At 41.6% G+C, this 72,089-nt stretch overlaps 1 protein-coding gene across 2 annotated transcripts; it reads left to right on the top strand.

The window, feature by feature from the left end:
- Window positions 1–28,948: 28,948 nt before the first annotated feature.
- LOC147444606 (putative chlorophyll(ide) b reductase NYC1, chloroplastic) lies at window positions 28,949–59,407 on the top strand. 2 transcript variants are annotated; one of them, XM_086527156.1, is made up of 4 exons: window positions 28,949–29,106; window positions 29,175–29,456; window positions 57,273–57,548; window positions 58,383–59,407. In XM_086527156.1, exons 1-4 carry the CDS (start codon window positions 29,013–29,015, stop codon window positions 58,709–58,711), a joined length of 981 nt encoding a protein of 326 aa, XP_086383282.1. In that variant the 5' UTR covers window positions 28,949–29,012; the 3' UTR covers window positions 58,712–59,407. The 2 variants fall into 2 exon arrangements, with proteins under 2 accessions (XP_086383282.1, XP_086383281.1); XM_086527155.1 differs by having other exon boundaries at window positions 28,974–29,106; window positions 29,163–29,456.
- Window positions 59,408–72,089: the final 12,682 nt, after the last annotated feature.

Here is a 72,089-nt window from a genome sequence, read left to right as displayed (position 1 = left end):
CTCGGGGAATGATCATGCAGACCATATTTCCAACGAGGCAATGTTTGAACCCGAAATTGATGAAATGGTCGAGACAATCATGGATTCAGAAAGGCTTGTCTATGATGATATGAAAAGTGAAGCCGATACGCCATTGTATAATGGAGCACGTGTGTCAGATTGAAAGCGCTCTTGGTTCTTCTCAACATGCAGACAAAGTTTGGATGGAGTGACACTAGCGTCACAGCGCTTTTCAGGTGATCTATTACAATAATTAGTTTACTTTAATAAAACTCTAAATGTATAATGATCTGATAGATTTTTACACAATTGTACCGTATTTTTATGTTGTGTAGATTGCTCAAAGAGCACATACTACCAGTTGATAATGTGATGCCAGATTCTCGAGAGGAAGCAAGAAAGATTTTGCGAAACTTGGGGATGGATTATAATTCGATCCACGCTTGTCCTAATGACTGCATTCTTTTCAAAGGGGAATACATAGACATAGAGAAGTGTCCGAAATGTGATTCCGAAAGATATCGAGTAAATCTCCACGGAACAAAAATTCCGCAAAAGGTTTTGCGACATTTTTCTCTGCTTCTCGCATCAAGCATTTCTTCGAATGTAAGTCCATGGCCGCCCTAGCATCATGGCATGAGGAGAATAAATCTTCGGATGGTGTGCTACGGATTCCTGCAGATTGTGCAGGCTGGAAACATATAGATGGAACATGGACGGATTTTGCCAGGGAAGCTCGAAATTTGCGCTTAGGCCTGGCTATGGATGGCGTAAATCCATTTGGTCAAAGATCAATATCTTACAGTGTATGGCCCGTTGTCATTGTCAACTACAACATTCCCCCGTGGTTGACTACGAAGAAGGGGCACCTATGGCTAAGCTTGATTGTGCCGGGGTGATATAAAGTGAAGAATATGGATGTGTATCTTCGTCCACTATTGGAAGAGCTACAACAATTGTGGATTGGCATAGAGGTGGTGGATATGAGCCGACACACAGGTCGACGGAATGTCAAAAAATTTGCATACTAAGAATCTTATGATTACTAGAACATTTGTCGAGGACAGGCATCAACCTGTTGTTGGCATTGCATCTCCATTCGTTCATACTCCGTGGGCAAAGGTGGTTTGTACTCCCCTTCCGAGTTGATGGAAGGTGGTCATTGCCAATTCGAGTCTTTTGTATTTTCACCCGAACCTGATTTGTCGCGTATATTAGTTTGCTCCTTGCGGGATATGTCAAACTGAATCCATGTGTGTCGTGGTAGAAGGAATCGAATTCTCTGTAGAAGGAAATTTGATCGAGCTCTGATACCACTGTAACACACTTGGACACCCCAAGTGGAGAATCTCACACGACATACATGAGAGAAACTAAAAACCACTCAATAAACTTAATCACAATTGAGAGAGACGGCGTAGCTCCATGCCCAGAGGTGTTGACCCCAAAGTCTGGTGCCGCTTTTGGTATTTTATTTTATACTAATTCTTGGAAAAGTACAATGTCTGAGGTTCCTCTCTTTGGTCAATGCACCCAAGCCAATCTGAGGGAGAGAGGCCCTGGAAACAAATTTATAGGCCCATGGCCTTCTAAAAGCAGTACATGAAAAGCTATAGGTCCAAAAGCATCTGGTCTCAATTTCCCTAGCACCAAAAGCTGGCAATGCAAATCGCGGAAATCATGAGCTTTTGGATCCTTTACAATGCACAAATGAATGTGAAGAGGTTTTTCAAGGTATCAAAGAGGTTCTTGGTTCTCTTCCTGCTATGCAAGCTCCTAATTGGGATAAGAAGTTTTATGTGAATCCATCAGTAGGTGAGGATGCTATTGGAGCTATGCTTCCTCAATAAGGTAACAACTCCCACTACATGAAGCCTATCTATTGTGCTAGTAGGGTGATGCTAGAGGTGGAAAGAGGCTATACTGAGGTGGAGCTCATCATGGTGAGTGTGATTTATCCATGTAGAAGGTTTAGGCACTACCTTCTCCCCAAACCATTCACATTTCTCACTAGCTACACTCTTCTACCTCAATTGGTGAATAGCCCTACTTTGTCAAAGAGGCTCATGAAGTGTTGTGGAGCTACAGGAATTCCAATTCTCTTTTCTTGTTGAGGAGAGTACAATGGATACATTGGCTGACTTGCTAACTTATAAGGAAAGCCCTCTTCTTATCAAGAAGGACGTGGTGAAGAAGCAACACATGGAAGCTCTTGAAATAGACAATGCCTATCTATTGTTTGTTATGGCTCTTACATGGAAGCACATGGTGAAGCTTCAGGAGGTGTTGTAATTTATGATCCTCAAGGTTCTTTGGTAACTAAAAGGAATTTGAATCTTATGGCACAAAGAAACAATGAAGCTATGCTACTTTGGAGAGAGGGCTCAACCTTTGCCTTGAGCTTGCCATCCATCGTGTGAGGGCAAGAGGTGATGCTCTTTTGGTGGCTAAGCAAGTACTTGGGAGTCAAAGATAAATCTTGCAGACAAAGGTAAAGCTAAAGTGGAACTGCCTGTGGACAAGTCTCAAATTGAAGAAGCACATGGAAGGGAAGCTTTGGAGAGGGAGGAAGAATTTCTACAAACAGGTATGCCTCCATCAGAATTGGAGAAATCAAAGAGGTATACCTTCCTTCGTCGTGCCAAAAGGTATGTGCTACTTGGTGATGCCTTATATATGAAAGGGGATGATCTTGTGATAAGAAAAGTGCCTTGGAAAGAGGAAATTTACAAAATTTTAGAGGAGAATCATGAGGGTTCTTGTGGTGGTCACTTTGCTTCAAAGGTCACTCTGCATAAAGTCTTGCAGGAAGGTTATGTGTGGCCAAGCATTCAACGTGATGTTCATCATTGGTGCAAGTCTTGTAAAGAGTGTCAAAGCATGGAAAATAGGGTTCTCAAATAAAAAATTAAAGGCACCATTGTGGATTATGATGTGTTTGAGAAGTGGAGTTTTGATGCAATAGGTCCTCTACCTATGACACCTAGAGGCAAATGTTACATACTCACTGCTATTGACTATCTATCCAGATGGGCCGAAGCCAAAGCTGTTAAGCAAATCACAAGCAAAGATGTTTCCCAATTTATATATGAAGATATTTGCTACAAATTTGGCATGCCATTGGAGTTACTTTTTGACAAGGATCCAGGTTTCAGGGGAGAGCTGGTGGGTTATCTATGTGAGAAGCTTCATGTGCATCATAGGTTTACTACGCCATAATGAGAGGTTTAATGGAGATCTCATAAGGATTCTCACAAAGATGACAAAAACAAATTTCAAAACTTGGGATTTAGAGCTACCTTGTGCTCTATGGGCTTACAAGATTGCCATCAAATCAGGTACTGATTTCTCTCCCTTCCATCTAGTTTTTGGCAAAGAGGCTTTGCTTCCTATTGAGGTGGAGATACCAGCTTTAAAGCTGGTGCTAAATCTTGAATAAGAGCCTAATGACGCACTCAAGGAGAGACTTCTATATTTGCAATGTGTACAATTGGACAGGTTGTTGGCTTTTGAGCATTATGAGCAAGTCTTGAAGAACAATAAAGCAAAAGCAAGTGAAGGACAAAGACATCAAGAAGGGTGACATGGTGCTTCGTTACAATAGTAATCTTGATAGCACTTTTCAAAGAAGTTTCAAATCAAGTGGCAAGGTCCTTTCATGGTCTTAAACAAGTTTTCAAATGGCACATATCAGCTTGCTGACTTGGATGCTACCCCACATAAAGCACGTGTGAATGGCTACAGGTTGAGGAACTATATTGCAAGGTTGATGATTCTAATCGAGGATGAACCTCCTTTTGAGGAATTTTTTGATTATGTGGCTAATTATGAAGATGAAATGAAGACTCCCTCATGAGGTTTACATGATCTCTTTTGTGCTGATGATCGTGAATGATCTAGTAAGCTGGGGTGTGGCAAACTATTGGGCGCATTTTTGACAACCCGTTTTTTGTAAATTTGTACATATGGACATGATGCCCGATATCAAAAGGGTGTGTGGTATTTATTTTTGTGGGTTCTTTAGCTTGCTTTAGCAAGCACATGTACATGCGGAGCAAGTCACTAGCATAGCACCATCTGTCGAGTTACTGTATGTATCCGTTAGTGAGTTTTTTGAACTAAGACTTGTATATAACTAAAACTCTTGTAAAAAGTTAAAAAAGCTCAGCCAAAGTCTAGAAATTTCCATTTTTTAGCTCGTTGTGCATCCTTGATGGTTTCTGAGGTAGTTTTTGCCCTCACCTTGCCTTCTCTATGTGTAGTCGTATCGGGACAGCTCTCTATTCGCGTCAATTTTGCATGTAGTGGCGTGTAGATTCAATTTTGGTCATCCTCAGCTTTCTCGCCATTCATTTTTCAAGATTTCTTCCAAGATTTAAAGTGTCCCAATTGGAGTTGTGCTCTTCGGCCCCACTTTTCTTTTGCCCAGCAACGTTATCTAGAAAATTGCTACTCAAGGGGAGACCGGGTAGGCAATAAGTCTTTGGCTTTGAGATTGATTAAGATATTTTATGTCAAAGCATCAAGCAATGATTAGATTTTTTAAAAAAAAGTATTTCTAGATGATCAAAGAGAGATAGAGAAGATTTCAATGGAATTAGAAGCCAAAAAATGTAGATTAATCCAAATCCAAGAACCCACTAAGCCAAACGGAACCAATAAATTGTATGCTTGAAATCTTCTCAACACATACCTTGACGAGTTCATCCTAAACAAATATCAAGATTAGATTGTCTGTATAGGAACAATATGAAACCAAAGCCTCCAATAGATGACAATTTTTCCCTTGTATTTTCCCACACGAAGCACAAAATGTACATGACAATTTCGTCGATGGAGATCAACTCCAGAAGCATGTGCAAGAATTCCTATGGCGAGAGAAACTCTTCCTTCGCTCCACCCAAAGCTTTTTTTCTTCTTCTCCAAATCCACACCCCCCAGAATTTCCCCACCCTTCTCTTTAGCTTTTTTTTTGCCAAAAATGGGAGAGAAACAAAAAATTTAGTTTATTTTTAGCTCTCACATGAAACACCCCCAATGCGGTCGACTACACACTCCAACTCTCAACCCTCAAACACTCATGCCATCGTGAGTGTTCCCATTTGAGTGGGAAAACCGGCCCCTTACAAGAACAACCATTGGAAAGGGTCTGGCCCATGGTCGTACGTGTGTGAACCCGGCTAACAAACCCAACACCAATAGTGGCTGCCAACAATCTTAGGCATAACCTCCAAAAAGCCTAAAATTGGCCATTTTCGAGGCCGATCGAGGCCCGAAGCCCACCACATAGGCTTTGAACTTGCAAACTCTAGCCAAAACTTCAAGTCCTGTCCATACAACACCAAATTTGACATCCATATCAATTGATGCAAGACATTTATAATTCCATAAGAATTCCACAAGTGCATACATACGGATCAATCCCCATTTCAAACTCGATTAAGATCCTCACCAAGCATGATATTTTTCATAAATTCCAACCCAAATCTTATTGACTCACAATCACCAATGAAAAATAAACGAGAATGTTAAATATTTAGTTCCTTTTGTCAACCTTCCTCCATGTATGCATGCTGACACGCCGTCTTAAGTAAAGAAGCTTGTGAAGAATTTTATTTGCTTTAATAACCACACCACACATGCATAATGCCAGGAAAAGCTTTTTGCATATACATAGTATGTGGAAAATATCTATAAAATAAATCCAGAGTTTGGAAAATATTTCTTTTGCAAAGTTGTAAAACTTGTCAAAATAGGTAGCAATGGCTAACAAAATGCTCAAACATGGATTTTCCAAGGTAGATGCAATGTGAAAAATAAAATAGATGCACACACATGTTTTTGAACTCAGATGCAACTTGCACACTCTCTAATGTTTTTGCATTCAAGCTCCATCACATAAAACTGTCGACTCATTGCCAAGCCACATCCAAGAATACTATGATTGAGCTGAAAAAACCTATGAACTCATCCTCAAAATTTAAAGCAAGCTTCTTCACAAACTAGCCTTCTCTTCACCATCCCGAGATGGAAAAATTTCACCTATATATATATATATATATATAGAGAGAGAGAGAGAGAGAGAGAGAGAGAGAGAGAGAGAGAGAGAGAGAGAGAGAGAGAGAGAGAGAGGTGGAGCTTCTTGCAATAACTATATCTTAAAATGTAGCTCCCTGAGTCTTTTATGGATAGAGATAAAGAATAAGGTTAGTTAAGTTAGTGAGTTGGGAGATTGGCCAAATATAGGCAATTGATGGGAACATTTGCCCGTGTACCCAACAATAGCACCTTTTTTAAGCAATCATATACCATGCGGTCCTCCATTGAGGTTATATGTTACTTGAGAACCATAATAAAACCAAGAAAAAGACTAATTACTACTTACTTCTCAAATCCTCAAAGGGTGCTTCACACAACATTCTAGAGCCCATTCAAAAAAGCTTGGAAGTGGTAGCCAACATTAATGGCAAGTTTTCAAACTAAAGCAGCACAAGGAAATGTTCAACATCATTAAGGAAAGCATCTATTAAGGCTATCGATGTAGCTTGCAAGTGGACTTATGAGGCACTTGATGTGAAATTCCAACCATTGTAAGGAATTTTTATATGCTTTGCTAGATTTAATGATGGAGTGCATCACAACCAAAGTGGTGAGACCATTTATCAAATGGGAAAAGTGTCAGCACATCTGGGGGGAAAAGTTCTAAAAATCCATGGGCCGCTTTAAAATCTATCTATGCTGTTTGAAATTAGTCCAAATTTCATTTTCTAGGAGCAATCAGAGTTAAAGAAGATGCATGAAAGTTACTCTATATCTTTTCACTAAAATGTAAGATCTTAGAGAACAATTGTTAACTATTGCTGAAAATTATTGTCTAAGAGATGATCCACTATACAATTAAAAAAAAAAACATAATCTTAATTCTAACAAATGGCACAACCTCCACCTTTCAAAAGCGTGTTTGTTTGCTTCTCTAAGAACACTAAACTTGTACGAACATCAACCAACTCGACTTCGTTACCCTTTGGTGCTACCATGTTCTGTATACATCAATCATCAAGAAAATGTACTTTGTATGATCCATAGCGATTGCAAGCATTGAAATTTGCTTCAAAGATTGCAGAATGTGTTGTAAGAGGTCTCAAAAGGTACAACATCAATGATTGTAACATTAGGTTTACCCTTCCCCAATGACTCAACAAGTTGGAGGACTATAGCTTTGGTAAAGTAGCAATTTTTTGTCCACTTATCATCATCATAACCAAAGATACAAATACCTCTAGCATACATGATAGGGTCATGATATGGGCGCATCAACTTCAGAAATTTGTAGTATACTCACCAATAAAACCTGGTTTGGAACATGCCAAAGCCTAAGGAGACACGTTGTGTGGAGCACTTGTGTAAAGATTTGGGTACATGCTTTGGAGAAGTGAGCTCTAATTTACAATGATCTATGCACACAAATCAGAACCATGGACATTGGTAGATATCCGTTCTTTGAAGAATTTATTAATGGGTGCACTTGAGATTCCTAGGTTTTTGGTCTCAAATTCAAACATGACAAAATAGAAATTTGAAAACTCTTGTAGCAAGAGTTGGAAAAGAGCGTGGGGTTATAAATAAGGCCCTATGCATCAAAAGAGGGGGAGAATTTTTGGGCTCCCAATGCAAAAGTCATTGAAGAAAGCCCTTCCATAGGACCTATATATATTGAATGCTTCCCTAATTTCCCTTGTAGTCTATCTAATAGATACTTCAATGAAGTAGTGTCTTTGTTAATCAAGACCAATGGTCTTTATAAGTATACAGCTGCCACCTACATATAGCCTATAGGATGATTGTTTGCACTGTGAATACTTGCATCCCCTCTGTCTATAACTCTGGATATTTACAAGGTACTGAATCATCCAAAGGACAAAATATAATTATGAAAGTAGATGAAACTACTATGGGCACTCTACCTGAAATGGTGGAATGGCAGGAAGTCCAATTTCCTGCTGAATGGAAATTGAATATTTCCAAAACTCTGATGAATGAGGTGCAGCATCCTGAGCCTATGAAAATTGAGCGATTGGGATCGACACATCAGTATAAAGTTCTGGGTAAATCAAAGTCAAGGCGAGAACTTGCTTCTATTTTTGCTCAACCACAGTATAATACTGCATCGACAAGTTCTGCAGTATGTTCAAGCAAAGGTCATCCAAAGCTAATGTGTATACATCCAGAGACCTACAAAGATTTTGAAGGTCTGTTCAGATGTAAACTTTGCAATCGTATAATGGTTACCGACTTTGCTATCAATGGGATTGAATGTCTCACCAAGGAGGCAATCAATGACAAAGATATGTCTACAAGCCAACCATACATCTTGCCTTCTCCGAATTCAAGGTTGGAACCACTCGAAGCTGCTTCTAATTGGCACACCAACGCCATCTAGGAACTGGCTGCTTTGTAATACCAGGTATTATCTAAGCTAGCAATCTTCACTTCACCAATGACTCTTGCTAGACAAGTCTTTATCCCTGAATCTAAGATTCAGCAACAACCTGCTATCACTTTTGGTGGCACTAGTGAAGACAAAACATTCCCACGGATGTTTTCTGCGGTTCAGCAAGAGCTCACAATTGAATTTGTTGATCAATTCCCAGCCCACATGTCTCCATTTATCGACGAGGATCTCGTAGATGGCTTTGATCCTAATTTTCGTTGGGGGGAAAATGCACAGGTTCAGACATGGGCACAAAGGCAGCAGCTAGGAGAAGAGATTCGTAACATCCTACCCGAAGATATCGACTGGATTGTCCTTCAAGACAACTCCTACGTCGGATATGAAGAAACAGAATTGGATGAGATGGATGTGCAGATACCTCAGATATTTCCAGATTTGACAGCATCATCTGATGAAGACTCAAATATCAGTACTGATGAAGAAACCATAAATATGAATCCTGTCAGTCGAGAAATAGGAAAGATGAAGGTAGAATCTCCTACTTCTTCCTCTACAAGTTTGAAAGGGGTGAGCAAAATTGGGGATATGACCATACTAGACATAAATGGCCTTTCTCAGGAAGAAATCTGGAAAGTGTTTGAGTTTATATATAACTCTGCTCATTATGGCATATTGTATAAGGATTTAACACAGAGACAATCTGTCTCTATGATTGTGGTTGGATTCCAAGGTATGTTGAGAGCATGGTGGGATGATTTAAGTGTGGAAAGCAAAACTTATTTTATGCAAGGAGGACCTGAAGGCAGAGAAAACTATGATAATGTTATTTATTTATTCTTTGTTCCTCTTGTCATGCAATTCTTGGGTTCTACCAGCAGGATCCAAGATCACAACCGTGAAGCCTTTTTTCGAAGTAAGCTCTGCGATATTACTCAGGTAAAGAAATATCAGCAGCATATGACCCAGCTGATGTACCAGGTTCCGGGTGGTTACTTTAAAACTGAGTACAAGCAGTATTATGTGAATTCTTTTTTTGAATCTTTTGCCAATTTAATTAAGGAAAGAATTAAAGCTGTTGGATTACATATTGATGAAAACATCTCTATTGCCCAAATCAATTCTTTCATCAATGAAGTTACTGATCTTGAATGTGCTCGACTGAGAGTCAAGCGTGACATCAAACAAGTCAAGGGATTTAACTCCAGCTTCTACACCAAGGAAACTAAAGCCCAACAGTTCGGATGCAAGCAAGCTAAAGAATGCAAATCCAAAGTGAAACTACACCGAAATAAGTTTGGCAAAAAGTTCAAGGCAGTGAGAAAGAAGAGAAAGCTTAACAAGGAAGAACGACAGCGGGTAAAATGCTAGATTTGTGGTAAACCTGGTCACATCGCTCCTAACTGCCCAAAGAGAAAGAAAAAATTTGGGAATGCTGTGTTAAAAGATAGGTATGAGTATGAGGTCGTCTACTGCAATGTCCTACAGAAGAAGGACTTTCCTATCAGGCAGTACTCATTATACGACTCTGATGACTCTCACTCCTCTACTAAAGAATCGAGTGCAGAGTCTACCCCCACTGAAGAACCTGCTTTTTCTTATGGCAGCTTAGCAAATGATAGCTTCACCAAAATATCCAACATGGTAAGAAAGCCTTATCCTTTTCCTAAGTCTGCTAGATATGATTCTTCTTCAACATATGAAGCTACAACCAGTACCAATGAAGAATCAGATTCATGGCAAAAAGGTTCAAGGCCCATGAAAATGAATCTATGAAACAAAGAACAACAACGCTATCGACCACTGCCTCTATTTAGGAGTATGGTCGAACAAACTGCTGACATTGTCAATCAACCTGAATGGAAGCAACAAATGAATGAACGATCTAATTTTGTTGGCCAACCCTCTCCAACGGTACAACCATCCAGAGCTACTGAATACGTATCTGCTTCAATCTCTGTCCCTCGACAACCACCTATGGAGCCTGCTTCTACTGTTGGCCCTCGTCATTCGCCAATGGAGCACGCAGCATAATTTATTCAGGTATGCAGTAAGAATGATAAATCCATTCTAGATGCTATCCAAGCTATACATCTAGACTGCAAAGAACTGAGTCAACGACTAACCTCCATGGAATCTCAGTTGGCTGCCAATCAGGCTAAAATGGATCAAACCTATGCTATAGCTACTAATCTTTTTGATATGGTAGCCATGCATCAGATAGCTACTAAGCCCGTCAGTAATTGGGTACCTGATCACATCATGAATGTTTGTGATGTCATTGACTTCGATGCCAAATTCAATAGAGCATTCTATTCTGAAGTTTGGATTAAATTCCCTCACACACAATCATTCCATGTGGATGCATTATGGGACTCTGGGTCTGTGATGTCCTATATTAATCAAGCTTTGGTCCCTCCTCACTTGGTCGAATATCTACCTTTTGGTATCACAGTTTCTTATGCAAATAATACCGCAGGCAGAATTCAAAAGGTAGTTTCTTGTAGGATTGCTATTGGAACAGTTTAATTTCTGATTACACTATATCTGCACCCCCATCCAAATACAGATCTTACACTTGGCGCAGATTTAGTTTCTCAGATAACACCTTTCTTAGCTTTACATGATCTCTCTATACAATTTTCTGTTCGAGATGTTGCTCACCAGGTAAGCACTAAATCTAGAGGTGCTCTTCCTTTATGGGGGATGATTCCAACTCTCCCAAATCCTGAGAAATAAGAAAGATTTCAGCAATGGTTTCAATCGAACGAAGTAAATACTCCACAGAATTGGAAGCAATCCGAGAATTGCTTACACTGCACACTAGTGACAACCCACTAGAATTCTGGGATAGAGAAGAATACTGGGTGTCCCTTCCTGGAAACCCTCCTACTGCAGGACTGAAATCAACCCATCTGGGCATGTCTTTAGAAGACACTAAACTCTGCAATGAGAAGATTGGACAGCTGCTAAAAAATGGATTAATTTCTCCTAGTAACAATGTCTTTGCTTGCCAGGCTTTCTACGTCAATAATCACTCTGAGCAAAAGCAGGGAAAAAAGCAACTTGTTATCAATTACAAGCCGATTAACGATTGGCTTTAGCCTCGCAGGTTTCCTCTACCACTTAAAGAAGATCTTCTTCAAAGAATTAAGAGTTGTAAGGTTTTCTCTAAATTTGATCTCAAAAGTGGTTTTTGGCAATTCAAAATACGTCCAGCTGACAGGCACAAAGCAAGTTTCGTAGTACCCCAGGGAATGTTTGAATGGAATGTTCTGCCTATGGGTATTAAACCTGCTTCTTCTTTATGTCAGTAGAGGATTGAAATAATTTTTGCACATTGCAGGGAATTCTTACTCTTATATATTGACGATATTTTGGTATATTCCAAAGATGTCAATAGTCATGTCAAACACTTGCATCTGTTCTTAAAGAAATTACAGAACACCGGACTTGTTTTAAGCTTAAAGAAGATTGAGCTTTGTCAATCTCAGGTGGCTTTCCTTGGAGTAGAGATTTTCTCAGGCTGTATCAGAATGCAACCTCATGTCCTTAACAAGCTACAAAGTTTTCATGAATTTTTTACTGAAAAGAAGCAACTCCAATCCTTTGTTGGCTGCTTACAATGGATAGCTCCCCAGTATCCTCATTTAGCTAAAGATCTACTCATCTTTAAGGAACTGGAACACAGTACTCAATTCTTCTAGACTGAACAGATGACAAGGACGGTTCAACAAAATAAAAAGGTTTGCAGTCATTTGCCACCTCTACAAATCCCATCCGACAAACCTTTGGTGGTATACTCAGACGCATCGGAAAAAGCTTGGGGTGGCATCCTTTGTGAAGAAACAAAAAATGGTCCTATCATCTGTCAATGGGCATCAGGACGTTTCAACGATCGAGAAGTCAAGTATCATTCTATTCAGAGAGAACTCCTAGCAGGAGTCAATTCGGTTTTGGTTTTCCGCTTATTTTTAATGGGGGTCCCTTTTACCCTTCGTAGTGACCTTAAGCACTTCGAAAAAATTTTAGAAGAAAAAAATGATGGAAAGGTGGGTAATACCCGCATTTTCCGATGGTCCTACAAACTTAGTCACTTTGATATTTCCTACGAGTATGTGCCAGGTCATAAGAATAATATCGCTGATTTACTATCGCGAATCAAAAAAGGGGAGGAATGATAATTTCAACTTTCGGCAATATGAATGTCCATGTCCACCTCAACCTCAACAACTCGGCATCCTTGTCTTTTTATTACAGTTGTATCCCACTTACTTTTCTTTAAACAGTTGTATTGCACCTACCCACTTTATGCAATGCACTTACTGTCTCTTTAGGACAACTGTATCCCACTATCAACGCACTTACTGTCTCTTTAGGACAACTGTATCCCACTATCAAAAATATCTACACTATCTTTACACGCGTGAAGGGGCACCTATCCTCACGAATGTATATAAGGAAGGGCGTCATTTGTATAAGGGCGTATTTTGATAAGCCTTCTATCTGAAAGTTCTGAGAAGCTCTGTTGTATCCACAATCTCTAGCCTTCATCTTGTAACCCTGATCTAGTTATGCAAGCAATCTAAGCAACAGTTGTTTACTTCTGTTTTGTTTACTTGTGTTCGCAATTTTCGAGTCGTGTCTGTTTATCTGGTTATATTTCTATGTGCTTTACCTCTGTTAAGGTCTATCTATCTGAGGCTGTCTGAGTTTCTGAGTTTTTCACGTGTATCTAATTGGTATCAGAGCCAGTCATCTCTTCTTGTTGTTTAGAAGTTGGTGCTAATAGTTTCTTCTCATACTCGGTAACTTATCCCGTAAGCGAATGCATATTCATTGGAATTAGTAAAGCTTAATAGTCGCAGTCGCTCAGTCAAGGTGCTGCTAAGACATAGAAGTTTCAGAAGCTTACATTGAGAATTCCAATTCAAGCTTGGCTAACAAGTTACACCCGAAGAAACCTTTACCATCCAACCTTCCATCATCAATGGCTATGATTGTCTCTTCATTCAAAAAGCTACTCACAGACAATATTGAAGTCGAGGAGCCAACTCCTCAAGCTAGATGGAGTTTACCCACAGTTACTGCTAAACAGGTATACAAGCACAACAAACTCTTTTCTTTATCAGCAAAAACAATTTGTACCATGAGACTCATGGAAAGCTTAGCATCAAGGATAGTGATAATGATGATCATATTATCTATCTGTTCGAAGAGCTAGCAGAATTCAGAGAAAAGGCTTTGAAAAGACACCATCAATTTGTGCATATAGGGTATATAGCGGTAGGCATCATACCTCTCTTCCGTAAAGGACTTAATGTGTCTTGCATAGGAGCATAGCTGACCACCTGCAGCATATAGCCTATAGGATGATTGTTCGCACTGTGAATACTTGCATCCCCTCTGTCTATAACTCTGGATATTTACAAGGTGCTGAATCATCCAAATGACAGGATATAGTTATGAAAGTAGATGAAACTACTATGGGCACTCTACCTGAAATCGTGGAATGGCAGGAAGTCCAGTTTCCTGCTGAATGGAAATTGAATATTTCCAAAACTCTGATGAATGAGGTGCAACACCCTAAGCCTATGAAAATTGAGCGATTGGGATCGACATATCAGTATAAGGTTCTGGGCAAATAAAAGTCAAGGCGAGAACATGCTTCTGTTCTTCCTCAACCACAGTATAATACTGCATCGACAAGTTCTGCAGTATCTTCAAGCAAAGGTTGTCCAAAGCTAATGTGTATACATCCAAAGACCTACAAAGATTTTGAAGGTCATTTCAGATGTAAACTTTGCAATTGTATAATTGCTACAGACTTTGATATCAATGGGATTGAATGTCTTACCAAGGAGGCAATCCAATGACAAAGATATGTCTACAAGCCAACCATACATCTTGCCTTCTCTGAATTCAAGGTTGCAACCACTCGAAGCTGCTTCTAATTGGCACACCAACGCCATCAAGAAACTAGCTGCTTTGCAATACCAAGTATTATCTAAGCTAGCAGTCTTCACTTCACCAATGTCTCTTGCTAGACAAGTCTTTATCCCTGAATCTAAGATTCAGCAACAACCTTCTATCACTTTTGGTGGCACTAGTGAAGACAAAACATTCCCAGGGATGTTTTCTTCAGTTCAGCAAGAGCTCACAATTGAATTTGTTGATCAATTCCCAGCCCACATGTCTCCATTTATCGACGAGGATCTCGCAGATGGCTTTGATCCTAATTTTTGTTGGGGGGAAAATGCACAGGTTCAGACATGGGCACAAAGGCAGCAGCTAGGAGAAGAGATTCGTAACATCCTACCCGAAGATATCGACTGGATTGTCCTTCAAGACGACTCCTGCGTCTGATATGAAGAAACAGAATTGGATGAGATGGATGTGCAGATACCTCAGATATTTCCAGATTTGACAGCATCATCTGATGAAGACTCAAATATCAGTACTGATGAAGAAACCAAAATTATGACCTGTCAGTCGAGAAACAGGAAAGATGAAGGTAGAATCTCCTACTTCTTCCTCTACAAGTCTAAAAGGGGTGAGCAAAATTGGGGATATGACCATACTAGACATAGATGGCCTTTCTCAGGAAGAAATCTGGAAAGTGTTTGAGTTTATATATAACTCTGCTCATTACGGCATATTGTATAAGGATTCAACACAGAGACAATCTGTCTCTATGATTGTGGCTGGATTCCAAGGTATGTTGAGAGCATGGTGGGATGATTTAAGTGTGGAAAGCAAAACTTATATTATGAAGGGAGGACCTGAAGGCAGAGAAAAATTTGATAATGTTATTTCTTTATTCTTTGTTCCTCTTGTCATGCAATTCTTGGGTTCTACCAGCAGGCTCCAAGATCGCAACCGTGAAGCCTTTTTTTGAAGTAAGCTCTGCGATATTACTCAGGTAAAGAAATATCAGCAGCATATGACCCAGTTGATGTGCCAGTTTCTGGGTGGTTACTTTAAAACTGAGTACAAGCAGTATTATGTGAATTCTTTTCCTGAATCTTTTGCCAATTTGATTAAGGAAAGAATTAAAGCTCCTGGATTAGATATTGATGAAAACATCTCTATTGCCCAAATCAATTCTTTCATCAATGAAGTTACTGATCTTGAATGTGCTCGACTAAGAGTCAAGCGTGACATCGAACAAGTCAAGGGATTTAACTCCAGCTTCTGCACCAAGGAAACTAAAGTGCAACAATTCCGATGCAAGCAAGCTGAAGAATGCAAATGCAAAGTGAAACTACACCGAAATAAGTTTGGCAAAAAGTTCAAGGTAGTGAGAAAGAAGAGAAAGCTTAACAAGGAAGAAAGACAGCAGGTAAAATGCTACATTTGTGGTAAACCTGGTCACATTGCGCCTAACTGCCCAAAGAGAAAGAAAAAATTTGGGAATGCTGTGTTAAAAGACAGGTATGAGTATGAAGTCGACTACTGCAATGTCCTACAGAAGAAGGACTTTCCTATCAGGCAGTACTCATTATACGACTCTGATGACTTCGACTCCTCTACTGAAGAATCGAGTGCAGAGTCTACTCCCACTGAAGAACCTGTTTTTTCTGACGACAGCTTAGCAAATGATAGCTTCACCAAAATGTCCAACATGGTAAGAAAGCCTTATCCTTTTCCTAAGTCTGCTAGATATGATTCTTCTTCAACAAATGAAGCTACAACCAGTACCAGTGAAGAATCAGATTCATGGCAAAAGGTTCAAGGCCCATGAAAATGAATCTATCAAAGAAAGAACAACAACGCTATCGATCACTGCCTCTATTAGGAGTATGGTTGAACAAACTGCTGACATTGTCAATCAACCTGAATGGAAGCAACAAATGAATGAACGATCTAATTTTGTTGGCCAACCCTCTCCAAGTATACAACCATTTAGAGCTAATGAATACGTATCTGCTTCAACCTTTGTCCCTCGACAACCACCTATGGAGCCTGCTTCTACTCCTGACCCTCGTCATTCGCCAATGGAGCATGCAACAGAATTTATTCATGTATGCAGTAAGAATGATAAAGCCATTCTAGATGCTATCCAAGCTATACATCTAGACTACAAAGAACTGAGTCAACGACTAACCTCCATGGAATCTCAGTTGGCTGCGATTGAGGCTAAAATGGATCAGACCTATGCTATTCTACTAATCTTTCTGATATGGTAGCCATGCATCAAATAGCTACTAAGCCCGTCAGTAATTGGGTACCTGATCACATCATGAATGTTTGTGATGTCATTCACTTCGATGTCAAATTCAATAGAGCATTCTATTCTGAAGTTTGGATTAAATTCCCTCACACACAATCATTCCATGTGGATGCATTATGGGACTCTGGGTCTGTGATGTCCTATATTAATCAAGCTTTGGTCCCGCCTCACTTGGTCGAATATCTACCTTCTGGTATCACAGTTTCTTATGCAAATAATACGAGAGGCAAAATTCAAAAGGTAGTTTCTTGTAAGATTGCTATTAGAACAGTTAAATTTCTGATTACACTATATCTGCACCCCCATCCGAATACAGATCTTACACTTGGCGCAGCTTTAGTTTCTCAGATACACCTTTCTCGGGTTTACCTGATCTCTCTATACAATTTTCTGTTCGAGATGTTGCCCACCAGGTAAGCACTAAATCTAGAGGTGCTCTTCTTTTAGGGGGGATGATTCCAACTCTCCCAAATCCTGAGAAAGAAGAAAGATTTCAGCAATGGTTTCAATCAGAAGGAAGTAAATACTCCACAGAATTGGAAGCAATCCGAGAATTGCTTACACTGCACATTAGTGACAACTCACTAGAATTCTGGGATAGAGAAGAATACTGGGTGTCCCTTTCCTGGAAACCCTCCTACTGCAGGACTGAAAACAACCCATCTGGGCATGTCTTTAGAAGACATTAAACTCTGCAATGAGGAGACTGGACAGCTGCTAAAAAATGGATTAATTTCTCCTAGTAACAATGCCTTTGCTTGCCAGGCTTTCTACGTCAATAATCACTCTGAGCAAAAGCGGGGGAAAAAGCAACTTGTTATCAATTACAAGCAGATTAACGATTGGCTTGAGCCTCGCAGGTTTCCTCTACCACTTAAAGACGATCTTCTTCGAAGAATTAAGAGTTGTAAGGTTTTCTAAATTTGATCTCAAAAGTGGTTTTTGGCAATTCAAAATACATCCAGCTGAGAGGCACAAAACAAGTTTCGTAGTACCCCAGGGAATGTTTGAAATGGAATGTTCTGCCTATGGGTATTAAACTTGCTCCTTCTTTATGTCAAGAGAGGATTGAAATAATTTTTGTAGATTGCAGGGAATTCCTACTCCTGTATATTGACGATATTTTGGTATATTCCAAAGATGTCAATAGTCATGTCAAACACTTGCATCTGTTCTTAAAGAAATTACAGAACACCGGACTTGTTTTAAGCTTAACACTAGGTTGGTAACCTAACAGGACATAAAAGTGTCCTTTCAGGGTTTTGAAAAAAACCTCCAAAACCATAGTAGATCCACTCATTTTGTAAAATCCTCTCATGAGGTAATAGTTCAAGGCCTATTACACATGGAAAAAATAAGAAAGTTGTAAAATTCCTCATCTTTTGGTCACACCAAGCCTCCAAAGTTGATGGACCAGTACATTTTCATCAAAACAATCATTTCTTATGTTTTGTTGCATAAAAATAAGATTAGGGATTTTTGTAGGACTTGAGATAAATTCCCTAGTTAACTTCAATGGGTTGGTGATCAGAACATATGATTGCTTCTCACTCACTATTTTTTGTTTTGCCAGAAGAAATAGGTACCAAAAAATTGAATTTTTACCATTCTGCAAACCTATCATCAAAGTTTCTATAGCCACGCTCAATACAAATAATATATGCATGTTTTCTTAGTTCCCTTTTGTCCTTTAGGTTCATGAGGAGCCATGGAGCATGTCAAAAGAATAATACATTTCTTACCAAGGGGAATCTTGGGGACAAAGATGAAGTGCTAAATATAGCAAACATGAAAAAACTGGGTTCAACATTATGAGTTGTAGAATCCCATAGAAACTATTCAATATCTAGCCAAATTTGATCCTTATGACTAGATATAGTTACTACCTACAAAATGCATATAGTTGTCACAAGAAACTAGCAATATTGAAAAAGCTATACTTGATATACTAGAATGTTTCGTTTTCTTCTATAATTGAAAAAATCAACCATCGTTGTGTACTATGCAAAATAGGGTATTAGGTGCCCCAAAACTCAAGGAATATTAGCTTTATGTTACAATATGCGACATAGAAAATCAAAACTGCATTTGGATATTATGAAAGCCACCAAAAAAATCATAGAAGAGCTAAAATTGGCTCAAAAATAGGATTTGACAATTTTTGTAATTTGGTCATAACTTACAACTTTAACATTTATTTCTCCCTAGAAGCATCAGGACATGTTGAGGACTACTAAAGATAGTTCTCTAGCATTATAGACCTCACAAACATGAATTCTAGAGTGGTATAGTAGCAAAAAGTTGAAAAAAGCAAAAAACAAGACCCGTTTTTTCCCACAGTTTAGGTTGTGAAATGTTGTGCAAGGACAAGGTTAAAGATGGAATTGATATTCCAAAAAAATGTCGAGTTTTTTTCAGCTCATGAGACAACTTTCTAGATAGATAGCACCTCAAAATACATTTTGAAACTCTTGACATAATTCAAGGAAAATGGTCACTTAACAGGACATAAAAGTGTCCTAGGACATAAAAGTGTCCTAGGACATAAAAGTGTCCCATTACCAACCTAGTGTTAAAGAAGATTGAGCTTTGTCAATCTCAGGTGGCTTTCCTTGGAGTAGAGATTTTCTCAGGCTGTATCAGAATGGAACCTCATGTCCTTAACAAGCTACAAAGTTTTCCTGAAATTTTTACTGAAAAAAAGCAGCTCCAATCCTTTGTTGGCTGCTTACAATGGATAGCTCCCCACTATCCTCATTTAGCTAAAGATCTACTCATCTTTAAGGAACTGGAACGCAGTACTCAATTCTTCTGGACTGACCAAATGACAAGGACGGTTCAACAAATAAAGAAGGTTTGCAGTCATTTGCCACCTCTACAAATCCCATTCGACAAACCTTTGGTGGTATACTCAGACGCATCGGAAGAAGATTGGGGTGGCATCCTTTGTGAAGAAATAGAAAATGGTCCTATCATCTGTCGATGGGCATCAAGACGTTTCAAAGATCCAGAAGTCAAGTATCATTCTATTCCGAGAGAACTCCTAGCAAGAGTCAATTCAGTTTTGGCTTTCTGCTTATTTTTAATGGGGGTCCCTTTTACCCTTCGCAGTGACCTTAAGCACTTCGGAAAATTTTTAGAAGAAAAAAATGATGGAAAGGTGGGTAATACCCGCATTTTCCGATGGTCCTACGAGTATGTGCCAGGTCATAAGAATAATATCGCCGATTTACTATCGCGAATCAAAAAAGGGGAGGAATGATAATTTCAACTTTCGGCAAACTTTTGGCAATATCAATGTCCATGTCCACCTCAACCTCAACAACTCGGCATCCTTGTCTTTTTATTACAGTTGTATCCCACTTACTTTTCTTTAAACAGTTGTATTGCACCTACCCACTTTATGCAACGCACTTACCGTCTCTTTAGGACAACTGTATCCCACTATCAACACACTTACTGTCTCTTTAGGAAAACTGTATCCCACTATCAAAAATATATGCACTATCTTTACACACGTGAAGGGGCACCTATCCTCACGAATGTATATAAGGAAGGGCGTCCTTTGTATAAGGGTGTCTTTTGATAAGCCTTCTATCTGAAAGTTTTGAGAAGCTCTGTTGTATCCACAATCTCTAGCCTTCATCTTGTAACCCTGATCTAGTTATGCAAGCAATCTAAGCAACAGTTGTTTACTTCTGTCTTGTTTACTCGTGTTCGCAATTTTCGAGTAGTGTCTGTTTATCTGGTTATATGTCTATGCGCTTTAACTCTGTTAAGGTCTCTCTATCTGAGGCTGTCTGAGTTTTTAAGTTTTTGAGTTTTCCGCGTGTATCTAATTAGTATCAGAGCTATGCTATTGCTACCAATCTTTCTGATATGGTAGCCATGCATCAGATAGCTACTGAGCCCGTCAGTAATTGGATCACTGATCACATCATGAATGTTTGTGATGTCATTCACTTCGATGCCAAATTCAATAGAGCATTCTATTCTGAAGTTTGGTTAAATTCCCTCACACACAATCATTCTATGTGGATGCATTATGGAACTTTGGGTCTGTGAGCTCTTGCTGAACTATTGGGAGCATTTTTGACAACCCGTTTTTTGTAAATTTGTACATATGGACATGATGCCCAATGTCAAAAGGGTGTGTGGTATTTCTTTTTGTGGGTTCTTTAGCTTGCTTTAGCAAGCACATGTACATGCAGGGCAAGTCACTAGCATAGCAGCATCTGTCGGGTTACTGTATGTGTCCGTTAGTGAGTTTTTTGAACTGAGACTTGTATATAACTAAAACTCTTGTAAAAAGTTAAAAAAGTTCAGCCAAAGTTTAGAAATTTCCATTTTTTAGCTTGTTGTGCATCCTTGATGGTTTCGGATGTAGTTTTTGCCCTCACCTTGCCTTCTCTATGTGTAGTCGTACCGGGACAGCTCTCTATTCGTGTCAATTTTGCATGTAGTGGCGTATAGATTCAATTTTGGTCATCCTCATCTTTCTCGCCATTCATTTTTCAAGATTTCTTCCAAGATTTAAAGTGCCCCAATTGGAGTTGTGCTCTTCGGCCCCACTTTTCCTTTTGCCCAGCAACGTTATCTAGAAAATTGTTACTCAAGGGGAGACCAGGTAGGCAATAAGTCTTTGGCTTTGAGATGGATTAAGATATTTTATGTCAAAGCATCAAAACAATGATTAGGTTTTAAAAAAAAGTGTATTTCTAGATGATCAAAGAGAGATAGAGAAAATTTCAATGGAATTAGAAGCCAAAAAATGTAAATTAATCCAAATCCAAGAACCCACTAAGCCAAACGGAACCAATAAATTGTATGCTTGAAATCTTCTCAGCACATACCTTGACGAGTTCATCCTAAACAAATATCAAGATTAAATTGTTTGTATAGGAACAATATGAAACCAAAGCCTCCAATAGATGACAATTTTTCCCTTGTATTTTCCCACACGAAGCACAAAATGTAGATGAAAATTCCGTCGATGGAGATCAACTCCAGAAGCATGTGCAAGAATTCCTATGGCGAGAGAAACTCTTCCTTCGCTCCACCCAAAGCTTTTTTTCTTCTTCTCCAAATCCGCACCCCCCAAATTTTCCCCACCCTTCTCTTTAGCTTTTTTTTTTTGCTAAAAATGGGAGAAAAACAAAAAATTTAGTTTATTTTTAGCTCTCACATGAAACACCCCCAATGCGGTCGACTACACACTCCAACTTTCAACCCTCAAACACTCATGCCATCGAGACTGTTTCCCATTTGAGTGGGAAAACCGGCCCCTTACAAGAACAACCATTGGAAAGGGTCTGGCCCATGGTCGTACGTGTGTGAACCCGGCTAACAAACCCAACACCAATAGTGGCTGCCAACAATATTGGGCATAACCTCCAAAAAAGCCTAAAATTGGCCATTTTCGAGGCCAATTGAGGCCCGAAGCCCACCACATAGGCTTTGAACTTGCAAACTCTAGCCAAAACTTCAAGTCCTGTCCATACAACACCAAATTTGACATCCATATCAATTGATGCAAGACATTTATAATTCCATAAGAATTCCACAAGTGCATACATACGGATCAATCCCCATTTCAAACTCGATTAAGATCCTGCCAAGCATGATATTTTTCATAAATTCCAACCCAAATCTTATTGACTCACAATCACCAATGAAAAATAAACGAGAATGTTAAATATTTAGTTCCTTTTGTCAACCTTCCTCCACGTATGCAAACTGACACGCCGTCTTAAGTAAAGAAGCTTGTGAAGAATTTTATTTGCTTTAATAACCACACCACACATGCATAATGCCAGGAAAAACTTTTTGCATATAGATAGTATGTGGAAAATATCTATAAAATAAATCCAGAGTTTGGAAAATATTTCTTTTGCAAAGTTGTAAAACTTGTCAAAATAGGCAGCAATGGCTAACAAAATGCTCAAACGTGGATTTCCCAAGGTAGATGCAATGTGAAAAATAAAATAGATGCACACACATATTTTTGAACTCATATGCAACTTGCACACTCTCTAATGTTTTTGCATTCAAGCTCCATCACATAAAACCGTCGACTCATTGCCAAGCCACATCCAAGAATACTATGACTGAGCTCAAAAAACCTATGAACTCATCCTCAAAATTTAAAGCAAGCTTCTTCACAAGCTAACCTTCTCTTCACCAGCCCGAGATGGAAAAATTTCACATATATATATATATATATATATATATATATATATATATATTATATATATATATATATATATATATATATATAGAGAGAGAGAGAGAGAGAGAGAGAGAGAGAGAGAGAGAGAGAGAGTGGAGCTTCTTGCAATAACTATATCTTAAAATGTAGCTCCCTGAGTCTTTTATGGATAGAGATAAAGAATAAGGTTAGTTAAGTTAGTGAGTTGGGAGATTGGCCAAATATAGGCAATTGATGGGAACATTTGCCCGTTGTACCCAACAATAGCACCTTTTTTAAGCAATCATATACCATGCGGTCCTCCATTGAGGTTATATGTTACTTGAGAACCATAATAAAACCAAGAAAAAGACTAATTACTACTTATTTCTCAAATCCTCAAAGGGTGCTTCACACAACATTCTAGAGCCCATTCAAAAAAGCTTGGAAGTGGTAGCCAACATTAATGGCAAGTTTTCAAACTAAAGCAGCACAAGGAAATGTTCAACATCATTAAGGAAAGCATCTATTAAGGCTATCGATGTAGCTTGCAAGTGGACTTATGAGGCACTTGATGTGAAATTCCAACCATTGTAAGGAATTTTTATATTCTTTGCTAGATTTAATGATGGAGTGCATCACAACCAAAGTGGTGAGACCATTTATCAAATGGGAAAAGTGTCAGCACATCTGGGGGGAAAAGTTCTAAAAATCCATGGGCCGCTTTAAAATCTATTTATGAAGTTTGAAATTAGTCCAAATTTCATTTTCTAGGAGCAATCAGAGTTAAAGAAGATGCATGAAAGTTACTCTATATCTTTTCACTAAAATGTAAGATCTTAGAGAACAATTGTTAACTATTGCTGAAAATTATTGTCTAAGAGATGATCCACTATACAATTTTTTAAAAAAAACATAATCTTAATTCTAACAAATGGCACGACCTCCACCTTTCAAAAGCGTGTTTGTTTGCTTCTCTATGAACACTAAACTTGTACGAACATCAACCAACTCGACTTCGTTACCCTTTGGTGCTACCATGTTCTGTATACATCAATCATCGAGAAAATGTACTTTGTATGATCCATAGCGATTGCAAGCATTGAAATTTGCTTCAAAGATTGCAGAATGTGTTGTAAGAGGTCTCAAAAGGTACAACATCAATGATTGTAACATTAGGTTTACCCTTCCCCAATGACTCAACAAGTTGGAGGACTATAGCTTTGGTAAAGTAGCAATTTTTGTCCACTTATCATCATCATAACCAAAGATAGAATACCTATAGCATACATGATAGGGTCATGATATGGGCGCATCAACTTCATAAATTTGTAGTATACTCACCAATAAAACCTGGTTTGGAACATGCCAAAGCCTAAGGAGACACGTTGTGTGGAGCACTTGTGTAAAGATTTGGGTACATGCTTTGGAGAAGTGAGCTCTAATTTACAATGATCTATGCACACTAATCAGAACCATGGACATTGGTAGATATCCGTTCTTTGAAGAATTTATTGATAGGTGCACTTGAGATTCCTAGGTTTTTGGTCTCAAATCCAAACATGACAAAATAGAATTTTGAAAACTCTTGTAGCAAGAGTTGGAAAAGAGCGTGGGGTTATTAATAAGGCCCTATGCATCAAAAGAGGGGGAGAATTTATGGGCTCCCAATGCAAAAGTCATTGAACGAATGGTATACACCTCAAAAACTAACATGGCAAAAAAAGGAAAATTAGACCATAATGGAAATGGCCCAATGATGGCTCACATACAAGGGTCTCTCTACTTTCTATGGTTTGAAGTTGTCTCTTAGGCCAATCAAAATCCTAGTTAGTGTCCTACTATGGCTTTAAATTATGATTCCATATTAAGAATAGGTTGGAAATCCTCTAAGCGTTAGACACTTTCGTGTGTTTGAATGTTTGGCATATGCGCATGAACCCAAAGAGCTTGAAACCAAGATTGATGACAAATTCATAAAATGTATCTTTGTGGGATGTTTGCGGGTTGTCATGTGATGCTTTACAAAAACTACACACTTACACAGTGCAGTAAAATGAATGTAGTAGACCCAATCATCAAAACTTATGAAAAGCCTCTAGATTGATACAAGGTCTATGGATTACAAAATATGACCAAAAACTTGCAAATCATCAACCTTATCTATTTAATAGAATTTCATAGATCAACAATCAAACCGACTTGAATTATAACCACACTTAGTACAAAAGCAATGAAAACTTTAAGGAGCACAATGAGTTGCTAAGCTCCTGGATTGGAGTGCAACATCTCCATGTGTTTGCGAGTAAACAAAACCACCAACATTAACTCCAAAAATTAAAAGTGAGAGTGAAGCATCTACAAGCTCCATATGGTTGATTATGCTAACATAATGGACTTATTTTAGTCTACAACTCACCATGGAAGCACATGACTCTTTTTGAGCTCTTGCTACTATAGCTGACTCAATTCTCTCATCTTACAAAAGTGATAAAAGACTCTTATCTCAATATAGATGGTATTCATTGATGGGCTATGAAAATTGACTCCACCTCTCACATAGGCATAAATATCCATTCTCACTAGTGGGATTACCATTTACAAAGCACTAAGCTCATCATATTGTTACAAAAGGCTTAAATATAGATATGAATGTGGGCAAACATTACATCTAGTCCTATCAAAAATAAAATATATATTATGAACTTATTGGGTTTTAAATTTTCAAAAAATTAGAGCTATATCGTAGATTCTAGCAATGGATGGACATCTTTTCACATTTCCCCTCCTACATTGTGCCTTCATGTGATAAAATCATGGTGTGGTATATTTGGGTGGGACACATAGTTTGTCTCTCTTGGCAATTCATTTGAGACCATGATCATTTCCTTGCACATCTCAAATGGAACCATCAACAACTAGTGCATTGCTGTGGCTTTCTCTAAAGTGATTCTCTAAGTTTTTTTAGGCTTAAGAGGAAGATGTGCTTTCAACTCGAACTTGAAGTGGGATTATCGAAATAAGCACGTGTTTATATAAACTTGCTTTGCTAGAGTCATTGATAGGTCCCAGCATAGTCCTTGGGCACCTCTGGGAAAAGTCTGCTTAGGTCATCTCTACATCTTTGAAAAATTCATTGTAGGTGATAATCATCTTGTATATTTTTACTATCATTATAAATGCTCATTCAATCATATCCTAGAAGTGCCTAACTACATCCTTGGGATGATATAGCATATAAATTTTGTGTGGCTCCCAATTGATTGGTTTTGGCATGTTCTGGTAATTGTACAATGTTTCCTAAACTTTAAATGGTTGATAGGTGACAATGGATCTCTATCATTAGATTGTCCCTCATATTGATGTCTCACAATGGATGCACTTTGCAACAATGCTATGTTGCTATAAACGAAGACATGTCTCTATTTTTGTCACCACTCTCTAGTTTTGTAACCTTTCTCAAACTAATAACTTTGAGTGCATGTGGGAGCACAACATGCTATCGAGGAGAAGAGAGAACAAACTCAGATTTGGGTGGAGCATAATACAACATCGTGCTATGCTCCTTATTCTATTAAGATAATAAAGAATAAATTTAGAGATGGGTTAAGGGGCAGTTGGCCTCGTGGCTGGTACCCTAACAACCTCCCAACTGAACAACAAATATGGCCTAAGTAAAGTATATTAAAAAACAATGTACAAAACCTGTACACGACAAAGAATTGCGGGCGTGCATTTGCATGGAGAGCAAAGATAATTGGGACTTGAGAGATAGTTGCTTTTGCTTCAGCTCTGGGGTTCTCCCCCTTAACCGGGTGCATCTCTAAAGAATCTCCATTGGTTGGTTTAGGGTCTCTTGGAGTACATTGATTGTAGGTTATACCGGTAGTAGCAAGGCAACAAGCAAGCACTCTAGCTTCTCTTCAAGTCATGTCATTTTATGCAAGATGTTCAAGTTTGGCTCTTGAAATTGCAAGGTAGTCCCACATGTGCGTTGCAAAGAAGCTTACACTTTCAATTTCTTGGATGCATTGCGAGGGCCTCTCTTTAAATTTGATCACCTATGTTTGCATCTTGAGGGTTGTGCCATTATATAAGAAGTTGACATGCGTGAATATATGCAAGGTGAGATTATAAGTCGGGTTTAAAATAGACATGCTAGACAATGCTTTGGTTCTCATGTGTGCAAAATACGGACAAATGGACACATGATGTCGGCCAATATGTATGCAATGTATCTTGGACTCTTTTGATGGATTGTCTGGGATGATGACTCTTGGATGCACTTATTGCAGGATATTGCCAACATAGGCAAACAAAGAAATTGTGGAATTTTTTGAGCAAATGTAGAGCTTGGGCTTCTTTCAAAATGACATCACCTTTGCTTGTGTTTTGAAGTTAGGTGTCACAATGCAAAGTAGAGTTGACATTGGCCACCTCTGCTTCAAAAAGGGTATCGAAAATGGGAGGATCTCTTCAAAGACAATACCTAGATGGACATTCAAAAAATTAGAACTCTCTTCAATTTATCTGAAGCATGTGCTAATTGGCTTCATGCAAGAATACAAAAGGTGTGCAACAAAGCCATACCTTTCTCCATAAGCAATAAATAACAATAGGAGCAATATGAAGAATTTAGCAAAGGAGATTCACACTCAAGTTGAACACCAGAGTAGAGGAATAGAAGAAAACCTCAAAGCAAGACATAACAGGGTATGGAAGTTCATTTTGAGCTCAAATTGTGGACCTATAGGTTAAAATGCATATGGGCATTCCCCTTAGCCAACAAACATAGCACTCTCATGTGATTACTCATTCATCATAGATTATGGAGTGGGTAAAGAGCTCTAAAAGCCGGGATTGGAAATGGTATGTGCCCTAGATGCAGCCAACATGTGGAGAGTAACCAACACCTTTTTTTTCTCCTACCCAAGCAATAAGAGGATGCTTCAAATGTTACAACAAGGGTGTAGGAATACCCACCCTTTACCTATGAGTGTTTAAGAGGTACAAGATGGGGTTTGTAAAAATATGGATATTCCTCTATGAAATGTGTGGAGAGGTCCATACATTTGGCATGTATGGGTAGCTAGAACTCCTGTCTATATAACCATTCCACCTAGAAGCCACAATTCCTCCTCTTGTATGACCTGATAAGGGTTGCTAGACAAATTTCTTCATTGATCAAAGAGGCCCTATGAACTCAAACATCCCCATGTGTCATTCAGAATTCTGACATATAACAACATTGTTATGCCAAGCTAGATTCTTTGTAAATTCCCGTCGGATTTCCCACTCACCTAAAGACTCAGAATGTTATAGTCTATCACTGATTCATATATTTAGGTCTTAGATTTTTTCTCCCTTAAAGGGTGTCCCTCCCCTTTCTTATGGGACCACATGTACTTGTTCTAGTTTAATTCAAAAGTACACTTTGCTAAAATTCCTCAAAAAAATTTACTTTGATCATTAAGAAAAAATTAAAAATATCAGCCTTGGTGTTATCAAATTTGTTTTTTCACGAGGAATCTGATGCAATCTTCACATTTCAAATCTGATTAGATGTGCAATTTTTTTCCAAAATTAAATTATTTTTGGAAAAATTATTAAAGTACCCTTGTAATTTGTGGAAATTCCCAAAAATATTATGGTATCTACTTTGGTTGGATTGTTCAAGATTTTCTAATCTTTATTCCTTTTTGACAATTGAAATCCGTTTTTGAGTGCTTAGCATGTAAGTTGTCACAAATTACCTCACAAAAAAGGTTGTTATATCTAAGAATAATGAGGCAGTTCATCTCCAAAGCCTACATAACCAACTCAAATTCTAGTTTTAGCATCTTGTATTGATACACTACATTCTTCTTATGAAAAGCTACAAACGTTTTTACCTATGGAGATATTGAATCTCACAATCAGGGTATTCTGGAAATTTGAAGGGAATTTTGGAAGTTATGACAAAACATTGGGGGTATTTTGGGAACTTTTGAAATTTGAGGGCTATTTTGGAATTTCCACAAATTAGAGGAGAAATGTCACATCTTTGTTCTTAGGTGTCTCTCTATTGCCCAGTTTATAAGCCCACAATTCATGTAGAAAGTGGTTAATGGGAGTAAACAAGTTTGGACTGCAAAGATATCGCCATGCTCTTGTCGAAAGGTAGCGTGCTCATAAGCAGCCATGGCCGTAGCTGTGTGAGCTTCCCCCTGGTGTCCCCACAACAGAAAAGTGCCCAGGGTAAGCTCCAGACTCCCCTCTGCTTCTCCATTTCAATGCCTGCTGATCCATCGAAGCTCCTTTGGCAGACCCTGCCCACACGGTTCCTGGGGTTGTTATCACCGGAGGGAGCAGGGGGCTTGGTTTTGCACTCGCCCATGAATTCTTGGCTCGTGGCGCTCGTGTCTCCATATGTGGCCGCAATGAAGGCCGATTGCGTGCTGCTTCAGAAGCCCTGCAGAGAGAGCATCCCCATTGCTCCTTGTCTTTCATTCCTTGTGATGTCTCTATTCCCCAAGATGTTGCTCGCTTTGCACTCTTCTCTGAGGAGACTTTGCAAGGCAATATCCATTTTTGGATCAACAATGCTGGTGCGTATCACTTCTGTCGTTTCATGTGGTTTGTTAGATAGCTAGTAGATGCTCATTTCTGTGTGCGCAAGCATACACACACTTTGTGAGTAGCTGCACATTTCCCAGTGTGAAGTTTTTTGTCTAATTTTCTTTCCTCCGCAATGTGCATAGGCCCTAAAAATATTGTGCAAATTTGATCCTTAGTGTTGCATATGCCCTGTACCAACTGCCTTCAACTGGTATTTATTTTATTGGCTCTGACATAGTATGCAGACCTTCATAGGAATGTATGCTTATGTGTGTTTTAAACTTACTGCTGCATAGTAGCAACATTGGTTGGATGTAAGTTGGTGCCATGCATGATGGTCCTATACTTTTGTGGATAACTACCACACACACACACTCTTGGTCACTTTACTTGGGCTGCTTCTTACTCAATCCACACACACTTCACTCCTGCTTTGGTCTCAATAGTGTGATCTGGTCGTTATATTGTCTTGTGTAATGCTCACCTTGAATAGTAACCCGCATGATAGACTCTGGATATTAGAGCTTATCCCTAAACCATTTCATATGTTATTACGAGATGGCCTAGAATATTGTACCTATATGCGCTAGGTGGAACTCGCCAATACATGACCCTTTGAGCAGTTTGGGCTCGTGGAACCTTCCACTTAAAGCTTAAAATTTGCGGCTCTCCTATGAGCCGAAATCCCTTTTTCAGCTTATAGTGCTAGGGTTTGTATGCATCAGGTTGAATGCACCCCTAAGCATGCTTGTTTTGTGATGTTACTTTGTAGTTGGTAGGAATACTCCCCTTTAAAAAAAAACTTACTATTTAATGGGTATAATGATCCTGGCATAAATGGTTACAATCCCTTTAAGGATACCCCTCTCCCGAGTATGATGTGTCGTGCCTTTATGGCTCTCTCACTGTTTTCTGGGCTGCCCCTATGTAGTCGTGGCGTCTCTACTCTGGTTTTTGCAGCAAAGCCGACCTTGGCTTAAGCCGCTACCCCCTACACCCAATCGGGGCCTACTATGTACATTTCCTCTCTTGAAGCTACCCGAGCTTGCAACCTGGCTTATTCACCGACTATGTTCGTTTGCTCTCTTCAATAACATCATGTCTTTCCTCTCCAACAATACCTGGTGCACCTGCGCTATGGATTTGGAGGATCTCCCCTACACCAAGGCTATGACAACAACACACACAACTTCCAACATTCCTTGGGGATAATTTGGATCCTGTTGCTGGACTCGATGCTGAACTTGAAGCTCCTCATGTTGGCGTATACTTTTGCGGTGCTGGTCTAGACTGGTTTAAGGGCTGTATTAGTAAGGTGAGGGTTATTTTTCCCTCACTTAGCTTTGAACTTCGTATCGTCTTGCATTCTATGAATGGGGGTTGTCGTTGCTTATTGATTAGCAGTCTTCAATATGGAATGAATGATGATGCTGGTGGCTATGGCTGAGCTGTTTTACCTTTTTTGGTTTGGAAAGAGGTAAATTGATATTGTATTGATGGATATTGTATATGTGATTAAAGTTACTGTTGTTGAGGTACTTATATATTATGTGTTTTTGATGAAAGATTGTGCGAAACAAGGCTCTGTTCATTTCAACTTCTTAATCGTATATAACACCATGAGATTGATTTAGCAATGTTAGCTTCTTCTCATTATGATTTGGAAAAAATTCTGAGGTTTCTTTTTTATAATTTCTAGATGATGGTGGTCATTTGATGGCACAGGTGGTTTACCTAATATGGAGCTATTAAGATCTCTTACTTGATATCGTTTTGGTGTTTGAGTTCAAAATTTTGCTCATTTTCCCTTAGGGCTATAAAAGGTGTGTTCTATCTCAAATTGAGAGAACCACTGGTACACACTTTGGGAACTGGCGGCTTAACGGAGAGCCCTGATAGGCTGACTAGGAAGGATCTATGCATTAGCTGATGGTACTTGCTGGCTGTTAGCATATAGTTTGTAACTGACTTTATGGGTTACTTCACTGGGTGATTGATGGCTTGGGCTGTTGTACCTACTTACTAACACAGCTTGCTCACCCATGCCGCATACTTTGGTGACGGGATTTTCAAAACCTAACTTGTGCTGGATGTGCTTTGGTCTAAAAGCCTCGGTTTGATGCTCTTAGATAATACAAGTGATATTTGTTACGAGTTCTTACTCATGTTGGCTGAGAATGTTGCTGGCTCTTGATGCTTTCATCAATCTGTTGTTTATAGGAATTCTGATCCTTTACTTTTGAAACTAATGGAGCTTTATGACCTGGTGGTGCTTGGGCATCTGCTGGCTTGGAATCACTATTGCATAAGTAAAACCGGGGATCACTTACAATGTGTAGTTTTGAAATCTGCTCATCTGATGTAAAAGAGATATTTTTTTCTTCGTTTTGTCTACAGTAGTAAAGCATTACTCGGTCAAACACTATTTTCTTGGATTAATTGCAAGTAATGAACATGCTTTTGATAGTTATTACTCCTAATGCTTAGGATCATTTCCTGGCTATTATTTTCCATGCTGCTGTTTGGGATACTGGCAGTGCTTGAGCATCTACTGGCTCGGAATGCCTAGCTGATATAGTGTTATTATGCTTTCCTACTTTTGAGCTTTGAAAGTCCATACCCTATGGTAGGTATAATTTGGGTTTTCTTGAATCACCTACTCTCTTATGATCTCAGTTGAGTTATGATACGTGGCTATTGACAGTTCTTTCATATTAAGTGACTTGGCTCATATTGAGTGACTTGGGAATGGGAAACGGAGACCTGAAAATGGCCATTCTGAAACCGGCCTGTTCAATCCAAAAAGGGCGGTAGACTTTACTTTAAACCTTGATTTAGCTTTCACCCATTATTAGTTGTCTATTTTACCTGTACTTTCAGGACACAACAAAGGGGAGAGGGATACAGGCTGCTAGATTGCACCTGTAAGAGTAGACGGACACCAGATTGGCCCCTAACTTAAGCGCCCCTTTTGGTATTTCTTTATTGTTCAAAAGAGGGAATAAAGTTTAAACGCTATGGTTCCCTACAAGCTGCCCCGCACAAACTCGGCTGAATTTCCACTGTTCCAGCCCGATTTCGGTAGCATAACTATACTAGAACCCTTCACGGTCAGTATTCCCACGTATTAAATGACTTTCCCGACGCGTACGGGCACTTTGCAAAACTTGGCGAGAATCTGCAGCACGCTGAATTCTCTGTTTTCAGCCCTGAAAATGTGCCAGATCGCCTGTACAGCGGTCCCCTTGCGTCCCCGAACCTCCTGGGGGTATTAGGGTCCGTTTAGGGCCAAAACCCTAAACCTGCAAAAATACACAGCAGGCTGTAATTTACTGTTTCGGGCTCCGTTTCGCGTGCCGGTCGCATCCTTAGCAAGTCCTCGAGCTCCCGCACCTGTAGGGCTACTTGCCCTTTGAATCGGACGAGATTTCTGGTGTGAAACCTCTCCGAATTCACCTGTACCTGCGGGGGGATTAGCCGCTAGCTAATCCAGTACCTGTACAAGAGGCTCTTGCCTCGGCAATCGCGCATGAACCCACACAACTGTACATTGGTCAAATGAAGAGCCCACTAGAGGGGCATAACATACTGCCAAAGGGGAGAGAGAGGGCAGTGCGTAGCGTGCAGGGCATCACTCCTGGCACCGCATTGTACATAGGAGGGAAAGCAAGCACTCCATAGCTCTTAACCTGTGACAGAGACTTGCAAAATGAGCCTCCCAGCTATAAATCACGTTTTTGCCTTCTCTATAAGTAGTAAACTGGCCTCAGAGTGCCAAGTGTCACTCATTTGTGCATTTTCTTGCTTTAGACCCTCGGGTCTAAAAATATCTCAACCGGTTGCCCAGTTGACTTCACGGCAGAGTAAGAAAATGTTCCCCTTGTCATTCCGGAGGTAATAACGTCAACACATTTTCAGGTCCCAAAATAGCAGTTCCCTAAATTTTAGGAGATGCTGCCATTGTATCTTTCTAGGTCATCCGACCCTCTTTGTACACTGTGGCCACATCCAGAACTGAAATGTAGCCTCTGTAGCAAAGGATTCCACTTTGGCTAGTCAATGACCCCACTTTGGCTAACCAGTCTTTGTCCAATCTTAGTGCTCTCTTGCCCTCAGGCCTGGACTCCCTCTGGACAGTTCCACACTAGCTATGCAATGTAGGGCAGTTAGATTTCCCGAGGGGTGTTTCCAAAAAGTGAAAGTAAATAGATAATAAGAAAGAAATCAACAAAAAGGATAGATAGTAGTCACACGCTGGTGACACATTCCCTGTACTATCACACACACACATAAAAAAAATTTGTTGCATGCTCACATGTTCATTTATATGAGCATATTCATGTACATTGTGCGTGGGTGTGCACATTCTCACACACTCAATGTATTTTCCCATGTAGACTAGAGTGTACGTGCATGAGAGAGAGAGAGAGAGAGAGAGAGAGAGAGAGAGAGAGAGAGAGAGAGAGAGAGAGAGAGAGCAGCAGCAGCAACAACAACAACAACAGTAGCATGCTTATGCCACCTTGAGAATGCCCTCAATCCATAGGCATGGCTTTGGTGTGTGCTCTTTATCAACCGGGTTTCTTGACATTGCATGGGACTCTTTGCCATTTTTCTTTTTGGGTGTTCCCTTTCGTCCCATTTGTCACTGGTCGTCCTCAGTCTCGACATCGTTGAGGCTTCTTTGCTAGTTTTGGGTACCACTTTGACCACCCCCCACCATCAACTTGGTGTGTTCTTATCCCTGAGGTCGGCTTTGGTGACGGACGTTGTTCGCTCTCTCAATGGGTGCACCCTCTTGTGCCCGATAATTGGACTCCCTCCTCAGTCCAATATCAAAGACTTTCTTTAGTCCACCCTCTGAGGTTTTTTGGGTCGGATTTTGGAGTTGTCTTTTCTCAGTAGAGGCTATTTCATGGTTCACTTATTTGATACCAGGACAATGGAGGCATTCTGTTAGCTCTCTCCCATTGTTTCAAGTTCTCATATGGTGGTTCTCACTCCGTGGTATCCAGATTTCAGTGTGGATGAGTTGGAGCGCTGCCAGTAGATCCCTCAATTTTTGATTATCTTTTTCATTCCTTGGCGTAAGACTTGAGCATCATCCGTTGGCTGTGGCATTTGCACGACGATGGGGCTTGGTCATGCTAGGCTCTACCACTTATGACTTGGAGGCAATTCGAGTATACATGTATGTTCTGAGCTCCAGGGTTTCCAGGTTCCTTGGAGGTGGTGTGCCATGGATAGGTTGTTATTGTGAGGTAATTCTTTCTATCTTTTGTGGTGCGTATGCCCTATTAACTACCTCATTTTTGTGCTAATTTTTTCGATTTAATGCTTCTTTTAGTGCTAGGCTTCATTATGGCTGAGTCTGCCCTTGATCTCCGGAGTCATGACAGAAACTCAGTACGTTGAACTTTGTGTTGATGTATGCTCATGTGTGTGTGCGTGTGGTGTGTGTTGTGTTTGGGAGCATATGTTAGTACCTTGTTCTACACCCACTATTGGGCACTGACGACGTTAGTGGGGATGTCGTGGTATTTAGTCAATACTATGCATGATGGAGTTGATGGTTATATTGTCTTGTGGGTGACTACCATGGGTCTATACCTTGCACTTTCCTTTAAGGGTGAATCTGGGCTTATCCTGGATTCATCTAGGTATATATATGTTATTGTGAGGTTACAAGTGACTAGTTGTCCGGATCAGTGTCCCTGGTGCCACCAGTTTGGACACATGGCACGTGAGTGTCCCACTTGACCTCGTTCTCGATAGTAGCCTTGGCATGCTAGTTCTCAGTCGCCACCCCCATCTTCTTAGAGCTCGAGCTACCTTCACTTCCTCAACCTGCATTGATTTAATGTGATCCTCCACCTCTGTTGATCCCTCTCCATTGCAACCTGCCACTCATCCTTGCGGTGCTCCCCTTCGCCTGAACCCCTCCTTGATACCGGTTTCACGTATGTTTATGGGTTGTAGCTCCGTGGGCCTTCCATCATGTTGAGATGAATGGTGACGGTCCTGCCCTACTCTAGGTGTAGGTATACTTGTTGCGTAGGTCCCAACGCTTTGTCTCATTGGTGGGTAGTTGTCAGCATCTTATCTATCTTTCGACCTTCCTTTGTCACGTGACACATCTAACCCTATGTGTACGTGGACAAGCTACTTCATGGCAAGGGTTGGGTTCAGTTCAGTCTACTTCAGTCAGTCTAGAATAAAAAGTGATCTGGCACTTTTGTGAGTCTGTTCGCAAATCGTGCATGTCTAGACACTCAGAATAGATGCATATCCTCTGGTTGCACACAACATGATCATCAGATTTCCGTCAGAACCCATCAGTAGCATTTTTACAGTGCATAGACCTATTTTCCCTATTTTTGACATTTTTCAGTTATTATTTCAAGTGACTTTTGTTGGGAACTAGGTAGGGCAATTTTGCTAAGATAATATATAAGCAGCCTAGCACTAGCACTATCTGGCAGAAGAAGAAGGAGAGCATCAGGCACTCAGTGCAACAGGCCTCTGGAGACCCTTTTCAGCAAGACGACCCTCCCCCCCCCTTCAACCTGGCGTTTTCGGAGCCCTACGGCCAGCGTTTTCAGCCCCTGCAGATAGCGTTTTTCAACATCATTGCATCAGCGATTTCAGCCATAGAAGACCAACAACTTCGGCCCATGAACTTGCGTTTATTGAACAGCTGGTGCCTCAGCCAACGTTTTTTGCACAACAATAACCAGCGTTTTTGCACAGCCATACTAGCGTTTTCAACAAGGCAAATTCAACAGATAGAAGAGCAGCATATCAGCGTTTTGCATCAGCAAATTCAGCGACATGAAGCCTAGCAAGCCAACGTTTTTGCAACAGTAGCAAGTTTGGATTCGAAGCATTCAGTTTCCAGCCATAGTCTCGTCCTCATCGTCACCCCCGTCGGCCTCGACTTAGCCCCACTAGATTTGCATCAACATCTTGTACCAGATTGTGCAATCAATAGTAGACCACTCTCGCCATCGTGAGTGGGGCCCTTGGAGGAGGGTTTTACAACGTCTCTGGTGTCGTATTCTCTTCTCTCTATCTCTCAGTCTCATGCACTTCCATTCACAGTGTCCATTCACTTTGTTTGTGTCCATTGCACTCTCTCACTAAAGGAACGAAAGGCTCTCCCTTCCGTAAGTAAAAGGAACCCTTGAGCACAGTTCGGAGCACTCATCTTGAGCAAAGTTCAACATTCACTTCCGCTGCTCCTTACAGTGGTATCAGAGCTTTGGCAGTGTTCCGTATCACTCAAGGAAAGAACCACAAGAACCACAGATTTTTTTTTGCTTGTTGAGGTCGCACGTATCTCAAGTCCTCTTGGGCGTGTCGATTCCTAATCGTGTTTTTGAAGCGTGACAGGAAGCCCAAGAAAGAAGGGCTTGTCCAGCCTCCCCTTGTGCTTCTTTTCACTCATTGAGAGCGGACCGTGCACTTAGCGGCCGGCCAATCGGCGTGAGGTGGGAAAAAGCAACCTTGGTGTGAGCGCAAGGCCGCCAAGGGGTTCGCCCGCAGAAAAGAGCAGAACTCGGGTGAAGAGAAGATCCTTCTCTAACACAGATTGCAAGCGAAAGAAGACCTCAAGAACCTCAAGAACCCAAGACCCTCAAGACCCCCAAGAATCTCAAGACCCTCAAGAACCCAAGACTCGTGAGAACTCAAGTTCCTCGTGAACTTAAGAACCCAAGACTTCAGTGGATGGTCATCACCCGAAGCGGAATGGATTCTTCGCTTGGAGGTGGTGAGCATGGGAGTTGCGAAGAAGAGTTTTCCTCACCAGGAGGTTTTTCCGACCCTTCCCCATCTACGCCAAGGATTGCACCAGATCCTATGGAGGCTTGGTGCAAGACGATGATGGACATGATGACAACGTGGCATGAAGCAAGAATGGCAGCCATGGAGCGTGAACGCGAGCAATTACGCTTGGAGGCCAAAGAGTTTGATCGCACGTACAAAGAAACAAGGTAGGATCCGTACGTACGTACGGATCTGTACGTCCGTACCGTACCGTACGGATTTGTGCAGTACGTTTTGTTTTGTTTTGTTTTTTGGTTTGTTTTTTTTTTTTTTTTTTTTTTTTGTGTGGGGCCGCAGTGCTGTGGGTAATATGTGGAAATAAACCCTATTGTGGCAGGAATTTTTGGTTTGCCCTTCTTTAGCCTTATCCCAACACCTAGTTTTGTAGACATTTCGACACAACTTGCATTTATAGAGCACACACGAACGTCATTGCGGTGGTGAATATAGGAGGGCAAGCACGATCATGAACTCGTATGAAAGCTTTGCCTTGGTTTATAGAATAGTGAACTAACATCCTTGGAGTGATACTTATGAATTTTTTATCAAGTATAGACCATATTGTAGGTTTTTGGAATTAAAAAAAAAAACCTACGAATTTTACGTACCTAACAACTCTATCCATTCGGTACTACGTACAGGTCGTATGGAATACGTACCATACCTTACGTACCTTACCACCTTGCAAAGAAAGAAAAACAGAATTGGATCGCAAGAATGTTGTTCATTCTTCCTCTCTCATTTCTAATGTGCAGGCGAATAGATTGAAGAGATTCGAGAAAAGGAGACTCTCTTAGTCTCTTCTTCTCCCAAGCATGACACACAGGATTCACATAATGATAAGCATGATGATTTGAATGATAATGATGAGCATGATGATTTGGATGACACTGACAAGCATGATGATTTGCATGATGACCACGGATGTGATTTCTCACAAGCATGATGATTTGTATGATCAAGACGTGATTGTTCACGAGGATGATGGTTTAGTTGATGCTTTTTCTGGTGAAGCTAACCTCATTGCAGATTCAATCAATCACGAAGAACGGAACTTGGCTCTCGAGTCGAGGTCTTATTTTAAGTGACTTTTGTTGGGAACTAGGTAGGGCAATTTTGCTAGGTAGGGCAATTTTGCTAAGATAATATATAAGCAACCTAGCACTAGCACTATTTGGCAGAAGAAGGAGAGCATCAGGCACTCAGTGCAGCAGGCCTCTGGAGACCCTTCTCAGCAAGACGACCCCCCCCTTCAACTTGGCGTTTTTGGAGCCCTACAGCCAGCGTTTTCAGCCCCTGTAGATAGCGTTTTTCAGCATCATTGCATCAACGATTTCAGCCATAGAAGACCAGCAACTTCAGCCCATGAACCTGCGTTTTTGAACAGTTGGCACCTCAGCCAACGTTTTTTGCACAGCAATAACCAACGTTTTTGCATAGCCATACCAGCGTTTTCAACAAGGTAAATTCAGCAGATATAAGAGCAATATATCAGCGTTTTGCATCAGTAAATTCAGCGACATGAAGCCTAGCAAGCCAATGTTTTTGCAATAGTAGCAAGTCCGGATTCGAAGCATTCAGTTTCCAGCCATAGTCTCGTCCTCGTTGTCACCCCCGTCGGCCTCGACTTAGCCCCACTAGATTTGCATCAGCATCTTGTACCAGATTGTGCAATCAATAGTAGACCACTCTCGCCATCGAGAGTGGGGCCCTTGGAGGAGGGTTTTACGTCTCTTGTGTTGTATTCTCTTCTCTCTCTATCTCTCAGTCTCATGCACTTCCATTCATAGTGTCCATTCACTTTGTTTGTGTCCATTGCACACTCTCACTAAATGAACGGAAGGCTCTCCCTTCCGTAAGTAAAAGGAACCCTTGAGCACAGTTCGGAGCACTCATCTTGAGCAAAGTTCAATATTCACTTCCGCTGCACCTTGCATCCTTTTACTTGGAAGGTTCTTGGATAGGTGGCAGTCATTAAAACTTATCTTTGAAACGGGCATAATTTCACGTACGGACTTAGATTGCGAAAATTTTATTGACTAAATAGAGAGTAAGAGCAGCTCTATAAATTTTAAGGGGAACTCCTCTATGCTAGTGCTTACGCTTCTTGCTAAGAGCAGTTTTTTTGAAAAAAACGTCATTTGAGGGGTTCAAGTTTTAATTTAAGTTAGGGCGGTCTAAAATTGATTTTTTGATCCTTTTTTGACTACTATCTTGGACATAGTTTTGACTTCACTCAATTCAAACACCATAGAGGCATCCCCCACAAGTCTTTTGGACTCGAAGAAACTCACTAAAATTGAAAAACGCATTCCTACAACTTAGAACAGAAAAAAGTCGCAAGGTGAGAAGTTAATGTGAAGTTTGAGTTACAAAATGGTTGCCATTTAGGTTGAGGTGAGTCAATGTAATGTGTAGGTAAGTGAATGATGGTGAATGCTCAAGATAAGTACTCAATGTATACTCAAGGTTCCTTTTACTTCATTAGAGAGTTCCTTTTACTTTATGAGAGATGCGCAAAGACTCGAGAGAGGAGGGAATAATACTTTGAGTGAAGCTTCTATGATATATATATAGAGGGGGTCCCAAAGCCCCCTCCAAGCGCCCCCCTCTCTGTTCCTTTTACTTCATTAGAGAGTTCCTTTTACTTTATGAGAGATGCGTAAAGACTCGAGAGAGGAGGGAATGATACTTTGAGTGAAGCTTCTATGATATATATATATATATATATATATATAGAGGGGGTCCCAAAGCCCCCTCCAAGCGCCCCCCTCTCTGTTGCTACAGAGGTATTTGCTTTAGATTGCACAAATGCTCATACAATGGTCTTAGATGCTGAGATATTGATGAGACCTTGTTGTAGGTACTTGGATCTGCGAGGCTAAAGGCTGAAAACTAAAAACGCTAGGGCTGATTTGGCTTGAGGCTGCGATCTGATGATGAGGCTAGGGCATAAATCTGAAAACGTTGGGCTGATTTTGTTGATGAAGCTGGTGATGGGAAAACGGTGAAGGTATTGGTGCTGCAACTACTTGTAAGTTGTACTACGGGTACTGGATGTCTCTAGAGGCGACCCCTAGGGTCTCCTATACAGGTGTGCAAAAGTTTGGGTCAAGTAGTCCCACGATTGTACAAAATGATGCTCATATGTCTCTTATTAATAAGTTGTTGAACTACTAATAAAAGGTCCTTCGTATGCAGCTAGTACCTAGGGTTGGTACTAATGGTGCTATATGGGAACACTTCCTAGTGCCTACACCTAGCAGACATTGGTTGTGCTCATGTGCAATCAAAGGATATGTAGCTACTTTAGAGTGCCTGGACATGCACGTTCCACATACAGGCTCCTGAGCACTTTCTAGGATGTCCCAAACCCTAGAAATAGGAGTTACAGCTTGGTCCACATGCACATAGGGTTAGATGTACATGTGCATGTCAAGGACTAGCTTGAGAGCTTGGATAGATTTTGTAAACTATTCGTAATCACCTACCACGAGGGTTTCCAGATCAAGTGAGAGGAATGATTCATATGCAAATAGCTAGAATATCACAACACCTTTAAGGTTGCATATGTCAAGTTTTGAATTTTGTACTACTTTGGTTATTCTTGCCTCTTCTAGGTAGGTTCTGTTAACGTTTGGAGCATCTCAAGTGAATAGCCCAATGTGATCCCATTATTTATTTTGGCTTTAGATTTTTATTTTACTTATTTGTCAAAGTTTGGGTAGGGCAATTTACTGAGGTGGCTATATGAGCACATTTAGCCCCCATTGTATTATAATCAATTCATTGCCAAGGTTGGTTAGTTCACTAGTCTCTCTCTCTCTCTCTCTCTCTCTCTCTCTCTCTCTCTCTCACACACACACACACACACATCTCCTCTCTTTGGTCTCTACGCTTCCGCATGGTCGACTTTGACATGGTATCAAAGCCTTGGTGGAGAAATTAGCACGTGTTGAGAAGCTGCGGAGATCCCTCACCTTTGTTGCGGTGCCATCACCTCCCACTTTGCAATTAGCGTTTTAAAACGTTGCTCGTATGAGTTCCTCTGTCACTGCCCTTGCATTTTAAAACGCTTAGCATTGCAACCCTTAGTGCCGTCCTCCATTGTCTCCCCGGCGGTGTGTTTTAAAACTCCCGTAGCTTGTGGTACTTGGCGCAACAACTCCCCTTGTGACATCGTGTTGGAACGTTGCTTGTTGCTTGGGCGACGACCCTCTTCCCCGCCAACGTTTTGAAACGCATCCCGACAGTGCCCAACCCTCCTCTTCCTTGACGGTGATAACGTGGCCTTCCTATGAGTGACCCAAAGGCCCCTCCTCTTGGGGAAGCAAAGCCTCACGTAGTCCAGAGGAAACTAGTGACAAAAGCGTCTGCCCTAGGAGCTTGGGTGCATAGGCCTGGTCGTTCTTCTTGTGCACTTTTTTGGTGTATGAGGGGAATGGCCGGGAGTGCCCAACCGGACTCCTAAAACAAAACAAAACAAAAAACCCAAAGGCCCCTCCTTGCCTTAGCGTTTTAAAACGCCACCTAGCAAAGGCTTTTCAGTACCCCTTTGGGCATTGGAGGTGACCGCCCCCCCTTTCCCCTCCCCCGCGATGGGTGTGAATTTGTGGTGCACAAACCCCTGTCACGAGGACGTGGCAACTGCTAACCTTAGTTGTTGGTTTCTTTCCAATGATTTTTGTTTAATTTTTGAGACCCTCTTTTTGAAGTTGTAAATGGTCAGACATTGTATGGCCAATGTGAACGGTAGTTTCACCCGCAGACGGAAAGTTGGTTGGCACTGGAATTCGTAAAGTAAGAGGATGTCTAGGCTCAGAGCAAGATCATGTAGGTCCCCCCGTCGCACTTAGCAAGTTGGTGGATAGGAAGTGAACTCAATAAAGGCATAAAGTCAAGGTGGGATCACCAACAGAAAGTATCCGACAGTTGGGCCATATTGCACTTTTGGATGCGGTCCCAATGAGGATAGATGGTCAGAAGACCAGCGGGAGCCCGACGGAAGCATCTCCTAAAAATTAGGGAACTGCTATTTTGGGCCGTGAAATGTGTTCGCGTCATTACCTTCGGTATGACCAAGGGAACATTTTATTACTTTGTTGCAAAGTCAACTGATGCACCAGTTGAGAGATTTTTAAGCAGGAAGCCCACTGCGGGGAAATTGCATGTACGAGTGCCAAGTGGCACTTTTTGGTCAATTTACCAAGTCTGGGAGAACAGAATCCGTAATTGACTTTTTGGAGCAGTTTTGGAGGCTGATAACTGCGATTTTCAGCCATTTCTCTCCATTTTTGAGCTTCCTATGACTTTGCCTAGGTCCAAGGAGCTCATTTGCAGCATTGGAAGGCATCAGATGCGTGTTTACTGGGCTGTTTTGCTGCGTTTTCAGCGATACGCAGGTTTTAGTAGCCATGGAAATCTTCCCCTTTTTGCATCTATTTGTTCACAGATGCATTACAGGTTACGGGCAGAAGAGGGGGCGCTCGATTTATGCTTGGGGGATGCTTCATTGAGAACCTGTCTCACAGGTTAAGAGCTATGGAGTGCTTTCTTTCCCTCTCATGTACAGTGTGGTGCTAGGAGTGATGCCCTGCACACTACACACTGCTCTCTCTCCCCCCTACGTGCAGTTATGTGATGCCCCACAAGAGGGCTCTTCATTTGACTGATGTACAGTTGTGTGGGTTCATGCTTTTGTGCTGAGGCAAGAGCCTCCTTGAGCAGGAACAGGGGTAGTTGACTGCTACTCCAAAGCAGGCACCGGTGAGGGTCATAACCTCACCATACAGGTGCAAAATCAGCGCTGTGAATGCGCTGTAATTTGATTGTTTTTCAGTCATACGGATGCCAAGACACTTGGGAATAGTGCCCCACTGGCAGAGGACAGTTAGGGGACTGTTTGGGGCTGAAAACAGGGCTAAAACCAGTAAATACAGCGTGCTGAATTTACTGTTTTTGGGCAGGAATCAGAGGGTTTGTGCCAGTGGAAGTGAGTTCCAGCAAGGGAATTGGTTTCACGCAAGTTTTGGGGTTGTTATGCTGCCGAAATTTGGCCAAATCATGTCGTATCTAGAGGGATACAAGTCAAGGATTCCCAGGACTCTACTTTGTAATTTACCCTCTCAAAGAATAAAGAAATATCGAAAGGGGCGCCAATTTTGGGGCCTACAGGTTGTCGGCGTTTGCTCGGAGCATTCTAGCTTCCGAGCTGTGTGTGTTCAAGTGTTAATTCCCGTCGCAGGTTTCCTTTGCAAGGTGCTTTGTGTGTGTGTTTAAAGTAAAGAATTTCGGGTGAAAGCCAACGCCTACCGCTCCACCACGGGCCGGTTTCAAGGTTCCATTGCTGGGATATCAATGACTTTTTCCTCAAGGAGTGAGCCTCGGTTGTTTTGGGTAAAGATACAGTACAGGAACGCGGGATTACACTATGGCCGACAAAGGGAAGGGCATTATGGAAGAGGGTTCCGCTTCACAAGAAATTGCGCATGTACGTCCTACTTAAAAGTGGTCAAATTAGGGCTGATTTTCTGTTGCGTTTTTAGGGCTTGCAAGTATGAACCAAGATGGGATAGGGAGAGGTCTCACGGTGGTAGATTAGCCACTAGATCTCCTGCGAGAGTGATGTGGGTCTGCCAGGTGACACGCTGCTTGCCGATTCTTTGAGGCGATTGCTTGGATTCTTTGACGCATCGGTAAATTATCTTGAAATTTGAACCTACTTGGTCGTGGGTGGTACGTCAGTGTTGTGGAATTATGCTCGTTTGCAGAGGCAAGAGCCTTTTGCACATGTAAAAAGTTAAGGGACAGGTTGCAAGATGCTATGTGGTGAAGTTCAAGAACTATCCTCCTGTGGATGCAAAGTGGATGAAAGAGCATGAACTGTCAGAGTCACCAAATGTATTGCAGCTTTACCTTGAGGCCTTTGGGTTAGAGCCTACGTATGCCCCAACCCAATGTTTGCAAAGGAGGGGTAATGATAGAGCTAGCACATCAAATGTACATATGAATTCAGTGTAATAGATGGAAATGACAAAAGTATGAAGGCCTCATTAAGTCATTTGTATCTATGTGTTACGACCATTCTTGCGGATACATGCGATGATAAAAGAGTGCTAACAACACAAGATCATCAGTGGTATGTATTTATGGTATGCAATCGAGGACGTTTGCGATTTCAAGAGGGGGGTATGTCACGAGGACGTGGCAACTGCTAACCTTAGTTGTTGGTTTCTTTCCAATGATTTTTGTTTAATTTTTGAGACCCTCTTTTTGAAGTTGCAAATGGTCAGACATTGTATGGCCAATGTGAACGGTGGTTTCGCCCGCAGACGGAAAGTTGGTCGGCATTGGAATTCGTAAAGTAAGAGGATGTCTAGGCTCAGAGCAAGATCATGTAGGTCCCCCCGTCGCACTTAGCAAGTTGGTGGATAGGAAGTGAACTCAATAAAGGCATAAAGTCAAGGTGGGATCACCAACAGAAAGTATCCGACAGTTGGGCCATATTGCACTTTTGGATGCGGTCCCAATGAGGATAGATGGTCAGAAGACCAGCGGGAGCCCGACGGAAGCATCTCCTAAAAATTAGGGAACTGCTATTTTGGGCCGTGAAATGTGTTCGCGTCATTACCTTCGGTATGACCAAGGGAACGTTTTATTACTTTGTTGCGAAGTCAACTGATGCACCAGTTGAGAGATTTTTAAGCAGGAAGCCCACTGCGGGGAAATTGCATGTACGAGAGTGCCAAGTGGCACTTTTTGGTCAATTTACCAAGACTGGGAGAACAGAATCCGTAACTGACTTTTTGGAGCAGTTTTGGAGGCTGATAACTGCGATTTTCAGCCATTTCTCTCCATTTTTGAGCTTCCTATGACTTTGCCTAGGTCCAAGGAGCTCATTTGCAGCATTGGAAGGCATCAGATGCGTGTTTACTGGGCTGTTTTGCCGCGTTTTCAGCGATACGCAGGTTTTAGTAGCCATGGAAATCTTCCCCTTTTTGCATCTATTTGTTCACAGATGCATTACAGGTTACGGGCAGAAGAGGGGGCGCTCGATTTATGCTTGGGGGATGCTTCATTGAGAACCTGTCTCACAGGTTAAGAGCTATGGAGTGCTTTCTTTCCCTCTCATGTACAGTGTGGTGCTAGGAGTGATGCCCTGCACACTACACACTGCTCTCTCTCCCCCCTACGTGCAGTTATGTGATGCCCCACAAGAGGGCTCTTCATTTGACTGATGTACAGTTGTGTGGGTTCATGCTTTTGTGCTGAGGCAAGAGCCTCCTTGAGCAGGAACAGGGGTAGTTGACTGCTACTCCAAACCAGGCACCGGTGAGGGTCATAACCTCACCATACAGGTGCAAAATCAGCGCTGTGAATGCGCTGTAATTTGACTGTTTTTCAGCCATACGGACGCCAAGACACTTGGGAATAGTGCCCCACTGGCAGAGGACAGTTAGGGGACTGTTTGGGGCTGAAAACAGGGCTAAAGCCAGTAAATACAGCGTGCTGAATTTACTGTTTTTGGGCAGGAATCAGAGGGTTTGTGCTAGTGGAAGTGAGTTCCAGCAAGGGAATTGGTTTCACGCAAGTTTTGGTGTTGTTATGCTGCCGAAATTTGGCCAAATCATGTCGTATCTAGAGGGATACAAGTCAAGGATTCCCAGGACTCTACTTTGTAATTTACCCTCTCAAAGAATAAAGAAATATCGAAAGGGGCGCCAATTTTGGGGCCTACAGGTTGTCGGCGTTTGCTCGGAGCATTCTAGCTTCCGAGCTGTGTGTGTTCAAGTGTTAATTCCCGTCGCAGGTTTCCTTTGCAAGGTGCTTTGTGTGTGTGTTTAAAGTAAAGAATTTCGGGTGAAAGCCAACGCCTACCGCCCCACCACGGGCCGGTTTCAAGGTTCCATTGCTGCATATTGCACTTTTGGATGAGGATAGATGGTCAGAAGACCAGCGGGAGCCCGACGGAAGCATCTCCTAAAAATTAGGGAACTGCTATTTTGGGCCGTGAAATGTTTTCGCGTCATTACCTTCGGTATGACCAAGGGAACATTTTATTACTTTGTTGCAAAGTCAACTGATGTACCAGTTGAGAGATTTTTAAGCAGGAAGCCCACTGCGGGGAAATTGCATGTACGAGTGCCAAGTGGCACTTTTTGGTCAATTTACCAAGTCTGGGAGAACAGAATCCGTAATTGACTTTTTGGAGCAGTTTTGGAGGCTGATAACTGCGATTTTCAGCCATTTCTCTCCATTTTTGAGCTTCCTATGACTTTGCCTAGGTCCAAGGAGCTCATTTGCACCATTGGAAGGCATCAGATGCGTGCTTACAGGGCTGTTTTGCTGCGTTTTCAGCGATATGCAGGTTTTGGCAGCCATGGAAATCTTTCCCTTTTTGCATCTATTTGTTCACAGATGCATTACAGGTTACGGGCAGAAGAGGGGGCGCTCGATTTATGCTTGGGGTATGCTTCATTGAGAACCTGTCTCACAGGTTAAGAGCTATGGAGTGCTTTCTTTCCCTCTCATGTACAGTGTGGTGCTAGGAGTGATGCCCTGCACACTACACACTGCTCTCTCTCCCCCCTACGTGCAGTTATGTGATGCCCCACAAGAGGGCTCTTCATTTGACTGATGTACAGTTGTGTGGGTTCATGCTTTTGTGCTGAGGCAAGAGCCTCCTTGAGCAGGAACAGGGGTAGTTGACTGCTACTCCAAAGCAGGCACCGGTGAGGGTCATAACCTCACCATACAGGTGCAAAATCAGCGCTGTGAATGCGCTGTAATTTGACTGTTTTTCAGCCATACGGACGCCAAGACACTTGGGAATAGTGCCCCACTGTCAGAGGACAGTTAGGGGACTGTTTGGGGCTGAAAACAGGGCTAAAACCAGTAAATACAGCGTGCTGAATTTACTGTTTTTGGGCAGGAATCAGAGGGTTTGTGCCAGTGGAAGTGAGTTCCAGCAAGGGAATTGGTTTCACGTAAGTTTTGGGGTTGTTATGCTGCCGAAATTTGGCCAAATCATGTCGTATCTAGAGGGATACAAGTCAAGGATTCCCAGGACTCTACTTTGTAATTTACCCTCTCAAAGAATAAAGAAATATCGAAAGGGGCGCCAATTTTGGGGCCTACAGGTTGTCGGCGTTTGCTCGGAGCATTCTAGCTTCCGAGCTGTGTGTGTTCAAGTGTTAATTCCCGTCGCAGGTTTCCTTTGCAAGGTGCTTTGTGTGTGTGTTTAAAGTAAAGAATTTCGGGTGAGAGCCAACGCCTACCGCCCCACCACGGGCCGGTTTCAAGGTTCCATTGCTGGGATATCAATGACTTTTTCCTCAAGGAGTGAGCCTCGGTTGTTTTGGGTAAAGATACAGTACAGGAACGCGGGATTACACTATGGCCGACAAAGGGAAGGGCATTATGGAAGAGGGTTCCGCTTCACAAGAAATTGCGCATGTACGTCCTACTTAAAAGTGGTCAAATTAGGGCTGATTTTTTGTTGCGTTTTTAGGGCTTGCAAGTATGAACCAAGATGGGATAGGGAGAGGTCTCACGGTGGTAGATTAGCCACTAGATCTCCTGCGAGAGTGATGTGGGTCTGCCAGGTGACACGCTGCTTGCTGATTCTTTGAGGCGATTGCTTGGATTCTTTGACGCATCGGTAAATTATCTTGAAATTTGAACCTACTTGGTCGTGGGTGGTACGTCAGTGTTGTGGAATTATGCTCGTTTGCAGAGGCAAGAGCCTTTTGCACATGTAAAAAGTTAAGGGACAGGTTGCAAGATGCTATGTGGTGAAGTTCAAGAACTATCCTCCTGTGGATGCAAAGTGGATGAAAGAGCATGAACTGTCAGAGTCACCAAATGTATTGCAGCTTTACCTTGAGGCCTTTGGGTTACAGCCTACGTATGCCCCAACCCAATGTTTGCAAAGGAGGGGTAATGATAGAGCTAGCACATCAAATGTACATATGAATTCAGTGTAATAGATGGAAATGACAAAAGTATGAAGGCCTCATTAAGTCATTTGTATCTATGTGTTACGACCATTCTTGCGGATACATGCGATGATAAAAGAGTGCTAACAACACAAGATCATCAGTGGTATGTATTTATGGTATGCAATCGAGGACGTTTGCGATTTCAAGAGGGGGGTATGTCACGAGGACGTGGCAACTGCTAACCTTAGTTGTTGGTTTCTTTCCAATGATTTTTGTTTAATTTTTGAGACCCTCTTTTTGAAGTTGCAAATGGTCAGACATTGTATGGCCAATGTGAACGGTAGTTTCGCCCGCAGACGGAAAGTTGGTCGGCACTGGAATTCGTAAAGTAAGAGGATGTCTAGGTTGGGAGCAAGATCATGTAGGTCCCCCCATCGCACTTAGCAAGTTGGTGGATAGGAAGTGAACTCAATAAAGGCATAAAGTCAAGGTGGGATCACCAACAGAAAGTATCCGACAGTTTGGCCATATTGCACTTTTGGATGCGGTCCCAATGAGGATAGATGGTCAGAAGACCAGCGAGAGCCCGACGTAAGCATTTCCTAAAAATTAGGGAACTGCTATTTGGGTCGTGAAATGTGTTTGCGCCATTACCTTCGGTATGACCAATGGAACATTTTATTACTTTGTTGCAAAGTCAACTGATGCACCAGTTGAGAGATTTTTAAGGAGGAAGCCCAATGCGGGGAAATTGCATGTATGAGTGCCAAGTGGCACTTTTTGGTCAATTTACCAAGTCTGGGAGAACAGAATCCGTAACTGACTTTTTGGAGTAGTTTTGGAGGCTGATAACTGCGATTTTCAGCCATTTCTCTCCATTTTTGAGCTTCCCATGACTTTGCCTAGGTCCAAGGAGCTCATTTGCAACATTGGAAGGCATCAGATGCGTGTTTACAGGGCTGTTTTGCTGCGTTTTCAGCGATATGCAGGTTTTGGCAGCCATGGAAATTTTTCCCTTTTTGCATCTATTTGTTCACAGATGCATTACAGGTTACGGGCAGAAGAGGGGGCGCTCGATTTATGCTTGGGGGATGCTTCATTGAGAACCTGTCTCACAGGTTAAGAGCTATGGAGTGCTTTCTTTCCCTCTCATGTACAGTGTGGTGCTAGGAGTGATGCCCTGCACACTACACACTGCTCTCTCTCCCCCCTACGTGCAGTTATGTGATGCCCCACAAGAGGGCTCTTCATTTGACTGATGTACAGTTGTGTGGGTTCATGCTTTTGTGCTGAGGCAAGAGCTTCCTTGAGCAGGAACAGGGGTAGTTGACTGCTACTCCAAACCAGGCACCGGTGAGGGTCATAACCTCACCATACAGGTGCAAAATCAACGCTGTGAATGCGCTGTAATTTGACTGTTTTTCAGCCATACGGACGCCAAGACACTTGGGAATAGTGCCCCACTGGCAGAGGACGGTTAGGGGACTGTTTGGGGCTGAAAACAGGGCTAAAACCAGTAAATACAGCGTGCTGAATTTACTGTTTTTGGGCAGGAATCAGAGGGTTTGTGCCAGTGGAAGTGAGTTCTAGCAAGGGAATTGGTTTCACGCAAGTTTTGGGATTGTTATGCTGCCGAAATTTGGCCAAATCATGTCGTATCTAGAGGTATACAAGTCAAGGATTCCCAGGACTCTACTTTGTAATTTACCCTCTCAAAGAATAAAGAAATATCGAAAGGGGCGCCAATTTTGGGGCCTACAGGTTGTCGGCGTTTGCTCGGAGCATTCTAGCTTCCGAGCTGTGTGTGTTCAAGTGTTAATTCCCGTCGCAGGTTTCCTTTGCAAGGTGCTTTGTGTATGTGTTTAAAGTAAAGAATTTCGGGTGAAAGTCAACGCCTACCGCTCTACGGGCCGGATTCAAACCCCCCCCCCCCCCCCCCCCCCCCCCCTTCTCTGCAATATTTAGTGAAAAGCTTGTTTTTTTTTGCGGCCACCCCTTGAAGTGCGAGAAGGAACCCATCATTTCCAAATCAAATAACTTTAACATGGCCCCCGCTTGCTCGAGCGCCAACAACAAATTGAGTTGTGACTTTGGTTTATGCGGAAAGGCTTATGGGACATATTCGACGGCTCGGAGCCCCGTCCTAGAAGGAATCCCAACAACAGGTACACCCGCCTTCAAGATGAGGAGTATCAAAAATCGTGTGTCGATTGGAATGCGAGTAATGCGAAGGCAATGTTGGCCATTGCGAAATCTTTTTTAAAGGAAATTTCTCCAGTCATACAGACTTTGAAGACTATCAATGATATGTGGTTCAAGCTCGTTGGAATTTTTGATCGAGATTCCAAGATGCAAGCAGTCACCCTTCTCGGACAGTTATTTGCCATCAAGTTTTCAACCGGAAGTTCCATGCAATCTTTTCTCATGAAGGCTAAGGTCATTCATGATCAATTATCGGCTATGAAAAGTGCACTGACTAGTACTCAATTAGCTGCTTTGGTACTCTCGAAGTTGCCTGAGGCATATGAAATGGTGTCTAGGACACTTCGCCTACAAATCACGAAGGAAAAGCTGGAATTTGATGCTTTCAACTCTTTTCTCATCGAGGGGGAAGTCGTGTTAATAACTCAAGGCAAAATTCAGATTTTTGTCAAAGGTGTTGAAGCACTTGTTGCTTCGGATTCCAGAGAGAAGACCAATAGCCATTGTTACAACTGTGGGAAGCGTGGTCATTCGGCAAAAGATTGCATATCCAAAGGCAAAGATAGAGGCTCTACAAAGGACCAAGGCAAAGGCAAAGGCAAGCATAATGAGAAAAGTTCAAAGTAGTGATAGTGACGTAGGGAAGGACGAGTTACAACAAAGAGACTGCTGGTGTGGTGGTGTAATAAACTTGGGCACCCCAAGTCTAGAATCTGTCTTGACACACGAGAGAATCACTCAAAATACTTCAAAACTTAAAATCATGAGATTGGCCCCAAAGACTGGCGTCCCTTTCGGTATTTCTTTTATATTAATGCTTGAGCAAAGTACAACTCCCAAAGGGTCCTCTGCTCTTAGACTCTGCGTCCAGATGCTTTGAAAAGTGAGGCCCTTTGGGCCAGTTTATTCTTACAAGGGATGTCAAAAGCAGAGCCCCAAAAGCTTTCAAACTCGAAAGCAATTGGTCCAAAAGCAATAAGCTTAAAAGCGAATAGGTACAAGAGCAACTGATCCGAAAAACTGGTAGAAAAAGGCATTAGCGCAATTTGCAAAAATCCGTATAGGCTGCCACGTCAGCATTGTCAACGTAAATCTCGGAAATCCATATTGTTCTGCCACATCAACAGTCAACGCAAATCTAGGGATGTCAGTATTGTTTTGCCATGTCAACAAGCTGTCGTACAACACGTGTGTCCGGGCAGTACTACCACGTCATTAATTTGTGACATACCCCCCTCTTGAAAGAATTGTAATCGCCCTCGATTACACCTGCAAAACAGACAGAGGCCATAAGCCAATTCAATAGACACTGACTCTCAAGTACTGACGCACTAGACCACACACATCCAATAGTGTACAAAGACAACAGTCACATCACATCGGTCACATTCAGATCACATTCACATTCACATTCACATCACATAGAATCTAGGACCGTGATTCCTAGCGACGTATTTAGCAATCGCATCTAGATCCGCACCAAACCTCAGTGTTGCCGATTAACTAATCCCATATCGCGATCACATCCATGGATGCTGAGATCGAAATGCTGTAGTCATTTGGTCAATCATTCCACTCAAGCACTGCCGTGTGTGAGTAATCATTTCTAGGGATCCCATGTTGAAGTACTTCTCTCATAAAGTTATTCAACAAAATACTGTTAGCACATCAGTATCGGTGAAACCCAAAGGGAAATCAGTGACTTTATTCCATCCAAGTAATCTGTGACAAAGGAGCAGAGTAACTTGTGCAGTCCTGCCTACACCAGATTCAACGTGCTGATGTGTGGGAACTCTTGGAATAGCCACAACTAGACCAAAAGCGTCGAGGTAAAGTTCCAAATCTGAGGAGTATTTGCTAGGTCCTGCTCCGCCATCCAATTTGCATTTAATGCTGGATGGTTCTTAACTAAGAACCACCGTTCACTTTACCTTTCTCTTTCCTGTCTTGGAAAGCCGATGTATGTTCGTGAATGAGTATCTTCTCGCTCCCTTTTTTTTTTTTTGATTCAGGCTCATCCGGGAGCTATCACTGCTTCAAAACCATCATCATTATCTCATTCATAATCGTGTTATATGCTCACAAATAACAGGTTTTTCCATACAATATTGATTTCATCCAAAATCTTCTTCCAAAAAGTCTTATTTCATAAATTTATATAGCAAAATAATGCTAATTCATGCATAATGTTCTATCTAAAATGTGTTCTGGAATGAGTATCTCCTCGTCCTGCTGTATTTCCATTCTATCAGTCATCCTTATTCTTGTGCCTTGGGGCAGCGTGCAGCGATATGTCCTTGTTCTCCACATTCAAAACACTTTCCTGCTTTGAAATATTCATCTTTCTGGTCTTCAATGAGTCGAGATGGTGTATCTTTCTATTGTCTGTTTCTATTTTGACTTGTCGAAGGCTCATCTGGTGGGTAAGTCAAGCTACCCAAATGCATAGCGAATCCCCACTTAGCATGTCCCATCAATTGTTGAATGGACTCTTACTTCCTCTCAAGGTAGTAGTCTCGAATTTCTTTGGGGAGTCCACAACAAAACCTCTCAATCTGCTCCTTAAAAATGATCTTCTTGAAAGAAAAGGTTGGAAGGAAAGTTTCCCAAAATCTTTCATAGTAATCATCCAAAGTGTCACCCTTGAATCCTGATCATCCGAAGGTGATTCCAATTGGTTCTCACATCTTGTTTGTACTCTTGAGTGAGCCATGAAGAAATAAAAAGTTTCTTGAATTTCAGCCACTCTGTCGGTGCTTCTTTTTAGAACAAAAGAGTGGACCACCATGTCCGAGCATTGCCTTTTAAAAAGAATGCTACTCGTCTAATCTTTGAGTGCCCTGTATAGCGGCCTCTAGAAAATGCTATATCAAACTGCTGGATGAAGGCTAAAGCATTAGGAATATCTCGAAACCTTGAAAAGGTTTCAAACTTTATTGCTTGTCCATCCTCTTTGAATTCCTTGGCCTTTTTGTGTCACGTGCACTTCTAACCCTATGTGTACGTGGACAAGCTACTTCATGACATGGGTTCAGTTCAGTTAGATTAGGAAGTGATCTGGCACTTTTCTGAGTCTGTTCGCAGACCGTGCATGTCCAGACACTTAGAGTAGATGCATATCCTCTGGTTGCACACAGCATGACCGTCAGATTACAGTCAGAACTCATCAGGAGCATCTTAACAGTGCATAGATCTATTTTCCCTATTTTAGCCAATTTTCACTTATTATTTTTAAGTGACTTTTGTTGGGAACTGGGTAGGGTAATTTAGCAAAGCAATTATATAAGAAAAGCTAGCACTAGCACTTTCTATCAAAAGAGGCAGCAAGGACAAGACATCCAACAGGCACCTTCTCAGCAAGGCCCCCCCCCCCCCCCCGGGGCATGTCAACCTAGCGTTTTCAGCCATCAACAAGAATCAGCTAGCGTTTTTCAACAGCTGCAGATCATCCAGCTTTTTGCAACTTGCAGATCTACCCAGCGTTAGCAGACCACAACTGGACACCTAGCGTTTTTGCATCAGGACAACATTCAGCCCTTGCGTTTTTGATTTGCAGATCAGCCTTGGCATTTTGCAGATCTACTGCGACAGAATCAGCAGTTAGACCAGCGTTTTCAGTTTTCATAATCAAGACACTGTAGAACAAGTCCTGAACCTCGCAGATCTCACCTTCCCCGCAGCAAATCCTCGCCGCACGGTCAGATCAATGAGCGTTTGTAGTTTCAGCCCGGAAAATGCAGATTTCAGCTTCTGTATTTTCAGCGCGTCGTCGTTGCATCGTCGTCATCGACATAGTCAGAATTCAGCAGATAAGATTTGCAGATTTCAGCCCTCAGCGTTTTCAGATTTCAGCCTGTCTCGTCGCCGTCCTCATCGTCGTTGACATCGTCGGCAAGTCCAAAGCATTGTAGAGATTTGTGCAATCAATAGTAGACCGCTCTCGCCATAGAGAGTGGGGCCTTCGGAGGAGGGTTTGACAACATTCTGGTGTCGTATTCTTCTCTCTCTAAATCTTAGTCTCAGCACCTTCATTCACAATGTTTCCACTTTGTTTGTGATCATTTGCACTCTCTCATTAAGGAACGGAAGGCTCTCCCTTCCATAAGTAAAAGGAACCTTGAGCACACTTCGGAGCACTCATCTTGAGCAAAGTTCAACATTCACTTCCGCTGCACCTTACATTTTACCCTTTTCGTCGAGAAAATCATACTGATTAGCTCTGTAAAAGTGCTTCCTTTTTTTAAAAAACGTATAGTCCGTTCATCGTTTCTTGCCCTTTCTGTCCTCATCACTCGAGCCAAAAAAGGATGAGTTGTTCAAGCTGTCAGAAGAAGATGAGGAACTAGACAATGCGTTGAAGCATACACGCTTCTTCTATTTTCTTGCTTTTTCAAAAGAGGATTTTAGGCCTAAGTAACAAGGAAAGTCAATTCCCTTGTTACGTTTCTTCAATTGCTTCTCCTTTGACCCAAACAGTTGGTTGACTCGTTTTCCGACATTGTCTGCGAGTTCGTCTTCAGTAAACATTTGTGGGACAGGAGGTTTGTTGATTGCCGGTTTTATTGGTGACGCAATGGCTTTCTGCCAATGAGTATGCGCTTCATCCATCGGGTGCCGGGTCAAAAATTTGGCATACTGTGGGTCCTTGGCAAACTGGAGCATCTGCCTTGCGCACTCATCAACCTGCTGTTGACGTTGCATCTCCATGAGTTGATACTGCGAAGGCCGAGGTGGTCCGCACTCGTTCTCTGCTAATCCGCTTGAATTTTCTATACTGCCTCCCGCTTCCTAGCTTCAGCTAGAGAGATGCTTGTGAGTGGCAAGCAATGCTCCCTATAAATAATTTGGACCCTTGTGTTGGAGTTTTAAGTTTTCGGTGTTTGAACCTGTGGGATGAAGTTCAAGGCACATGCATCTGGCAAGGAACCAATCAGACGTATCTAAAACACTATGGATGAGTGCACCAATCCACTGTTGTTGGCTAGATTATGGATAGGATGTGTTTAAAGTTCATTATCTTGGAGTATTTGGACGTGATGTGTTCACAGTTCAAGAATGGGGATTCTTGGATGTAGTGTGGTCTACGGTTCAACTTTCTAAAAGGCATCTAGTGCTGAAGATGACACTATTCTTAGGTGACACATTGGTGCTAGCAAATCCGAGTTGTATCCAGCACAATAGCTGTTGCTCGGGTGTCCATGATAGCTTCTTCATCGACTTGGTCTCACCATATATGTCCACCATGAGCTGCAAAGAGGGTGTCAAAGTTTGGAGCATCTCAAGTGAATAGCCCAATGTGATCCCATTATTTATTTTGACTTTAGGTAGTTATTTTACTTATTTGTCAAAGTCTGGGTAGGGCAATTTACTGAGGTGGCTATATAAGCACACCTACAGGCTAGCCCCCATTGTATTATCATCAATTCATTGCCAAGGTTGGTTGGTTTAGTAGTCTCTCTCTCTCTCTCTCTCTCTCTCTCTCTCTCTCTCTCTCTCTCTCTCGTGCATTCTCTCCTTGGTTTCTATGCTTCCGCATTGTCAACTTTTATACTTCTAGTTTTTAGCTTACATTAGGATTTAAGAATTGTTTCTTTAGAAGTTGTTGTGTGGAGTGTGATTTCTAGGATTAAGTCTTTGAGTTGTCTGATCCTTGTTAGTTTAAGGTTAAGTACTTGTTTCAAGTTTTAGTCCAGTAAGCTTCTTTAACCCAATTTGCTTATGCATTTCCTAAAATCACTTTTAAGTGATTATTGGTTTGTTTCATCTAGTTTTGCTTACTAACAAATAAAGTGATTCAGTTTTTCCTTTTCCTGTTTTCTTGTGTCCCTTGCTTTGTATTTTTCTGAGGTTTTATTTCTTCTTATAATTCGTAAGTTCAGACTAGTTTGACCTTACGAAGGTATATATATATATATTATGTATGTATGTATGTATAGCTAGCACAAGTTATGGACCACAAAAACCCACTCAAATGGTGTCGGGTTGAAAACATTTGGACATACCATGATATTCAAGAGTGTCCTTATAGCTCTTGGAAGATGCAACTCCAACCAATGCTTTGAGCAATGCGGTTCAGCTGGAGCCTAGAGTTTGCATTTCAACTTCAAAGCAAACCACTTTTACTGTAGGTCAAAAAGATCAATGTACCACAGATCTTAAGACATTGGAAGTTTATAATCGATAAAGGTATGCAGACCTCTCTTGAGAGGCTTGAATTACCACCACTCAAGAGATACTGCAATGTTTGTTCAATAACACGTGGTTCTAAGTGTCCAGAAAAGCCTCGACGAGAGGAGAAAGCACCTATTGTTGAAGCAGTTGAAGACAAACAGAATATGAGCCCAAGGTAATTGTGCATGTGGTAATGAGAGCCCAAGCAAAACAAAAGAAGCAAGAAGAGAATGCTAGCGCTAGTGATAGAAAGCAGGGTAAACCTAGCTATTGGCATATGAGACGGGCTAGAAGAATTGCAAAAAGAAGAGAGAAGCCAATCAAGTGGATCTAGATAAGCCAAAAGAGGGAGTTATAGAGCAAGGGCAAGGCACAACCTCCTAGAGAAAAGGAATCATCACTTGATTTAGGGGGTTCGAAGGAGTCGCCAATGGCTATGGGCTTTTCATGTTCATATCCAAAATTGGTCTTTTGGCCTTTGTACACAGTTCTTTGATTGGTCGTTTCACCATGTACATTTCTTGTTCATAATCATTATGATTACACATTACGTACGTGTGTGTGTGTGTATGTGGAGAGAGAGAGAGAGAGAGAGAGAGAGAGAGAGAGAGAGAGAGAGAGAGAGCTTTCCTAATGGCTTCATGCTGCTCTTGTTTGAGGTTTCAGGGGAGGTCACCTCCAAGAAAATCTTGACAGATATTGAGCCAGAAGAAATTGTTAGGGTATCGAATACAAATGTGATAGGTTCAATATTGTGCTGCCGAGAAGCTATGAGGATCATGACGCAACAGCCTCCTAGTAGCTTTCCTGTATATCACATTTTCAATATGGGCTTTTCGCGTTGGGGAGCCAAATTCACTAAATCTGCCTGTACACATAAAGCAACCAAAATTGCACTGACTCAACTCACTGAATCATTAAATGAAGAGCTGAAGAATGCAGGTATGTACTACGCACTTAACGAGTATGGAATGTTGTTAAGTTGTTTATTGTTGGTAAAGCATGATCTAAGACCTAGGGAAGCATTGCAATGAGAAGAAGCTAAGCCTTAGCTCTAGGCAGAGGTCGGAAGCTACAAGGCTTTTCCGTGGTGGTCTGCGTCGTGTGTTGCAATTCTTATGCTAAGATGAGAAATCAGCTGACTTTGAAGTTGCCAGGAAATAGTTTGAAAATTTGTCCTGATGGGTGCAGTCAATATTGTGCATGATGGAGCTGAAAGTTTGTCCTGATGGGTGCAGGCTAGCGGGGGTGTATGTAGTCATTACTGTGCATGATGGACTTGAAGGTTGCATGGTCTTGTGGATGACTATTGCGAGTCGTCCGTGACTTGCAATCGCAATGATATGTAAATACGGGCTTATCTTGGATCCGACTCGTTACGTGTTCATTGCATGATTCATTACGTGTTTGAATGCATGCAGCAGCTGATTGCCCGTGAATATTTCCCTTGCAAGTACACTAGCAGCCATCTAGACCCCGTATTAGATTGCATGCTATTGCCATGCAGGCAATTAAACATAAATGCAGGAGATTTAGGGAAATGGGCTCTTTACAGCACTTCGGTGTTTGTGCATGGATATTGAAAGATTATTGGAAGAAACAATTGTTTAGCCAAAATTGTCTTGATTTAGGCTTATTTTAGGTGCATTGTGTTTTCTACATCTACTCAGTTGAGTCTGCATTGACCTTCTCTGGCATGTACACGTGCTATATTACCAGTAATAGTCTGTTTTCAATGCAAATGCAGACATGCTGACAGTTCGGTTTTTGCTGTAGGAATTACTAGTATTGGTGTGCACAATCTTTCTCCAGGAATGGTGCTCACAGATTTGCTGCTGAAAGACTCTACGCCAGTCGCAAGGCGTTTTTTCAATGTTCTGGCAGAGGAGCCGGAAACTGTGGCGGCTGCTTTAGTTCCTCGCATTCTTGATGTGCAAGGGTCAGGGAAAAGCATAGAGTATCTGTCTCCCATTATAGCTCTCACCAAAGTGCTGGTTGGCTTTCCTCAAATACTGCAGGGTGGACGCTTCTTTGATGATAAAGGAGACCGTGTAAAAGAAGATGGATGTCAGTATCAAGATAATGGTGTCAGAATGTTGTTTTAGCTTCTCTAAAAGCTCTGCTGGTGCTGCTGATTTTGGATTCTTGCAATTCCAAGCAAGCCTGGTGTGGTTTGGGCTGCTCTCTCAAGGTCTGGAGTCCGAGACCTTTGGTGGGTGTGTCGGCTCAACCCCCATTGGTGTAGCTCTGCACTGACCATTGGGTGTGAAAGGAGCATGATGTTAATCATTCAAATTAGAGATCTTCACATTACAAAACAAGGTGAAGCATTATGATACCTGCTACACCATTGGGAAAATTGATGAAAGAGCCTCTTCAAAGAAAGCTGCAAGCAAATGGTGCATTGTTCATAGTTGGCAATGAGTAAATCCCTTGCGAAAGGTCTTTTGATTCCGGCTGCAAAGGCCCTGGTGGTAAAAACGCATTGGGCATTGGTAAAAACACTTGAAATTTATTTCTTATGTAGCCCCAATGCCTACACATGAAATCCCCTCTTTTTTGGGGGCGGGGGGGATTTAAGTTCTATTTGAGATCGTATGGTTCGGTGTAACTTGCTTTTGCTAGTAACAATTCAACAGCATGTGTCACAATCTTTCCATATACTAAACGATGGTGAGCCACCAAAAATGGTTTGGAGCTCACCGTTCACCACGTGTCCCTCTTTCATTGTTTCTCCTCTCCGTTTGGAGGATGGGTCATGCACTCTATACTCACCATGAAGACAAATTATATTGGAAAGAGCCAAAAGTGACAAGTTTGCAAAACACTACTACATATGGTTTGCTAGTGGCTCTACAAATGGGCTACATATAATGGGCATCATTGGAAGAGAGAGAGTGTGTGAAGTTATGTCTGCCCAAACCTACATGCAATGACGGGAGGTTGATATTGCACTAGACTACAAATCAATCTTTGACAAACATGGTGCTCAAATTATTCTATTCAAAGTGTCTTGGCTGAGGTGCATTAAACCTCCCATCCTACTACAACAATGCTCAAATCTACCCCGCAACTACAAGCACATCTAATTAGTATGCAGTAAAACATCTCTTGACAAAGAGTGGCTCTATATACACCTCAACATTTTCAAAGTAGAGTCTACATTGTCAAAACTCACTTTTTCAAAACTTTCATTTCCAAGTATTAACCCTCATGATTGTAGATGTTTGGAAGTAGGTCACATTTTGCATCTTTAGTGTAATCCTTTAGGGAGCTCTATGTCCCTTAGGCACTAAATGCACTCTGACTTGTAAAGTTGTTGCTTGGCATCTTCATTAATCCACCTTGAGTCTTTAGGAACAAACATCCTTGTACTTTAGGCCGCCATAGCTCTACAAGATTTAGATTGGATGTTTGGTTTTTGGCTTTTGTAATCCCCAATAGGAGGTTTCTTGGAATGCAAACGTATTGTTGCCTTCTCTGTGAGTAGAGTGAGTGTGTATATCGCAGAGTGTAATATGTGTACATAGGGGCATCCACAAGTAGGGGTGCTAGCATGAGGGTGTGCCCTAGGGTTTTGAAATATCGCATTTGACTCTTGCAAGAAGGGCTTGAGCTTGGTGCGGTTGCTCAACTCCCTTTCCCCTTACATCTCTTTCTATCCTCACCTTGTGCCTTCTCTAAGCTTCCTTTCTCTCCCATATTAACCCTTAATTTGTGTATTTATTTATTATCTAAAGAAACTTTGCAGTTTTTACTTGAGAGATGGACACCTTCTGATCACCAAACTTTAGTATGTTCTTATCTCAAAGATAAGTTCAAATTATTTTTACAAGGAGATCTATTATCTTTTCAATTACTATCCTCAAACCTCCCACGCTACAAGATACTCGTGGATGGTTCTATTCCTTAGGACTTCTAATGGGACTCAAGGATAGAATTGGATTGTGTTTTGAAAATTCAATAAGTAGGCATTGTAACTAAATCATCATCAATGCAGCGAAGAAGATAAAGTATATAGGGTTTCAAAAAGCGTACATGGTTTACATTGTGAATTTGAGATGAGAAAGTAACCTAACCTTGTAGGTTTGGTCACTCAAGAATTGGGTACTACCATTGGGTACACTATATCAAGAATTGGGTACTACCATTGGGTACACTATACCAAAGGCTCAACTTCTTGGAAATTCCTAGGATTAAGTTGTTTTTGTTTGTTTTGAAATGGGTAGATACTTCAATACTTTCCTTGAAAACTATTTTTAGTATCTCCCCTATATACTTTTTCGCTAGTTTTAAGTAGCTTTGTCCCCACTAAACCAAGGTGCAACCCGGCTCTAAGGAACTACAAGGAGAAGAGATAAAGCATGCTTGCATCGAATGTGTTTATGTACAAAACATAAAGTCTTTTGACTTTCTAATACCTCAAAGATTTTCATCTCCTTTTTTGGCTCTCTAGAAGGAACCTTAGTGTTGTGTAGACTTTCATTGTTTTCGGTGCCATGATGGAAACTTATCTTAAATGTTTATTTCACTTTCATTTCATATCGTGACATGTCTTGACTTTTCTTGCATTCTATTGTTGAAACTTCACTTGCACAATTCTAGTAAATTCTATGGATACACACACACACATTAATGAGTTTTTTTAATTTCACATTTCATTTCACACCTTCACATGGCTTGACTTTTCTTACATTCTATAACTTACTTCTAATCTATATTTAGGAAAGTCTCTTTTATCGCGTCGACTGAGTTTCCTTCCCACAAAGAAGCGAACCGGAAATACTAACATGAATTTAAAATTTGCAAGATTTTTGAACTATTTTGTCACATATTTCACCAGTTTTTCTTCCCTTTACCATGGTTTGCAACCAAGTAGTCTCCATTTTCAACCAGCTCAAGGTTGAGCTGAGGCAACCCTTTCTTGAACACTGATTCTACTTAAACTCAACCTAATGATTTTATCACGTTCTAATTATTTTAGAAAGCCACCGTGATTTTTTCGCTTGTTTTACTATAGCAAAACCCACAATAGTGAGTGGTATATTACATAATCTCAAAAAGAATTACAGACCACAACACAACCCTGCTTAGATGGATCCAAGGCATCGATAGTACAAAATAAGCCATTCCACTAAATACACTGACTGTTCCCAGAGCCACCTGACCATATAGACACAACCATAAACAACCAGCCACCATAGGTTACATAGGAAAAAAACCTTAACAAGCCCAGAAATTGAATGATTGCCACCCAGGGTCCACCCCTTGCCACAGAGTGAACACTGCCTGTCCAGATCGAGCTATCACAAAAAACTTGAGTGTCCTTGCGAATGGCTCTTATTTAAGCCTCAATTTCTTCAAGCATTTAGTTGAATATTTCTAGCCCTATGACAGGGTCAAAAACTTCAACGTGGATTAGCTTTCTTGCCTAAAAAGGGCATTGAAAGATGGAAACATCCAATAGTGAAAGATGTGGGTAATTTAAAAGATCATAAAATATACTCTTAGGATACTCTCAATTAACTTATCCACACTCTTTATTTATGACCGTCTATTTGCGATGGAAAGCAAAACTAGAATATAAATTGATATAGGCTACTTGAAATAATGATGGTCAAAGGCTTGAGCTTGTTACCATAATACAATAGTGATGTGTGGATGCTATGTTTCCTCACTAGGAGGTTTGATTCCTATGAATTGTTTGTAAAGTATGATAGGGCTTCCGTAGCATGATATTGCTTCTATGTTGTGTGCTTTTAAGCTTCTCCTTGTTTAGGATCGTCTGCACTCTTGCAATATAAACTCTAACATCAGTATTGAAGCAAGTTCTAGCTTCCTGGGCAACATAATTATCACCCTCTACTTCATGGTCTCCGATTGAAGTGAACTTTGTTTAGAATTTTCCATTGGCTAATTTCATAGCCGTTGTCAATTCTATCCAACAAAAGTTTTGAACTCTTGCCTTGAAGGAGCACGTGCTCTCCCTCCCCTGCCTCGCTTAGTCCAACAACCACCACGATTCTTCACACTGGATGCTTAATTGGGTTGGGAAAAACCTACTCAAGGTGCAACACCAAAAACAATGGGGCAACAAGATATTAGGTTGGGTTGCGTCAACATGGAGAAGCTCTACTTGTGACAGAGTACAAGGTAGCCCGACGCACATCAGCGCAAATATGGTGATCCTACAACATGCACGATCTACACCTCCTCAACCTCTTCCCTTCCAGTCTTCCCTCGCCCATATACGATCCCCTCCTCCTCCTTCTCTCTCTCTCTCTCTCTCTCCCCCCCCCCCCCCCCCCCCCCTCCATCTCTCTCAATCTCTTCAAAGAAAAATTCCACGCTGGCATGAGCTCTTCCAAAGACTTTTTTTCTAAGAGATTGAAAGAGAGCGAGGAGAGAGAGAAAGAGAGGGGGAGGGGTTGGAAAAAAAAACCTAGGTTTAGTGTAATCACACCTGCAAATTTTGAGATTTACCTCTACATTTTAAATTTTGAAGTGAGAAAACCTACAAAATTTAGAGAAATTTAGCATCATTTGGTGTAAAAACCTTCAAATTTAGTCACTTTACCACTAAAATTCTCATAGGTAGGTTTGCCAAGTTTTCAGAACAAAGTTTTTTTCGAGCACAAGTCCCTGCCTGTACGTGAAAGAGTTCACGCCTCTTTCAAATAGATTTTTTGAAGGGTTTTGTTTATACATTCTTGCCTCATCTATTGTGAGTTTCCTATTACTTCAAAACCAAATTTGTCAATCATTAGGGACCCTGAGATTTACCTTTCCTAGCCAACACAAATGTCTCGTGGCACAATGTTGTTTGTTGTAGCACAACCAACCTCCCAGTTACCCCTTGGAGGGGGTTACCTTATGAGATGCTAAGGACCGATGCTTGGGCCACATCATTCTACAAGAGGACAGATGCAATGCTAGACTATCATCCATTTGAATTGCTATGAGGCATTGATGGACGTACAACTCACAAACTGTAGATAGAGTACAAACAAAAATGGAGGGCTAAGCCGCATTATGAAAAGCATTTCAAAGCAGTACAATGACAATCATACACCATGGCTCTAAGTGTGAGGACAACGGCAAGGCCGGACTAGACAAGGGCAAGGCCGGGCTAGGCAGTGTGGAAAGGGAGTCCAACTAGGACAAAGGGTTAGGAGCCATGTTATATAGTGGGTGGTTGGAAGGTGGACTCGTGGGTTCTAGTTCCCCTTGTCTAACATTGGTATCAAGAGCAAGGTTTCTAATTTTGGGAAGGCACAGCCGTGGTGTTGGAGAGCCACACAACTTCTTGCATGCTTTTGCATGTCGGGGTCACTGAGGCCGTGGAGCTCACCCCCTGTTAGGAGGACGACGAAGTCGATGGCGTGGGCAACACCGCTTGCGAGGGGAAGGGGTCGATAAGCAACTTGCACCAAATTGCACCCTCTCGGGCTTGACGGCATTGTGCGACCCCGCTGACCACTTCACGTGCCTGTAGAGCAGGCGTCCTCGACCACCATACAAGGTGGGGTGAGCAAACGCTCCCCCCTCGCACTGTCTGCGGGCCGCCATAGCCTGTGAGGAGCTCTTTTTTCACACCCGGTGGGCGCCCAACCCATTGGGGGTTAGTGGCCACAAGTTTTTTCACCAACTAAGGGATGGTACCCACGGTGGGGTACCCCCCCCCCCCCCCCCCCCCCCCCCCCCCCCCCTTCTCCCTCTTGTGAAGCTTGAGGCGAAGCTAGGAAATCTAACAGAGCCAAGCAAGGGCAAGGCCGGAAAATATAAAGGAAAGGTTCTATTTTCTGCTGCGTATCCTGCATATTCTTGTTTTGTACCTTCATTCAAGTCATCAGCAAGTTATTCAAAATACACCAAACCAAGTGCACTACGGGTGCTCAAGGCAAACACACGTACACTATTGAATTGTTTTCTTGAAAGCCGGAGCAAGATTACATCCTCAACGGCAATTGGAGCACGAAAAAAATTAGCTACACTAATTACCGGTATCAACGGGATCCTTTATCAGTATTTACCAGTTGCAGTATATCAGGTATTTTCTTGCTATTCCTTGCACTGCACTGTGTCGCCATGGATTCAGATATCAATCTGACTTTTGATTTCGAGCAAAATACGCATGATCCTGCCCATGATGGCTCACGGCTGGATGCTCTCACGGAGAGTACCCACGACGCTACAGCAGGTGACGACACCTATGAATTGCTCGACATTCAAGAATTTCGTGCACTTCAAACACGCATATCAGTCATGGAAGGAAATTTTAAGTCTTTAAATGAAAACGTCACTAAATTATCCACGTTAGTGATCCAATTAATGCAACAGCAGTCCAAGGGTCCTGCTGACACGCACATGCATGAGCACGTTGCTACACAGGGGCAAGGCCCTTCTAATCAAGAACAAGATCCAACTGCTGATACTTTGTACACTCTCACTACAAAAGAGGTGGATGAGTTGTTGAAAAACACCAAACCACTGACTTTTAAGGGAGAAGACCACGATCGCAACAAGGATGCAATGAATATCTTTCTCAGCAAGTGGGATGGAATTCACTCCTTACGCCGTACTCCGGACGCAGTCAGAGCATTGTAAACGAGCTTAACTCTAGAAGGCAAGGCTTACAAATGGTAGATGTCTCTAAAGGAGAAGAATATCATACCACAGAGTTGGGCAGCTTTTGAAGCTATGTTTGGCAAAGAATTTTTGCCTATAAATGAGGCAGATCGGAATTGGACGGCTTGGGACACGTGTTCCATGCGCCAATACCCATCATTACTTGAATATATATCTCACTATCGGGATGTTATTCTCAAGTTGGAAGGCTTAGATAACTTTCAACAAGTACGGAGATTTATACGTGGTCTGACACCAGAGCTTAAGAAGCATGTCAAGACCCAAGACCCTAAAACACTTGAGGAAGCCATAGTGAAAGCACATATTCACAATGACCCAGATGAAAAGAAATCACATAATACTCACGTGCCTACTAATACACATGGTAATACACACACACACACACACACACACACACACACACACACACACACACACACACACACACACAGTATGGACACAATAAAAGGAAATTTATAGTAGCCAATTCAGAAGCATTTAAAACACCCAAGGGGTCCAGAGGTCCTCTCTCTCCTGAGGACTTTGATGAAGCCAAGAAAGAGAACTTATGTTTTCAATGTTTAGGAAGCGGTCATGGAAAAACGGATTGTCCCAAGGGGAAATCTGTTGCTCATGGCAAGGAGAAAGCAGTGCACACGGTGCAATTGCTGCCTCTTGAGTCTTCCTCATGATTCTCTACAGTGGAAGTAACACACACCGAGGTGGTGCATGAATGCTGTTTCACAGCTTCCATGTGGCAACAGACCTTCGGACCACATGAGTTAGTACATATGCACGGATCTCTGCAAGGGCACAAGGTGCGCATCTTGGTGGATGACGGTGCTACTCACAATTTCATCAATTATGGATTGGTGCAAAAACTCAAATTGCCTCAAACTCCGAGTACCCACCGCTACAAGGTAGCAATGATGAATGGACATGATACCGAAATCTGGGATACTCAAGTCCGAACTATTCCGTTGGAAGTACAAGATTACTCCACATCCTTGGATTTTCAGGTTATGAACATGAAGAGGGAAGACGTGGTCCATGGTAGGGAATGGTTGCATAGCCTAGGACCATCACTGAATTGTAGCTATGAGCACAACAGCTTGATGTTGGAATCCCATGGCGCACATGTGTTGTTGTTAGGAGAGAAGGATGTACCTTCTTCACCATTGATATGTACAGCTGAGCTTATGCATCTCGTTTCTGATAATGAAATAGATTAAGTTTTCTTGTGTTACTCATTGTCTCATTTTCTCTCTAACATTGAATCTATTGAACGTTCGTCAACGCCGCATGCTTCTCTCTCATCTCTTCCACCAATGGCTACTTCCAAACAAGCAAACGTTGCTAGTGAGTCACAAAAATTATTAAAGGAATTTCAAGATGTTTTTCCTAATGATTTGCCAACAGGATTATCGTCGACACGATCGGTGCAACATAGCATCGATGTGGTTGCAGGCAGTAAACCGCCCTACCGTATGAGTTACTCTGAAGCTGCTGAGGTGGAACGTCAGCTTGCTGACTACCTTAGCATAGGGTTTATCCAACCCAATTCTTCTCCATGGGCTTCTCCTATCCTATTAGTGAAGAAAAAAGACGGCAGTATGCGCATGTGTGTAGACTACCATGGCTTAAATGCGGTTACGGTTAAGAACAAGTACCCATTGCCACGAGTGGATGAGTTGTTCGACAAATTCACTCATGCTTGCATTTTTACGAAAATAGACTTGCGGTCAGGTTATCACCAAGTCCGTATTCGACTTGCTGATATACCCAAAACATCATTCCAAACAAGGTTTGGACATTATGAGTTTTTGGTGATGCCCTTTGGGTTAACGAATGCACCCGCAACATTCATGACACTTATGGATAGTGTTTTGAAGCCGTACTTGGGCAAATTTGTCATCGTTTTTCTCGATGAAGTCTATAGTGCTTCTGAAGAAGAACACTTACAACATCTGAGGCAGGTGTTCGAATTGTTACGAACAATTAAATTATATGCTAAGGAATCTAAGTGTGATTTTCTGAAAGAAGAAATTCACTATCTTGGGCATGTTATTTTAGCTAATGGGATATATATGGATCAATCCAAAGTGGATACAATCCAGCAGTGGCCTTCTCCTAAAAATCTGGAAGAGTTACATATTTTTTTAGGATTTGCAGGTTTTTACCGAAGGTTTGTTAAAAACTATGCTAATATTGTTGTTCCCATGATGGATCAACTGAAAGGCAAAGGCAAAGCTTTTCAGTGGGGACCCGCTCAACAACACAATTTCGATACGCTCAAGGATGCATTAGCTACAGCTCCCATACTAGCTATAGTAGATTCTTTGAAGCCATTCGTTTTGGAAACGGATGCTAGTGACCGTGCTATTGGAGCAGTCCTGTTACAAGACGGACGGCCAATTGCATTTGAAAGCAAGAAGCTTGATGCAGCTCAGCAGAACTACTCTGCTTATGTGCATGAACTCTATGCAATAGTGTCTGCCTTAAAAACATGGCGGCATTATTTGTATGGTGCTCAGTTTGAGATTGTGTTTGACCATGAAAGCATCAAATGGTTTACACAACAAACAGATTTGAAGGGTCGGAAAGCCAAGTGGACCGAGATTCTTCAGAAATATGACGGCAAGCTCCGGTATCGTAAAGGACGATACAATGTGGTGGCTGACGCTCTAAGTCGTATGCCGGAGATCAATTCTCTCTTGTTCACGGAACTTCATAGTGAATTTTTGGATTCTCTCAAAGGCAAATATGAGTATGATGAAGCATATTCCAAAGTGTGGAGCCATGTACAAATGAGGGATCCTTCTCACTCCAATGATGGTAGTGTAACGTTAACCTCCACACATAGTTCTCCTCTATCGAGTGATGAACTACAACGATGGAAGAATTTCACCATCGACAATGGGTACCTACTCCATAAGGGGAGAGTTTGTGTACTGACGGACACAAACATTCGACACCAAATTCTTTATGAATGTCATGATAGTCCAAGTGCAGAGCACCCGAGTATTAGAAAAACTTATGCTCTCGTACGACGACAGTTTTACTGGCCAGGTTTATATGGCTTTGTTCAAGCTTATGTCTTGGCATTGCCAAAAATGTCAAGTTAACAAAGCAGAGCGCCTGAAAGCAAGAGGACTCTTCCATCCTTTGGAGATTCCCAATGAAAAATGGGAAAGTATCTCTATGGACTTTATTGTGGGTTTACCACAATTGGAAAGTATCTCTATGGACTTTATTGTGGGTTTACCAACCATTGTACGAGGTCATGACTCGGTATGGGTGGTCATAGATCGGTTGACTAAACTATGTAAGTTTATTCCAACCAAATCAACGATTAAGACTCCAGAAATAGCCAAGTTATTTGTGGACAATTATATAAGTTGTATGGTCTGCCAAGTAACATTGTCAGTGATTGTGATCCCAAGTTTAACAGTCATTTTTGGAGGGTTGTGTTCAAACGATTGGGTACACAACTAAACCTCAGTACAATCGATCATCCAGAAACAGATGGTCAGACTGAACGAGTTAACCAAGTGCTAGAGGATATGCTCAAAGCATACGTTAGCAAAAAACAGTCAGTCTGGGAAGAATACTTACCTATTCTCGAGTTTGCCTACAATAGTGCTAAGCATGTCACAACTGGATTTAGTCCTTTCATGCTCATGTATGGGTTTCAACCTAGGTCACCTGTTTATGGTGGGGTTCGCAATCGGAAAGCTACAACAGGTTAAGGATTTTGTCCAAGACCACATAGATATACTGAAACTCGCTCGTCAGAATGTCCGAGAAGCGCAAGATCGGTATAAGAAGTACGCTGATGAGAAACGTTGGCAAATTACCTTCGAAGAAGGGGAGGAAGTATTTTTACGTGTGCCAGAACATTCAGAAAGTCTAAAAACTGGGCCAACACCTAAATTATCTCCCCGATATTGTGGGCCTTTCAAAATACTCAAGCGAGTAGGTGATTGTGCCTACAAATTATTGCTACCTACACATTTTCGTATTCATCCGGTGTTTCATGTAAGCTGTTTACGTAAGCGGTTACGTGGGGACGACAATGTCATTGACCAACAAATTTTGGTTGATTCCCCCTACCTTACCGCATGAACCTGAAAGTATTCTCGACTATCATGAGTTATGAACGCGTCATCATATACGTCAACAAGCCTTAATCAAGTGGAACGATTGACCTAAGGAAACTGCCACTTGGAAAAACATTAGTGTTCTTAAGAAGAAGTTCCCCAATTTTGTTTTCAAGGACAAAAACTCTTCTTTAAGGGGGGAGTAATGTCAGAACAACAGCAAGGCCGGACTAGACAAGGGCAAGGCCGGGCTAGGCAGTGTGGGAAGGGAGTCCAACTAGGGCAAAGGGCTAGGAGCCATGCTATATAGTGGGTGGTTGGGAGGTGGACTCCTGGGTTCTAGTTCCCCTTGTCTAACACTAAGAAGTGTATTCAGCATAGGGGCATCACACGTTGGGTGAGTAATCTGGGGCATGATGGACCACTCAGCAAACTAGGAACCTCGAGCAATCTAGGAACTTTGAGTTGTGCTCATATAAACATGGAAAATCTAAGAGAAGGTTTTCACACTAAATTTCTCTAAAGTTTGTAGGTTTATTCACCTTCTACTTTTGAAGATAAATCTCAAAATTTGTAGATGGAAGTACACTAAATCTAGGTTTCTATTGATATGGGTAGGTGAAAAAGAACTAGCATGTGGACAAAGTTGTCATAAGAAAATTGTTCATAGCTTTATCAACCTTGCGTACTCTTCTATCAAAGCACTCTTTATCATCCCCCACCATTACCACGTCCCTCGACACGTTTGTCGCCACCACCTTTGGCAACATCACAAACTCCCACTCCCCCCGCCCCGCCAATAGAAGGCTACCTATGATGGTGTGATCCAAACTTTAATATATACCATGATGTGGATTGTCTCAAAAGAATAGCCTCATTGCAATAATAGAATTATTTTTTAAGTTTCCATTGTTTTCTCTAGAGTAACTCAAAATGCATAGTATGTTATCATACATCGACCCACAATAACTTGAGGTAGAGCAAGAGAGAGGAGAAGAAGAAGAAGAAGAAAAAGTGAAGAGAAGCTTAAGCTCCCAAACTCTCGTTATTCATAATATTTGTTTGAGTGGCAACAACCTTACTCTTTCAGTGCAAGTCTCGTGGTCCTACATGTAGGGAGGTAGGAATAGGAGATTTATATCCATTGGAATCATGGTGCCACTATTCCCAACAAGGATCAATGGTGGCAGAAATGAGATTCCAATATCTGAGGGCAACTAGTTCCAAGAAGAGGAATATCAACATGTCATTGTATGGGTTCCAATTGTTCTAGCCCATCAAAGGAAACATTCTACCAAACCCTTGTTCAGGGGGTTTCTTCTGTCAAAAATTTCTGTCCGTTTTACCATTAAAATTAGGTGTAATCTTGTTTTAGTTTTTTTTTTTTTGCTTGAAGTCACCTAAAAAATCCTGTTTGGTTTTTGTTTTGTATAGCGTGCCTTGGCCACTCTTGCTCGTTTTAGGGATTGCTCGAAAATTCTCGCTCAAGATTTGAGATTCCTCGTCCTTCATTGGTGTCGTTGGCTCATTTTTCGAGGATGCGGCCTTTTGGATAATGTCATAATGCACATACATGTCGAATGTAGTGCTCATCATGTGTATGCTCATGACATAGATCTTACCTTGATCTTGCAAGGCATTGTCATACAGTTCAATAATGATGCATCATGAGTGTGTGTGTGTGTGTGTGTGTGTGTGTGTGTGTGTGTGTGTGTGTGTGTGTGTGTGTGTGTATTGTGTCTTCATACACATAGATTTCATACTTTTCTACAATGGCATACAAGTCCCTTGGGATATGCTTACGGCTTGCAAGGTCAAAATGTTTCATGAGATTTACATAGATAGCTTTGCCTTTTAGTGCATATGTAGAGTGTGTGGATGCTCGAAAATAGGCACATTAGTGCTTTGCACATCTTCACCTAGATATATACTTGCTAGAATTAGCATGCATACCCTGCAGGTATTCTATAATGACTTGAACCGCATTGCAAGTATTTTGTAATGACTTGCGCACACTGATCCATGATGCATCATGTTAGTTTCAGTCATCTTTAGAAAGACAACCCCCAACTACAAATGCTCCCACTGCAATTGCTATATCGGGTCTCGACATTAACAGGTTGCACATGAGAGTTCCAAAGCCTGATGAAAAACGCGTAATTTCTGCCAACATATCTGTGGCAATCACATCAATGTCATGTGCACTGACCTATACCATTCTATCCGTGGCAGGTATCTCAATGCTCATCACCACCAGAATTAGTCTCGTATGGACACATCCTAACTCTAGGATAATAGTCACACCCTCTTCATCCATAGGGACTGTATCCACATCACCATATCAATCTCTAGCATGAGCATGTCAAAGAACTCCATATTGCTCATCTCTCTAGTAGGATGCATCTCTATCCTAAGAGGATCAATATGTTGTGACTAGCTAGAGCATGAAAACTCTAACTTTGCATCTATATACATGTCGTGCACATCACTCTAGAGCTCATCTATGAAAGATACAAGTCTAGTCTCTCATTAACATGACTGTAATGTAATCAAGACTAAATCGTCTCAGACCTCATATACATGCATAGGGTAGACCAAGAAAGTTCGGGCTCTCTGTGCAATCACTAGGGATCCGCAATGCATCTAAAAAGATTGCTCTCTAAATAGTACCTGACATCCACTGTCTCTCAATTGTCTCACTAAGATCAAACTTTATCTCGATTGAGGAATGTATAGCACATGACAAAATGTGTAT

This window comes from Adiantum capillus-veneris, chromosome 13 (genome assembly GCF_014529385.1).
Source record: "Adiantum capillus-veneris isolate H3 chromosome 13, ASM1452938v2, whole genome shotgun sequence".
Lineage (NCBI taxonomy): Eukaryota > Viridiplantae > Streptophyta > Polypodiopsida > Polypodiales > Pteridaceae > Adiantum > Adiantum capillus-veneris.
The sequence above is the reverse complement of the archived record's forward strand: the minus strand, read 5'-3'. Positions and strand labels throughout refer to the sequence as shown.

What these genes read in the sequence shown, in the direction of transcription:
- LOC147444606 (XM_086527155.1), top strand. Translation starts at nt 29,013, where the DNA reads ATGCTCTTGTCGAAAGGTAGCGTGCTCATAAGCAGCCATGGCCGTAGC. An exon ending in TTTTTGGATCAACAATGCTG is followed by an intron (nt 29,457 to 57,272) that starts GTGCGTATCACT and finishes TTGAGGTTTCAG; the next exon opens with GGGAGGTCACCTCCAAGAAA. An exon ending in TGAAGAGCTGAAGAATGCAG is followed by an intron (nt 57,549 to 58,382) that starts GTATGTACTACG and finishes TTTTTGCTGTAG; the next exon opens with GAATTACTAGTATTGGTGTG.